A 72,089-nucleotide genomic window follows, 5' to 3' on the forward strand; every position below is an offset into this window, starting at 1 on the left:
TGGGTGTTATTCAACATTTATATCACTGGCACGTTTGGTAGTTGACACGACAGATCTTCATCAATGATTCTAGCTAGACCACACCCACATAGTCCATACACCAAGTTATGGCATACTTATCTTGCTAGCTCACCTATTTAGCATGTTCACACTATGGGCCAAGAAGAAGATTTGAGCCTTCCATTATAGTGTACGTGTTATCCATTGCTTTGTGTGTGTGTGTGTGTGTGTGTGTGTGTGTGCAACCGGAATCTTATTCTAGGAATTGATTGTGGAAAGATAGAGAATTAATTCAATCATAAAAACCATTGCTTGTAAGCTTCAACTAAATCAAAGCAATTGAAAAATTAAACACTTAAACAAAAATACTTAGCTCCAAAAAGACCATATTGGGTGCAATCTTCCCCCCTCTTGTGCGTGGCCTCTCCCCACACAAGAGTATTTCTTTATTAGCTTTCCTTTTCACCAAAATTAGGCCATAGCCCCTAAAATACAAGATGTGCTTTTTAGAGAGCACGGCACTCTTCTTTAACAAAAATAGAGTGTCAAATTGGGACTAGGGTAAAGCCATAGGCTTTAATAAATTCCACAAAAATAAATGTATCTTTCCTAATGTTCAAAATGGAAAAATCATTTAATAAGATTACAAGCTACTATGCTTGCCAAAAATGAAATGTAATGATCCAAGACATTTCTTCCAAAGTAAACTCTTCAATTCCCATAGTCTTCATCACCTGAAAATATAAGCCCAATTAATTATTAAATTAATCCCATAAATATTAAACAGGCACAAATCATCACCAACTCATGACTACCAGGCGTAAGTACCCCAGGAATCACCCTGCCGTACAAACCTAACTAAAATAATCATAGGTGGCCTCAAACATACGTCATATACCGCACGTATTAATATTTATAGTGGTATCACCCACGATATTAACCTAGCCGGCATGACGCAAGAGTAATCTAGGCATCCCCAAATTACTCAAGAGGGGATAAATAATATTTTTGTAGAGGACTTAAAATATATTCTCATGACATCCCTCTTGCTTGAGTTTGCAATTGTCCTCAATTTGCGGATTTGCTGGGTTTGAAAAGAATGAAGAATTTCAGGGTAAACTCGGAAAAATTTCTCAAGCATCCATTTAGCATCTTCTTGAGGATGATTCTTAAAAGTCAAAAGATACTTGAAGTATTGATTACCTATCCTTGTTGTTGTTATCTCTTGGTCAATGATAGCATCAGGAACTAATACTTCTTCCTCTCCTTCAATAAGAGGTGGTTCCTCATATGTTGGGTGAGTAGGAAGTGTTCCTCGAAAAGGTTTCAAGAGATGGATATGAAAAGAATTGTGGATATTCCAATTAGATGGAAGCTCTAGTCTATAGGCCACATCATTAATCTTTTAAAGGATTTTAAATGGCCCATAATATCTAGGCGCTAGCTTCACTGCAGGGAATTTTTCCACACTCTTTAATCGACGCTTTTCAATTCTCAAGAGTACATAATCACCTTCTTGAAATGAAAAATCTTTGCGCTTCCTATTTGCTTGAGATGTATACTTCTCTTGAGCTCTTTGAATACAATCACGCACTTCAGATAGAATGCGATCAAAGTCTCTAACATATTGGTCGGCTGCTTCAATCTTATGAGAGAGTCTAGTAGCCGGAATAGGCAATGCTCTTCCATAGATAGTCTCAAATGGTGCTCGACCAGTAGCAGTATGAGGAGTATTATTATAAGCAAATTGGAGTAGGTGTATGTACTTATCCCATGCACTAGGTTGCTGGGAAACATAGGCTCTAAGCATATCTAAGATAGTGCTATTTGTAACTTCGGTTTGTCCATTCGATTCCGGATGGAATGCCGTGGAAAAATCTAACTTAGTGCCTAAGTTTGAGAAAAGAGCAACCCAAAAGTGACTACAAAATTTAGAATCTCTATCAGAAACTATCACTTTGGGTAGACCATGATGAACAAAAATTTGCTTAACAAATATGTTCGCGGCTTGCTGAGAAGTTAGTGTCTTTTTACATGGAATGAAATAGGCTTGCTTACTAAATCTGTCCACTATTGTCCAAATCATGTCATGGTGACTCGAAGTAGTAGGGAAGCCAGTAATGAAATCCATAGACACTTGTTCCCATGGTCTATCAGGAATAGGTAGAGGCATAAGCAATCCTAAAGCTTTGCCTTTGTAGCTTTTGATTATTTGGCAAATGTTACATTCAGCTACAAACTTAGCTACATCATTCTTCAAATGGGGCCAATAAAATTCTCGAGAAACTACTTGAAGTGTTGCGGAAACTCCTCTATGTCCCACAAATGGTGGTTGGTGCATCTCTTCCAAGACAAGCTGTCTGTAAGGTTGAGTAACACACAATCTTCCAAGACAAGCTGTCTGTAAGGTTGAGTAACACACAATCTTTTCTCAAAGAAAAGATAGCCATCATTATGTGAATAACTTCCTTGAGGTGTCCAATTGTTTTCACGCAATTTGATCCATATTTGAGAAAAATCTGGATCAACTTCGTAAGTTTCTTTCATGAGAACGAATGGTTCACTTTCAATTATAGAAATGTTGTTGATATTTGGTCTTCGACTCAAAGCATCGGCAACAACATTTTCTTTTCCAGGTTGATATTGAATCATAGGTTGGAAACTTTGAATGAAAGCTGCCCATTTGATATGTCTATCTGAAATAAGAGGTTGCGTAAGCAAATGCCTAATGCTTTGTTGGTCTGTCTTGATAAGAAATTCAGAGCCCATTAGGTAATGCTTCCAGATTTTCAAAGCATGCACTACTGCTGCTAATTCCTTGTCATAAGTGCTATAATTTTGCTCTGCAGGCTTAAGCTTTCTACTTTGATATGCAATAGGATGGTTGTCTTGCATAAGAACAGCTCCAAATCCTTTGCCACTAGCATTAGTCACTACTATAAAGAATGGTCTTTGAAAATCAGGTAGTGTAAGAATTGGTGCTTGTGTTAAAGCATTCTTGAGTGTTGCAAAAGATTTATCTTGCTTATCAGTCCAATTGAAATTTGTAGCTTTCTTAAGGAGTTCAGTCAAAGGATTGGCAATACAAGCAAAATTCTTGACGAACTTCCTATAATAACTACATAAGCCAAGAAAAGATCTAAGATCATGTATGTTTCTAGGCGTAGGCCAAGAAGCAATACACTCAATTTTCTTAGGATCTACACGAATCCCTTCGGCCGACACTATATGTCCTAAGTATTCAATCTCCTCTTGAAAGAAAGAACTCTTTTCAGGATTGACATACAATTCATTTTCTCTCAAAAGATTGAACACTTGTTCCAAGTGTTGTTCATGTTCTTGTCGATCCTTGCTAAAAAAAAGAATGTCATCAAAGAACACTATAACAAAACTTTGAAACTTAAGGAATATACGATTCATCATACGGCTGAAAGTAGCTGGAGCATTGGTCAAACCAAATGGCATAACCAAAAACTCATAATGATCAGTTTGGGTTCTAAAAGCTGTCTTGAATATGTCAGATTGAGTCATACGGACTTGATGATACCCAGACTTTAGGTCAATCTTGCTAAAGACCTTTGATCCTCTAAGCTTATCAAGAAGATCATCTACCCTAGGAATAGGATATCTGTTCTTGACAGTAATCTTATTCAATGCACGATAGTCTACACACATTTGGTAAGTTCCGTTCTTCTTCTTAACAAGAAGTACTGGAGCTCCAAAAGGTGAACTACTAGGTCGAATAAGGCCTCTCTCTAGCAAGTCTTCTATTTGGCTTTGGATTTCTCTTTGCTCTAAATTGTTGACTCTATAGGGAGCTTTACAAGGCGGGGAATTTCCAGGCAATAAGTCAATACTATGATCCTCTGGCCTAGACTTAGGTAATCCTGGAGGCAGATCTTCCATGAAACAGTCACTAAATTTGGAGATAAAAGAATCAAACTTTGGTCTTTTGGATGTGTCCAACTCAGCATCAAGCTGGTTAACCCATACCATATAAGTCTTATCTCTTTTTCTTAGAGCTCTCTTTGCTTGAGTGTGACTCAACAAAGGACTCATTTCTCCTTTGACTTGACACTGGAGGATAATATTTTCATTGTCCTTCCTTAGAGAAATTCTATGAGTGTCATAGTCTATAATAGGATTGTATTTGTGTCTCCAAGGCATACCCAAAATTATATCTACCCCTTGTAAAGGTGCAACTAAGAAATCCCTCTTTTCTGTTAAAGGTTTGATGCATAAATCCAAATCTTTCACTACTTGCATGCAATTATACTTTGTTCCAGTAAATGCTGCTTTGACTTTATAGTGCGTAGGTGAAGAATGAAGATTTAATGCTCTAAGTACCTTTTCAGAAATGAAATCATGTGTACTACCATCATCATGCAAAATAAGAACTTCATGTCCATTTATCGTTCCTTTTATTTTAAGCAAAGAATGAACATGAGGTTTACCTTCTTGTTCTGAGTAATCTGGATCGGAATTACCCTCTTGCTCGAATGATTCTTCTTCATTGTCGTCTTCTTCAATCATGTTGACTCGAGCTGCTGCTGCTGCTGGGGTTGAATTCTTGGTACGCTCCGGACAATTCGGTGCTATGTGACCTTCTTTGTGGCACTTGAAACATTTGATAGGCGATGTCTTCGGTTTGCCACCATTGACTTTCTTATTGGTACTCAGGTTGCCTTTAGCCTCGTCTTTGCCTTTGTCATAACCTGGTTTATACATCTTCTTTGAAGCATAAAAAGATTTAGTAAATGGTTTAGACGAAGTACCCTCATGTGCTTTAATCTCTTTAGGAAAACCATTTTTACGTTCTGAATTAGTTGCCAAAGATATTGCAGAAGATAGTGAATGAGGTCGAAACATATTCACATCGGCCCTAATGGTAGATCTAAGGCCCGATATGAACTTTCTTTTTTGATCCTTCTCACTAACTCTATCCACAACCTGCACCTGTAATAAAGTATTCCAGAACTTTTCTATATACTGTGACATAGTTTCCTTTTCCAATTGATGCAAAGTGTCCCATTGGTGCCTAACTTTGGACTTGAATTATGAGGGTAAAAAGTGCTTTTTAACCAGCCGTTGAAATCTTTTCCAAGAATCTGGCTTGTCACGATCTTGCTTAACTACACTCCACCATAAAGCTGCACTGTCTACCATATGATTGACTGCACATTTAATCTTATCTTTCTCTGAAAATTTTTCTCCAGAAAAATAGTCATCTAGTTGACTAAGCCAAGCTAAAATGACCCTAGCATCCTTCTTTCCATCATAATTTTGAAATGTGAAAGCTTTCCGACTAATCTTGGATTCTTTTTGTGACCTTTGTGCTTGCAATGTAGCATTTACAGCCCTTTGAATAGTGTCATCTTCGTCATCAAAAGATAGCGAAGAGTCACGCTTGCATCTACGATTTGAGAGCTGTCTCTCCAATTCAATACGCTTCTCTCTTTCTTCTACAATTTGATGTTGTAAAGAAAGGAGTTGCTCTTGAATTGATGGCGAGATTGGCAAATCTGCCATAGTGCTTGTGCAAATGATGTAGATAAATAAAATTTTACTTTATTTGATGTAAATAAATAAAGCAAAAATGAGTACTTATCTTGTTTTTCTCCCGCAATTCGATCTTGGTTGAAGCTGAACAAGACGTTGTTCAATGGCTGAATTGAATTCTCGTCGCCTCAAACAAATCCCGAACGATTCCGTGTGATTCAAGAGTCTTGGGCTAGTCGAATTGTTGATGAAATAATTTTTCTGCACTTTGAAACCTGCTGAAACAGTCCTGTAAACCTTGCCCAAACTCTGTAATATTTTTTCTGAAATTTTCAGAATTTTTCAGAAGTGATTTCGGAATTTTCTAGCCTTTTCTAGGCAATTTTGAAGCTTTTTTAAACCTGTAAATCACTTTTCTGCACCCAGAAATTTTCAAAATTGGAAAACCTTTGAATTTCTCCTCAAATTTGGAAATTGGGAAAAGTAGAGGTTGAAAAAGGAGTGATGTGACTTGCATGGGGATTGGGAAAAGTGAAAGTAGATTAGGATTAAGAAAAAATTTGGATTATGGAGTGATTAGCTTATAGAGCTATTTTTTTTTTCTTCTCCACTCCACGCTTTTGCGCCGGCAGGCTGCCGCTGTGCGCTCCTTGCTCCAAAAGATTATTGTGGTTTATATAATGTCTTTTGCATGGATTTATCTGCTCCATCCATTATAGATTCACTCAACCTTGAAGCTTTCTGATTTCTGAGAGTTACCCGTGAGGTTTTTGGCTATGAGGATTTCATCCATACGGTCAGATTTTGATTTCACTGAGTATTTGGAAAAACCGCTTTTTGATAGAGAGGGATGGTTTTGCAGGGTGGTGAGTGGGTTTGAGAGTAGATCTAGTTTTGAATCTTTGACCTTTAGGTAAAGACCTGCAAAACACCCTTCTATCCACTGGATAAATTCCTCCACTTTCTTGATTTTTGAGAAGTTGAAGCCCTTTCCTACCTTCTCCACAAATCTCCTAGCCCAAGCTCTGATACCACTGCAACCGGAATCTTATTCTAGGAATTGATTGTGGAAAGATAGAGAATTAATTCAATCATAAAAACCATTGCTTGTAAGCTTCAACTAAATCAAAGCAATTGAAAAATTAAACACTTAAACAAAAATACTTAGCTCCAAAAAGACCATATTGGGTGCAATCTTCCCCTCTCTTGTGCGTGGCCTCTCCCCACACAAGAGTATTTCTTTATTAGCTTTCCTTTTCACCAAAATTAGGCCATAGCCCCCAAAATACAAGATGTGCTTTTTAGAGAGCACGGCACTCTTCTTTAACAAAAATAGAGTGTCAAATTGGGACTAGGGTAAAGCCATAGGCTTTAATAAATTCCACAAAAATAAATGTATCTTTCCTAATGTTCAAAATGGAAAAATCATTTAATAAGATTACAAGCTACTATGCTTGCCAAAAATGAAATGTAATGATCCAAGACATTTCTTCCAAAGTAAACTCTTCAATTCCCAAGTCTTCATCACCTGAAAATATAAGCCCAATTAATTATTAAATTAATCCCACAAATATTAAACAGGCACAAATCATCACCAACTCATGACTACCAGGCGTAAGTATCCCAGGAATCACCCTGCCATACAAACCTAACTGAAATAATCATAGGTGGCCTCAAACATACGTCATATACCGCACGTATTAATATTTATAGTGGTATCACCCACGATATTAACCTAGCCGGCATGACGCAAGAGTAATCTAGGCGTCCCCAAATTACTCAAGAGGGGATAAATAATATTTTTGTAGAGGACTTAAAATATATTCTCATGACAGTGTGTGTGTGCTTGCAAGAGCTCAAGCTCTCTCTCCTCCCCCAATCTTTTTAGCCCTTTGGCAAGGAAAACATTGCTTTAGTTGTCTTATTTGCCTCAAATAGAGACAACCAGTGCATCCTTGTATCTAGGGCCACATCGCACAGTAGGCAAATTAAGCTTCTCCAAAGAAGCATAAATGTTCTCACCCCACTTTAGTGCAAAAAACGTGCTTTCTCCAATCATTTCCCAGCTCAGGATCAAGGATGTTCAAAATCTAGTTATAAATAAAAAGCACATTAACCATGCATAACATTTACATTATTTCTCAGAAAATGTAACATTAACTCGAACTTCAAAGTAGACCATTTACCTTTCCAATTCTATCCACGTCTTTTCTAGTCAAGTTCTCTCTCTCTTTTCTTTCCACTTTTGAGAGTTCCTCCGTCGTCACATCAAAGTGTGTTTCACTGCGTCAAGCCTCCTCTCGAGAGCTTGAGCAAACTGGACCTATAAGAGATTTGCAAAGCATTGCAATTCAAAAATACATACAAACCAAATAACATGCCCAAACATAATTCTACGATGTTTCACTTACATGATACACCAATCCTCCAAGGTAGCCTCTTGTAAGAGGAAACCAAGGCTCGGAACCTTTCATGGATTTCTTTCATATCTGATCTATCACCTTTACATCCACAATAGGCAGCTCTCTATAGCATGTGATTTGACAAAGCATGTAGCTCTAGCCATGTACTAAATCTCCTCTTCAAACTCTCTATTTATATCTATTCAATGTGCATCCCACTCCCTAGTGATAGTGTCATCAACCAATGTGATTGTATGACTGTAGTCCAAATAGAAATAATAAACACCACCTTCTCTACCATGTATCCATTTTTGCCAAAGGCCACCTTTAATGCGGAAACATCATCGTGCAAGCCTCTGACCCGTGCATAAGGAATTAAGCAACACAAGTGTATGGGAAGACATTGAAAACATGTAATCATCCTTGTCTTGCTGAGAATATCCTCTCCCTTTGCCATAGATATTCTACCCTCATCAGTGACAACCTCCTGCTATGCAAATCCTCAAAGGGCATCACATAAAAGGTCTGGAGGCCATTTTAGATCTAATGAATAAATTGAAATACCCACTTATTCATAGTATACTTTTTCCTAGACAGTTGGAGGTTACGCATCAACCTCGTGTGTTTAAGATGTTTGTTTTGGGACCTAGCAATGGTTTAGATTTGGTGAGAAAGATGAGGCCGAAAGGAGAGTTAAAGAGAATGTGGGTCGACTTTGATCACGTGCATAGAGTGCCTTGTTGGTCGACTATGGGTGCTCATGTGTATAACCCTTTCATTAGAGAGCTTTTGACCAACCATAGCCACCTCTGAGTTTAAAGTTGAAAAGATAGATATGCACATATGGAGTTTTAGATGATGCTTAATTCTTTTGTTACACAAAATGGCCATGGGCTGCCAGAGTTCCGTGGTTTCATGGCGAATGAGGCTAGTGCTAATTGGCTTGCAGTCAGGAAGGTCTACAATAAAGGGAAGCCAATGCATGAAAAGGAACGGTCTTGTGCTTTTCATTAGGAGCAGAGTATGATTAAGCACACAAGCTAATGTATACGATCTATGTATCATGAAGAGCACAAGGTGTTGTGTAGACAATGGAAAGATGCACCAACATATATGTCAGCTAAACATTATAGGAAAGAATTACGACAATGGTGAAGAAAGGGACATGCTATTTTCGATGAGATACCATGCCTCGAGACATGGCTTGCATATGGGATGTGTGGACATTACATTGGGGTGCTTGGTTCTTGAAACATGACAATGACAGTCCATTTGTTCCTAATACATATTTAGTAGAAACAAAGCACTCTAGCATGTGAGCTAGAGTGGGATACAAGAAAGAGATTACTCTCTTTAAGGCAATGGCAGACTTGTGGGTGCAGACTTGTCCATGGCGGTACTATAAAATGCAAACTATAATTCTTACCTTGTTGGTTAAAATTTTGGAGCTTGCCCAGAATTGGAAGCCATATGAGATTGATTTCTTGTCAACAAAGGGGCCACCACATCGAGCAGGAGATTGGTTGACTTGACTCACTCAACAATGGATGAGGTGGGTCTAGAAAGCCCAAAGATGCAAAACAACTTTTGGGAGACAAAGAGTGTTCGTAGAGAAAAAGGCCAGCCGTGTCCACCCTGGTGCAGTCTTGGAAAATGATAGCCATAGGCCTTAATATGTGACAGTGATAGTAAATCAGCAAAGGTGAAGCATGCAGCAACAGCAAGGAGAGAATCACGAGAAGACATTATTATTGAATCCGACTTGAATCGTAGCTTTTGGGCTATACGAAGAACTGATCCACATAGCCTTGTCACATGTTTCGGGAAGGTCAAAGAGACAGGTGCACGTTGTGGTGCTCTCATAAATCTAGCAAGAAGGTCTTGTGATGTTGGAGTGCCAGCCCTTTTCTTCTAAGGTAGGTGGTCTTATCTAGGTGGTGCTAGGGAAGGCTACATATGGTTCTACAACACAAGCATTAGTCATGCATGGAATGTTGACACGGTCCACGTGATTGGACCACTCAAGCCTGCTCTCCAGCTGTTTGGATGATTACAACAAGTACACTGTTGAAGTGACGAGATGAGATTGTAGAGCTGATTCAGAGCGGTTTTGTTTTGATGCAGTCATCGATCAGGAATGTGGTTGGTGTATCAGATGGGTGCACGCCCTCCTCATTAGTGCCTATTGCTATTCGTACAAGATATAGGAATGGCAAAGTTGTTCGCTGGAGAATAAATTTAGCTCACAAAATATTTTCAAGAAAAGTTGGAGAAGGGACAAGCTCTAGGGGCTGAGGTTGCTAAAGAAGTATTATTATTTGCAATGCATCACATGTTTTTCATGCTAGCATTGTGGGATCTAGGGCAAAGAGCATAACATATTCTGTTACAATTTCTAAGTTCTCGGGGTGCTCTTGCGAAGACTTCCAACTTTGAGAGCAAGCAACCTATGTCCCTTGCAAACATTTATACTTTGTGTTCCTTCAGGTCCTAAGATGCTATAATTCATGATTTTATGCACCCACAAGTAGTGATAAAGGTGGAGACATTCCAATGTTTCTTGGGCCGTAGGTTTCATTCAAATGTTTGAACTACATGGTAGTTCAAATTTAGGCATTTACAAAGCATTAGTCCATAAATATTACTTTGGCTACACCCAAATTAGTTATTTGAGGAAAGCGAATAGCTATGTGATTTTTTTTGGTAATTTTTCATCTTGGTTTGTTTGCAGATGTTGATGATCAAAAATCTTCTATTGGATTCCAAGCTAGTCTGTTGTTTGTTTGTAATGTCTTTCTTTCATACAAAATTTTGGAAAAAAAATATTGTTGATTGTTGGAATATAGAGTTGATGGCATTTGAGATGAGCAATTAGGTTTGACCTTGCTATTTCTTTTGATACTAAGATTTCCTTTGGGGGTGTGAATTGTTCTTTTTTAATGTCACTTTTGTGACATGTATCTTTTTGCACTCTCTCGGTTCTTGGCTTCGCTTGTTTGCGGTTACTCATGAAATGGACATCCTCAATTTTTATAGACAAATCATATCTTACTAAAAATAGATGGTATTGGCAAAGTGCCTTGTTCCATGATTACAATGTTAAAATTAATTATCCCCCTTTATTGAGATTAGACTTGTGCCATGATTAAGATGATAGAATTCATTATCCCAGTTACCCTTGGACATGCTTTTGAGTCTTTTTTGAGTCATGATATTGGTCTTACTTAGTGTTTCATACAAGGATTTAGTGTGTATATGGTTTTCATCCATTTCCATGTGATACAAATCTCTTTAAGATGAGCATTAACAAAACATGGATGATTCTAAGTCTTATTAGCCATCATCTTAAGCCGATCCTTTAAAACTTGGATGATTCTAAGTTTTATTTTGTTAATCCATAGCCATCATCCAAACATTATAAAGTATTAGTTCTAAATTAGGGTAGCCCTTGTAAAATACTTTATTTTTTCAATTAAAAAATTTCAAGTCCATTGTTCCACAAAAGTTAGTCATAATTCAATAGTTTGTAGAAGGATTGACTTCTTATCAAAAATAGATAATACTAGGAAGGCACATGTAACCAAAGTTATTCCTTCAAGTTGCATCTACTCAAGAAGGCAATGTGCCTTCTTCCATGATTAAGATGCTAGGACTCACTACCCTCTTGCTTTGCATGAGGCTTAAACATTATGATGAATCTCTTTGAACTTGTTAATATATTGGTCCTAATCAATTATCCCAAAGAGGGTTTAGTTGATTTGTATGCATGAAGTTGGCACCCATTTCCATATAATGCATAACTCTTGAACACGAGGGTTGAGAAAGCATGGATGTATCTAAGATTGATTGTTATGTAGCTCAATCCATTTGACAAACCCTACACAAGGGAAAGGTTTCTTTGAGTAAGAATTCCTACACTATTTCCTTTGTCTATTTTGTAGGCAACAACATTTTATGGTTTTAATGTTACGGTTTAATTTTGTTGTTGTTGTTGTAGACGACTAGTGCAAGTTAATTGGGACGAGAAACCGGATTGTTTGACAGAGGATAGGCTATACGGCTTAGTAACTAGCTCGTTGCCAAATGATCACAAAGCACAGATTTTTGATATTTTGGTTGATGATTTGCAAAGACTGAAGGATTCACAAATCCCTAAAAGTATGTAATAATTACTTTTCCTAACTTCTTGATAATTACAAAGTACTTTATTTTGTTTGAATAACAATTTCAATGGCAACGTAGCAAATGCAAGTTTATTCAGGGATTGGCTTCAAAGAGAAGTCATATGGCATGAGATTAGAGTGCAGGGTGTAGTTGTCCTTGTAGAAATATCAAAAAAGTATAAGGTAATTTTTTTAGATACATTCCTGGATGACCTCGCCGATCTTAAGAGACTGTGTTTTGGGAAGTTATTCAAGGAAATGGTGGGATCCTTAAAGAAACAAGGTGTAGTAGCTTCAAACCATGTCGTTGTCACTCAAGGCTACCAGGTGTGCTGTGTTCAGGTGTGTAACATTCTAAAGAGCGTACTTACTACTTGGTTGTACTCTTATATTTGTAAATTGAAAGGATATAATAATGTGTAGATGGATTTGTAAGTGCCATGCGGAGATGGATTTGTAAGTGCCATGCAGAGAGATCTATTTTGCAGATGTGCCTACTACAATCTTAAAAGAATGGCACAATCCAAAAAATGAGAGAGAAGAACTGAAGAGTTAGCAAAGACAAGGATATATATATATATATATATATATATAGAGAGAGAGAGAGAGAGAGAGAGAGAGAGAGAGAGAGAGAGAGAGAGAGAGAGAGAGAGAGAGAGAGAGAGAGAGAGAGGGGGGGGGGGGGGGAAGGAGAGCCAAGAGAAGGATAAAGCGAGAGTTAGCAAAGATAAGGATAGAGAGAGAGAGAGAGAGAGAGAGAGAGAGAGAGAGAGAGAGCAGAGAGCAGAGAGGAGGAAGGATAGAGAAAAAGAGAGTAAAGAGAAGGATAGAGAGAGTGAGTAATGAGATGGATAGAGAGAGAGATGAGGATATAGAGAGCGAGAGAGGGAAGGAGGATATGAGGTAAGAGAAGGATAGAGAGGAAGAGAGAGAGCTACAAAAGAGAGAAGGATAGAGAGAGATAGAGCAAGAGAAGTTTCCTTCATTCTTGACCATCCATGTGAAAACCATTTGGTATGACATCTACTTTTGCCACTTGGAGGATGGTTACACACATGATTGATGGAGAGGAAACACATATGGACTTTAAGGCTAAGGTCACATTTTTTCTTTTAAAAGATTAGGCCAATCCTTTAATTTTCATTCTAAGATTTATTCATCATCTTGAGAGTTTAAATGATAAGGAACATGGATAATCCCTCCTCCAGAGTGTGTAATCATAGCTCATTGTTGATGATTATCCATGGTTGTGCTTGCTTCAAGGCTTTTAAAACCCAAAGAAAACTAGTTAATTAATAATTATTTCAAGAAATTGCTAAATTAAATGCATTAACACAATACAGAAGATGTTCACATGTTAATAATTTTCAAATGAATAAGATAGATAATAATATTGAAATCATTGTGTAAGATGGATAATACTGCTGAAATTACTATTACAAAATAATGATTATAGGTTATTAAAACTGCTTCCCGCTTGTGTGATTTGACTGATAAGAGCTTCAATGGCATGTCCAAAAACTAATGGAATGGAGGTTGTATGCACAGTGTATCTAAGGGTACACATGCAATGAAGCTAGATGTTTGATTAGCCTCCAATGGGAGTCACCTTAGGTCGTATCCATGATTCACTATACTACCCAATTGGTGCAACTTTCAAACCCTATAGCCTCCAATGAGAGTTATCTTAGGTCACATCCACAATTGACTATACCAATCAATTGGTGCAACTTTCACACCCACTCAAGACCATATGGGTAAATGTTTTGGGCTTCGCAACCCAAGGTGTCAAAAGATCTCCTTTAGTCCTTACATGTAGCCTTACTACAATCAAATATGAGAATATCACTTCACACTTACATGTAGCCAATTTGGTTGCATGCCAAATCTATATAAGCCATCTAGCCTACTTGGTTATGTGCCAAATCTACACAAGCCATCTTAAACCATCTAGCCATAATCAGCCACCATCTAGTTTCCAAACTAGGACCTCCCAAATGTCCAAGATTCTTTTTAAAAAATGGCATCTCCTCTTCCTCATAAAGGAGGCCTTACAACATAGCTCTAGTTGGTATCACCTACACAGTTACAAAGACAAGGGTAGAGCTTTGGTTTCCAATAGTTCTCTAACTAGTTGAGTTTATTAGCATGTGTTTAGTAGCCATATTCATTATTTCAAGGGGCTTATTTATCAATACAATGTGGAGAAGAAGCGGCATTAGCCCAAATTTCTTATAATTTCCCGTAGCCTTGTAAGAACATGTGGTCTTGAGAACGTAGAGGTTGTGTAACCAAGTTTTATAAATAAAAAAAGGACATTATATTTCTTCAAAAAGGATGAGAAAGTATTCTTGCTACTAGTACCCTCTAAAGCAAAGATGCTAAGTACTAGAAAGGGCCCCTAGTTGCCACCCCTAGAGATATTTTGGGCCTTGAATTATTCTAAAAAATATTAGATGTGGCAAGATGCATTTACCATAAAATTATCTTGTCCACCTTGTATTTCACATGTAAGTAAATTGAAGAAAAGTGTGATAATTAAAGAGCCAAGGTTATTCAAGCCCTATTAAAGACCTTGGTAGAAGCTCAAGTCAAAGGTGAGAAGTAAAGTGTGAAGGGTGAGAGAGTGAGGGTGAAGAATGAAAGGTAAGAGGCAGAAGGGTGATGGGTAATTTGTGGAAGGTGAAGTATCACTTAAAAAGGATTTAGTGAAAGCTCGGACAAACTATTTTTTCCCCATTTTAAAGCTAGCATACCCAAAGCTTCCTCAATTTTGAGAAACATTTCGTGCCAAATTATCTTATCCTATGCAGCAAATGATACACATAACAAGAGGTTTCTTCCCTTTTTGGACTCTAACAAACTCACATTCCCACCATTCAAGCCCAATTTGTCATTTTTCGAATTTATGATACTCACTCTCTATGCTAACCTCTACCAGTCACACAAGCTCCACACTTTTCCCTATTAATAAAGAGATCTCAAGCAACCTCCATTATTAAGGTAAGCTATATTACTTTAGGAAACTTTATTGCTGGTTTTCTCAACTATGCACAAAACATCAACCTCACAACCATAGTTACTAACTATCATCACATAAAACCCACAAAAGAGAGCTAGTAGAATCACAAACTTTATGGGACTTGCTAAAAGTGGTAAGATAACACCACGACAATGAGGAGTGTGAATAAAAAACAAGAGGGAAAGAGAGAGATTAGCTTGCAATGTAAGTTTGATCATGTAGAATCCATTAGAATGTAGAGAAATTGGTTTTATTACAAAATGAACGGATTAGGGTTCCATGTATCCTCATAATCCCCCTCTATTCCACTTAACATTAGAATTCTCACACATTTTCTTCATTAGTTACAACTAAAAATTATTAGCTTGGACACAATTGTGGGCATTCCCTTGTGATCTTTCTAACTTTAAGCAATGATCACATGCAAATCGGCGATGTTTCTGACTTTAAGCCATGATGACATGTAAAATTGGTGGCTCGCATACCTTTCTATCACAACTTTGTTGATATTATCAAAATGAAGATATAATTAATTAAGGGCTCCATGTAGCCTCATAATCCCCCCTGTTCCACTTAACATTAGGCTTCTCACACATTCTTTTTTTCTCCACTCTACAACAAAAAATTATTAGCTTGGACACAATTGTGGATATTCTCTTGTGGTCTTTCTGACGTTAAGTCATAATAACATGCAAAATTGGTGGTTCGCATACCTTTCTATCACAACTTTGTTGATATTATCATAAATGAAGATATGGCTTTTAGATTACCTAACCACTGTGTGAATATACCTAGGGGTTAATGCCATTGCACAATGAAGATATAACTTGTAGTTTACTCAATTACCCTTTACATGCTGACACTGTCAAACTATGTTAGAGAGAGAGAGAGAGAGAGAGAGAGAGAGAGAGAGAGAGAGAGAGAGAGAGAGAGAGAGAGAGAGAGAGAGAGAGAGAGAGAGAGAGAGAGAGAGAGAGAGAGAGAGAGAGAGAGAGAGAGAGAGAGAATAAAAAAACCATGAATCATTATTCTCTACGTAAATACCTATGGCCTTTGGTTGGGTGATTTCTAACATTCACCACGTACCATGTTGAATCGAATAATATAGTTATAAAGTGTGAATAAAGAAACTGGATTATACAAACCGGTCTAAAGAATGTTCATATAATAGTTATATTTGAGGCCCAAACTACAATCTTTGTGCATGGCAAAAATCATAAGGTCAATTTGTAACAAATAAGGCTCAGAACATTCATTGGTGGAAAAGATATTTATAAATGAAAGAATAGTTTGGAATCATATAAGAAGTGGTTCCATCAATGTATGTAGCGAATGTAGAATATGGATTGAAAGTTTTGTACCTTTAAAGACTAGCAAGATGAAGGGATTCAACCAAAGAAAACAACCACTTTTCACATGGGTAGTATGGCCAAATGGTTGAAGAATAAATGTACAAATGAGTGACATCAAGGATGTCCACTTTAGAATAAGGGATCAAATTCATTAAAAATAGTTTTGAGATGTACAAAGTTATATAATATTTAGTTGAATATGAGCCTTTGAAGGAGAAAAGTGATATTGATTGATTACAAAATGTTCTTGCTGATTTGCTTTAATATAAGAATTCAAAGGGGAAAAAGTGTACAATGATGTATTGCAAAAACTACTTGTTATATTTGTAAAGTTTTATGATTGGTGCTTAAAAAATCCAAAAGACAACAATTTATGCACATGAATAAAGCTAATAAGTATACTACATGGTGGTACTTACATATAATAATATTCATACCAAACAACTACCTTATAAAATATGATTTGAATTGTGTCTATAGACTAGCAATCTCAGTGCTAGTTTACATTGACTAAGATAAGTATACAAGATGGGGAATTGTTTTTATCTTTGTAAAAATCCCTTATTATCAAACCCAAGCACATCTAATAGCCAATTCAAGCCATATTAAAAAGCATAGGACTACCTAAATCTTCACACATTAATTTTATTGGTTAAATATTGTAAGGTAAAGGAGGGAAGGGACGTATGGGGCCAATGCATGATTGCGGCTTGCCATCATATGATAATATTCATACCCAACAACTACCTTATCAAAATTTGATAGGAATTGTCTCTAACAATCTCTATGCTGATTTACATTGACTGAGAGAAGTATACAAGATGGGGAAATGCTTTTGTCCCCCATTATCTTTGTAAAAGGCCCTCGTTATCAAACCCAAGCATGTCTAATAATAGCACATAATGTCTAACGAAGCATAGGACTACCTTAATCTTTACACATATTAATTTTATTTGGTCAAATATTGTAAGGTAAATGAGGGAAGGGATTTACAGGGTCATGATTACCACTTGCCATAGTGTAATTCATAATGATTGCATCAAGGCCATGTTCAATAGCACTTGCTTAGATTTTGAAATATTTGGGTCTTGTAAGTTACTCCAAGTAAACAAGTGTGCTTCATAGATATCACAAATTTTTCTATAAAAATGCATGATAGGTAGGAGGGCATGATATGTTACAACCTATGTACATGTAATCAAAAGGGTATGACATGTTAAAACCTATGTGCATGTAATCAAAAGCGTATGATTTTTGGGATTTAGGTGTACATAAGGGTATATAAATTTTACGCTTGTAGCATACTCTTAAGGGGTACCCCATACTTGTACCATAAGGGTGTATATAAAGGTATATAAATTTTACACTTGTAGCATAAGTGTGTACACAAGGGTATATAAATTTTACACTTGTAGCATAAGTGTGTACACAAGGGTATATAAATTTTACCTCGTAGCATACTCTCAAGGGGTACCTCATACTAAGTAGATGGCCTTCCATAATCTGCAAAGTAGACTCGTGGATTAATCAATCATGTTTATCTTGAACGCATGTTTATCTTGGACTGTGTTCATTGCAAGATGAATGGAAGTGGCTAATTATATGCATTGCACAAACTTGAACGTGCCCCTTTTTCCTTCCTACAAACTTTAAGCCAAGTATGTGATATCTAAACCTTATTTACATGCAAACAAAAGGTGACTAGTTGGACACTACCATAAAAAACATGCAATATAAAATTTACAAAAAGACATTCTTAATTGAGACATGCGGTTTTTACTAGAAATTTGCCATGCTTGAAAATATACTAGAAATAATAATTTGTAATACTCGAGTATAAAGTGCATGCCTTTTTTTTACAATGGCTTGTAGGCTTCAATTTGGTGAAAATAATGCACTCCCCTTCCTCTCAAACACCATGTGCCCCCCTTCTCTCTCTCTCTCTCTCTCTCACACACACACACACACACACACACACACAACAACAACAACAACAACAACAACAACAACAACAACAACAACAACAACAATAACAATCAAAAAGTTAATATGCTCAATGCAATGGCCACACACACGGTTATGCTAGACATTGGCTAGAAATAGAGTTAAAGCTCAGACTACCATGATGAGTTTTCTTGATCATCATTACTAACTTGAATCCATCTTTCATAATTCCATTAATTGGCATGGTAATTATGGCTTTGTATTAGTGCATCAAGCGAGAACAGGCCTCGAATAAGTCTTCCAACTTCATTATTTACTAGGAAAAGCTTATCGCATAAGTATTAAGGGTATTTCCTTGAATTTAGTTTCATGTGTTCCTTCAATGTTCTCCAAGGACATTAAAGTTAAAGCTGAGACTACCATGATGAGTTTTTTTTATCATCATTACTAACTTTAACCCATCTTTAACAATTTCCATTGATTGCCATGGTAATTACGGCTTTGTATTAGTGCTTCGAACTAGAAGAGGTCTTGAACAAGTCTTCCAACTTCATTATTTACTAGGAAAAAGCTTCTCTCTCATAAGCAATAAGGGTATTTCTTTAAATTGAGTTTCATGTATTCCTTTAATGTTCTTCAAGGACATTAAGGTTTTCCAAGTCCCAAGTCACACCTTCCTATCATATTGTAGCTCTTCTTTTTTGTATTGCAAGGAGGTACCCACACTTTATGGTGTAGGAGAGAGAGGGGTTGGTGTAGGGTGGGTGGGTCAAGTAAGTTCTAGCTCTTATATACATGTACTTATGTGCACTTTTTTTTTTCTTTGGTCAGTTTTGTAGACAAGCATTTGACCTCAAACTACTTATAGGTCATATAGCATCCTTGGTACAAGTAGCATCAACTTGTTAAGTCCATTATTGTCTCTCCTTTATATCTTATTAGATCGGTGTACTTTGTAGGGATACATATTGCATTTTCTTATGGGCCCTTGAACATAGATGAGTATGGGGACTCTTCTTTACTTCAATGCTCGGAGCTTCTACATGCTCCATGCATTCTCCTATTTACATAGATTCATAGTCATTTTGGATTAGTCACAATTATGGCGGCATGACACTTATGTTTGTGTTTATATGGCTAGTAGCCGTTTGATAAGTGAGTTTACCCTTTTGAAGGCAAATCATGAGTCCTTCCAAATGCTAAAATGTTTGTCAAGCTCATTTCTTCCTTGAGGTGACAAAACAATGGAGGATGGCTAAATTGTAAGGGCGTGTGAAATATGAGTTATTCTTCTTGTTTTTAAGCAAAAAAAATGCTATATCCTTTTAAGGCACGTGCTTATTCCACCTTAAGTGCTCTTGAACGACCACATTGTTGGTGTGTCCACAGTTGGCCATGATGTCCAAGTATCTTGAGAATAGAGGACATGGAACCCTCTTATAGAAGTTCATAATGTATTCATAGAGGGGAAGGAAAATATCATAAGAGATCTACAGGGCACTCTAGACTCAACCTACTCAATGGCTTGTCCATACTAGATGCATAAGAGCATAGCCTTTTCAATGGTTTGCCAAGGTATAGATGCACAAAGCTAAGCACACTTAATTAATGGTAAACCCACCTAACTAACACTCAGCTAAAGCAAGCAAAGAAAACACATGATTTATATATGAAAAAGCTCAAAGGTGCTTTCCTTTTGTTAGAGAGAGATTGCAATGCAAACAAACTCCTCTGAATGGCTGAATGCACATGCATAAGAGTAACCGTGATTTGGGGTTTTAACTTTTGGCATATTTTATGAGTGAGGGAGAGGGGAAGGAAAATGTACCCACCTAGCCTCCTTTCACAAGATAGGGCTGTTTTTTCACCTACTTCCCCCCTTATGGGCCTTGATCACCAACTCTCTTCTTCACGTGCAACAAGCTTCTATGGAAGTAGAAGGCTTGGAAAGGTGCCCACCTCGAGAATCTAACAAGCAAGCTTCACAACCCACACCTAAAAACTGGATAATAATTCACAAGATTTTGCTTTGTCAATACAACCCACAACCCGAGCTACCTTAGGTTAATCTGAGAAACTGTTGTAGCTTTTCTGCTTTTTGGGCTCTCTCCCTCTCACCGTCTATTCTACCTGCTCTCTCGAGCTTTCTGCTTTTTGGTCCACTTGCTTTTCTTCTTACGCAGGGTTTCCTTCTACTGCAACAGCAGTTTTCTGTTCTCTGGGCTCACATCAAGGAGGGTTCTTGGCCCCTGCATTTCTCATCAGTATTCATTTGTGGTGCCACCGCCGCAGCTTTCTGGTTTTTGGTGGGTTCCTGCATTTCTCATCAGGTCGGGTTCCTTCTGCATTCTGCTTTTTGGGCTTTCTGCATTTGCCATCAGATAGGGATTCCTTTTGCATTTTGCTCTTTGGGCACGTGCATTTCTCATCGTGAAGGTTTCTGCTGTTTGGGCTCCTGTATTTCTCATCACAGAGGGTTCCTTTTGTTTTTTGCTTTTAAGGCTTAGCAAGGGTTACTGCTTGTTGGGCGCAGGCATTTTCTCAATAGGGAGAGCATCCTTCTGCAACCCATAGCTTTCGTTTCGCTGTTTGGGCTTTTCTACCGTAGGCAAGCTTTTTCGGCTTTGCCAGTGGGGCTCTTCATTAACTGTTCACATCACTAAAGCCTCATCGCCCAGTTTTTCTTATCTTACCTTATGCTTTACAACTCTGGTTGCCCTCACCTTTTTCCCGTCTCATTGCCTTGTTGGGCTTGCTTTGAGAGGTGGGTTATTTTGCCCCTCACTTGACACAGCCATTTGTTTTCCCTGAATAGATTTCTGGTTTTTACTCTATTGAGCCACATCGCATGCCTTTGGTCTTGCAGGCGGGAAGGGATCAGGCGACAGAGAACAAGTCAGGCCCCTCTGCTGTAGACATTTGCATGAAAACTTTAGAGCATACCCAGGAAGAGAAACTGTTCATCTTCATACTTTATTCTGCCCAGGTGCTTCAAAGCTTGTCTGCGCAGCAGATGATGTGTCAGGACCCTACTGATGCAGGATCGGAAAACCCTAACTTATTTATTCATAGAGCGACAATCTATGAACAATTCTCAATGCAGTAGTACCTGGGATAAAGAAGCCCTGATAAGCTTTTTTCTTTTCTGCTCAGAGCTGGAGCAAAGGAGGCAATGTTATGGCTTTCCTCTATTGAGAGGCTAAGCTTTGGCGTGCAATTTAACTGGGTGTACAGGTTCTGAAAATGCTCACAAGTGTTGCTCTGCAGTTCTGCTCTGCTGGCATTGCTGACGATGCAGTGAACACCATAGAACTTGCATAGATCCAGTTTTGGATGTAATTCAAAGGATCATACAGGCGCAGCATTCACTGCATTTTGCAAGTTCACAGCCTAACTGGGCAGGTTGTACAAAGCCACATAGTTGCGATCTATGTTGTTTTTGTTTCAATTTGTAAAGTGTCTTATGGAATGGTCTTGAAGTGAGCACTCATGTTTGCGTGTAATGTTGGCATTTATGTCCAAGATACAAGCACATAAAAGAGTTTATCCAAAACACATAGCAGGCTAAGTCATATTCCTGAAGCTAAGGAAACTGTTGATAGTTGGCATGACTTCATCAGAGTTTTGGCATGAGCCAGTGAGATACTCGGCGTGCTTTTTAGTGTCGTTGCTTTTAGGTGTTTTGGTAGAGGACATAAACTTGGCAAAATTGAACTGTTATAAGTAGTGTGCAAGGGTGTCATAGACAGCCAGTTGGAGAGTATTTGTAGGTGAGAGGCAATATATGTTGACGGATCTTATAATACTATATGGAGGATGTGTAGAATGATGTGATTATGAAGTTTGTACTACTGAAACCATCTCTAAATGGGTGAGGGTATCTTTGTTCTATCTTCTTTTGGTTCTTGAGTGCTATCTAAGTTGTGGACACTAATTTGACTCATTTATGCTCCCTATGGCAGGTGAACTATGCACACAATGTAGGGAGTTGATCTGGAAACAAAATGAGAGTGAAAGGACTGGCCTTACTGTACCTGCTGGTGCTGGTATTACTGAATTGTCACATCCTTGCGCTAACTCCCGATGGTAAGTTCATGAAATACTTTCTATACCCCATAGATATGATTTTAAGGCCTTCTGTGGGATGAGGCCCATGATACGATGTTCCATAACTACTGCTTGTGGAATTATATCTCTTCCTTCATGTTTGCACCCTCAGGCGAGGTATTGCTCGCATTCAAAATGAGTTTGAGAAATTCAGATGAAACTCTACCCCATTGGAAGGAAGATGATCTTAGCCCATGCAATTGGCATGGAGTCACTTGCAATAGCCAAACAGGCCGCGTGGTTTCTTTGTGAGTTATTCATCCGCCATTAAAAGCACATTGCAAAGCTTCTACTAATCAACATGAATGGCTTTGAGTGGAAACGGGCTAACCCTTTGATGTCGTGTTCTGAAGCAGAAATCTTGCATTCTACAGGCTATGGGGAAACATAGCCCCTGATTTAGGGAAGCTTGATCAACTACAAAGATTGTAAGTTTTATGACGGTCAATCTGATGAGATTATTATCAATTTTATTGTTTTACCTTTTGTGACTTTCTCACAAGAGGTCATATTCTCAGGGCTCTCCATCAAAACAATCTTTATGGTTCCATTCCTGAAACTTTAGGGAACTGCTCTCATTTGAAAGCCTTGTGAGTGCTCTACATGACCCAGCATTTTCTTTCATTGTTTTGTAATTGCAAGAGATCCACCATGCACATGTAGGGTATACGTGTGTGACACAGTGATGCACATGTAGGGTATATGTGTGTGACACAGTGATGCAAGTGATATGTTCTCTTGTTTATGTTGAAACAAGGGTGGCAGCTTCTGCAGAAAAAAAGGCTAGTGGCTTATGTTGAAAGACGGATGGTGGGGACACAGTGATGCATGTGATATGCTCTCTTGTTAAGGGTGGCAGATTTTGCAGAAAAAAGGCTAGTGGCGTATGTTGAAACAAGGATGGGGGAGTCAAAGGCTTGTTGTATCATGGGCCAACCCTTTCACAAGGATAACAGCTTGAGGCTGAACTGCTGCTTCTTTAAGGGTGATTGTATGATGGGCTCAATCAACTGATGGCTTGTACAAATGCACAAACTGTGTCTATAATGATCCTTTTTGTTTTGAAAGGTGCATCTGTCAACGTACAGTGTCTGACCAACCTTGAAGCATTAAGCTTGAAGTCTGACACACCTATTAATATCTTCATTTAGAGTAATACGGGAAAGGCGCTCTTCAAATTGTATGTAGAGTGGCTCTCGTCACAATGGCAGTTAATAGCTACTCTTACTGTGGGCTGACACACTTGACTGTCTTGTTCACATGAAATCCCCTTGCTGTCAATGGAAACCCCTCTTGTCAAAGGATGCATGAAATGGCTTTGTATCAAACCCAATGAGATTGGACGTAAAGCAAAGGTGCTTCATATGCTCCAAGTTTAGTAGGAGGGATTGCCACGTGCATCACCCATGTGAGTGCCATTTGGACATGGTGTAGACGCTTTTAGGATGGTTTAGAGGCCATTTAGGCACCAATCAGGGGGCTCAAGTGCTGCGTGGACATCGCAAGGGAGCTACTTTTCAACAGATGAATGATTTATTTTGTGGGAAAGTGGATTGTTGTCTTCTTGGATGACTTACTCATGACCCATGTATCTTGTAATTCTTGGTTTACGTCTGCATTCTCTCGTCTGAGTTTGATTTAGTTTTTCCAACTCAAGCTTCCATGCATCTTTCAATGACCTTTCATCATCGCCCATCTTCTTGGCCCAGTGCTCTTGGAACGAGGACTTAAGATCTGTGATTTCCTTGTCATAATGGGATTTCAGCCCAGCCGTTCCCGTTCATGGCTTTCCTTCATGGCAGCCATGGCCTCTTGGATGCCTCTGCAGGGTGCGGTGGTGGTGTATGTGTGTGTGAGAGAGTTTATTTATGTCTAGGAAAGACGCAAAGGGTCTATGAGACCAAATGTAGTACACTTGCTTTGTAAGTAAGTGTCTTTTTCACATCACTTATCCTCCAGTACTGCACACCTTTGAAAACCCCTAAACCCTAAACCCTAAACCCTAAACCCTAAACAAGGATTATATTCCATAAACATGAAAAGGAAAAGAAAAACTAGCTACCCTAAAAACCCAAAAAACAGGACCCATGTGCTATGTGAGTCCCGCATGTACAATGCCCAACCAATCATGTGGTATCTGTTAGAATTTGTGCATCTCATGTGTTGTGGGAACATGGTGTTATTATTGGTGCCTATGTATTTTTCCATGTTTGCTAGGTTGTGGGCTGCTGTCGGCCAGCTACATGGGGGCGGTTGGCCAGCTACATTGCTCCTTTATAAAGGCCTCTCTTCCACTTACTTGTTATTCTATCACGTGCACCCATGCACTGTGGTACATGGTGACAAACTGGCTCATCAACCATGCAAGAATCATGTACAGAAGTAGTAACTTTTAGGATTTATTTGTCTTATGTCGTGACTCCCCAGTTCGGGACATGTCAGGCACGAGCTACGTAGGTCAGTCTCCCAGCCTTAGGTAAGTCCTCTTAACCCACTGTGGAGAATTCAGCAAGTGTTCATCATTCAAGAGCATGTAGATGTCAGCCATACCAATAGATGCATTAGGAGCATGTAGTTGCACTTCATATAGATGTGGGCTAGCCTTGCAAGGGATAGACAACACCTAGCCTTGCATATAGGCTCAGCCGACCAGCCTTTGGCAGGCTGTGGAGCAGTCGGCTAGACCCCTTGAGGTCTTGGGACCAGTCGGCCAGGACTGGCAGCCACCCGACTTGCTACAGGCAGCCGACTGTCATTAAATGCTAGTCGGGTAACAGTTGCTACAACTGACTGACATTTAATGTCAGTCGTGGACATTTTCAGCCAGTCGACCAGCATAAGAAGCAGCGGACTGGCTTCATGTGGCCATATAAAAAGACAGGACCAGTGCAGTCCATAAATCATCAGATAAAAACCAGAGATTATCATCAGAAATCAAGCATGTGTGCCTAGGCTCTTGCCTGTCCATACTTACAGTGTAAATGTGGAAGCTTCGGGGTTGAATCAGTAACTTCAATGCTCAGAATTCAGCAATCTTTCACGGCGAAAATAATGCACAAAACTGAAGTAGAAGTGCAGAAAATAGAGAGAGAGTAGGAGAGGACATAGTATTGGGTCCCAAATACCTCTCTAGGGCCCCCACCACAAATGGTGTATTTGCTTTATTAGAATGATGCAAATCAGAAAATAAAGACTGTACTTTGATCTGTTTTGGCTGAGTTAAATCTCTGCCCTTGACCTTCAGCTTTCACCCGTGTGTTAGATTCTCCCTTGGCTGTCCGGGCCCTTGAGATGCTGTAGCACTTTGTGAAATATGAGATGAATGAATTGTTTTCTGGGCTGTGTTTTTATACCCTCAAAAGCTCTCAGTCGGAGCGAGCGATTGCATTCATTCCAGCATTGAGCGATCATCAAGCATTCAAGCATACAAGTATTCAGCCATTGAGAAAACGCATCAGCATCAGCCTTGTGAAGAAGCGCTTCAGTCCAACAGCTCTTCTCAGCCTCACATCAGAATTCAGCATTTACCTCATTGCTGTTCTCCATCCTCCCAGGTGAAGGAAAATGCAGCATATTCAGCCATCATTGTTGCATATTCATAGCCATAGAACAGTCCCAATTCAGCCTCCTTTGTAAGAGTGCATTGGCGTCGAGATCGGTCATCATTGGTGCTTCTATAGTAGTGTACAATCAGCTCGACTCTTGGTCTTCTGAAGGTCTTGCGTTTGACTTATCTACAATCCCAAAGTCAGTCATAGAGTCATTCTCTTCAAAGAAACAAAGCAAATACTCTTAGCAATAGGAGGGGGCCCTTCAGTGGGTAATTTGGGACCCAATAAGGTGTACATATCTCTATCACTCTCTCTCATCTCTTAAAGTTTGAAGTGATAAAGTGGATTGCTAAAGACTCACGAAACTAAAAGTGTGAGACTTTGTGTGACAAGATCCTTCATCTACGCATAATTCCGCTGCATGTTACATTTTGCTTCCGCATTGTGCAACTTTATCATGGTGTCATCGCCCATGTTTTCTTGCTGATTCGGCATTCTTTCTTGCATCTTGCTGAACCCTCCTCTTCATCGTTTGCTCTTGTCTTGACTCCTCTCTCCTTCATTTGCGTTTTCTGCAAATTGCCCTTCTCTGGTGGCTCCCAGTGGCTGTCCAACACTCGGCTTTTGCATCTGCGTTTTTCTAGTGGATTTTGGAGCAGGCGAGGTTGCTGGTTTCTGTGTTTACAGCGGCGTTTTTGCAAGTTTAGGGCATCCTACTCCAGCGTTTTTCCGGGTGCTTTTCTCTTCGTGGGCTAGTATCTGATGCCTAAGTACTTGGTTGCCTATGTGTGTATTTCTACCTTGTGGCACTTTGTGACATGCGAGGGATTGATCGTAGTAAAACACAACCTTAGGCTGAGCTAAACTTCACTTAATGATGCTTAAGAGATAGACAATTAGTGTCAATGCAATGCAATGCAGCTACATTGGATGAATGGGTTACAATGAGATCTAAATAGATCTATGATGTTGTCCTAGATGAAGATCCTTCTCGGGCTGAGAGGGATAGGCTGAATGCTGATGATGAGGATTGTTCCTTGCTCCAATGCTGAGGTCCCACCACTTGAATGCTGGCTTCCCTCTATGTAGGAGGTAGGAAGATGAACTATGTGCTGAATATGTTGGCTATCGTGCTGATCTGCTGATGTGCTTCTCCATTGGTCCATGGATGAGAAACGCTGAGGAGAGATGAGATAATGGATTGAATATGCTGTGCTTCTACTTATATGAGGTTCTGATGCTGGTCGGCCAGTGTACAGCAGTCCCGACAGCCTGAAAATATCTTCCACGACTCATAAATGCTGAATATGATGCTGTCGACTGCTGATAACAAGCCCTGACCTGATTTATTAAATGCCTTAAATGCTCATGTGCTGAAGATGGGGCTGCAACAGTCCCATACATGTTGGGAATGCATTGGAATAATGCTTAAATGCCTTGGATAATGCTTAATGATCATGAATAATACCTGATAAATGTTTATGATGCTTAGATGATGCCATGTCATTGGTACACTTGAAGGGTGTGCACGTGACATGCCCCTTTGCTAAACTGTTGCCAGGTGGTATACCTGGCAACCTTTCGACTCCTCTACTGATCCTTCTCCACTGAAACCACTGCCCCCTTCTGACTTCTTCTGTCGGGATTGAGGTTGACTGTAGGAGTTGAATCCTTTGAGACAAAGATTTGTCTACTGGGGGAATTGAATGGCAAATGCTGCTAAAACTGCTTTGAAATACCTGAGTCACTCCTAACTTGTCTGTGGAATCCTTTCACACACCATCTCCGTCGTTCTTGAACCTCTGAACCTCCTGAGGTGATGTTGGAGAAAACTTCCGTCTTCTTATGTGGAAGAGAAACCCCTGTTGCCAGGTGAAGCCCAAAACTCCATTTACTCCATTGTAATATGCGGAAGCTTTTGAGAAGAATCGGTAACTTCAAAACTCAGAATTCAGCACTCTTATCGCGACGGAAATTAACGCACAAACTGAAGGGAGACGTGCAGAAAATAGAGAGAGAGAGGGAGAGATGGAGAGGACACAGTATTGGGTCCCAATTACCCTCTGTAGGGCTCCCACCACGGATGGTGTATTAGCTTTATTAGAATGATGAGAAATCTGAAAGAAAATACAGCAACCTAATTCCCTTGGCTTGTCTAGCCCTTGATTTGCTTGAGCTCTTGGTGAATAATGAGATGAATGAATGGGATTATGGACACTTCTGTTTATACTACCCCATCAGGAGCAGTCGGCCAGCATAAAGGCAGTCGGCCAGCCCAAAATTGTGTCACAACTGGAAATTCAGCATTAAATGCTGAAAAATTTCCATAAAGTCTGCGCATCTCTTCCTGGCTGGCTGGTCATCAGGTGTCACCAATTGGCCGACCATTTGGTCCATTCCCACATTTTTGCGTCTCGTTCACTTGAGGCCAGGCCGGTGTCTCATGTGAAGAGGCCAGTATTTTGCTGACATGGACGGGAGCCAGACTGGTGCCACCCGTGTGTTAGCAGGATGGTGTCGTATGGACGGGAGCCAGATTAGTGCCACCCGTGTATGACCTGGACTGTGTTCGATCCATGGGACTGTCACGCCATGGAAGAGCCAGTATTCGTGCCGTGTTTTACCTATGGGACTGTCACACCTAGGGAAACTCGTGCCTGGAACTGTGTCTTACCTATGGGACTGTCACTCCATAGGAAGACCAGGTTTTTATGTTTTATGTCGTGCCAGTTCTGTGCCGACAGATATTTTGTACATGTTCCATGAACGGGAGATATGTCCATGTTACTTTTTGCACATGCACACATATTTTGTATGCTTGAAACTGTTTTCGCATGACATGTATTCGTGTGTTTGCCTGCTTGACGTGTTACTTACTGAGCGGGGACGCCTGCCAGTGAGTCGTGAAGTGTGCCCTGTATTCTGACGAGTTTCAGTGCATGTGAACAGGTGGTAAGTATATGGTACATGTTGTTTTAAATGTTTTAAATACTAACCCTTTGATTTATAAGGTGAAGTGTTCACATTCATTTAAATGTGGGCACCACTTTGGGCACCCACTTTGGGGCCAAGGTGGGGAGCCCCATTTAAGTGAGTGTGGGGGTGGGCAAAGGCACCTACCCAAACTCCCCCACCCTCATGCAAGCGTGGAGTTAAACTCCACATGAATTTTATTAAAAAAGCGCCGTCCTTCAAGCGTGGGACATGATCGCTTCTTCCTAACGTGGATTTTCATCACCCGATTCTCCTTCCACGTGAAGACCAAGAAGTCGTCACCTACGCCTCTGCTCCTACAGCAATCAGGCGCAGGCTTTTTCCCCATCTCTGCTGGCGACTAAATTTACAGCAGGCGGCTCTTTTATTATGCACGTACCTGTCCCCAGGCGGCTGGCTGTGAACTGCACAGCAGGTGGCCACTCATCTCCTTACTGCTGCGCCTGCCCCTCTACAGGCGGCTGAACCATGCTGCTGGTGGCTGCGTTGAAATCTGCAAGGTACTGCTTATGCTGCTGCTGCCTGCGCCAAAATCTCTACAGGCAGTTGAATGTGTTGCTGGCTGCGCCTACTACCCTAGGCGACTGCTGAATCTGCCCCTTCACAAGGCTATGCTGTGGCTGCTCTGAGACGTGGACTCTCTACAGACGTGGCCACCTCCACCAGGACTATTGTGGCTGCTCTCACAGGCGGCTGTGGTCTCTCGTGGTGGTGCTTGTTTTGTTAGTTCTACACGAGACTGCTCCTTCATCAACAAGGGAGGTTTCATCTTCATCATTCCGCAAGATTTGGTCTTTTATCAACCAATTACAAGTAAGTGATTTTCAGATTTGAGTAAAGCATTTAATGTTTAAATCTGGTAAAAGATTCGTCCCGCTCGGCCTACACCCGTTCGGTGCCGGGTTGTCCAAGCTATATGGGCGAACCTCGGTCCAAAGGTGCTGAGATCGGGAGAGCCAGGCGTTAGTACGAGAGCGCCTGTCTGTGCGTGGTCTCGGAACACCAGTGTGGTGCTCTCTGCGGAGTCTAGTGAAAGCACAGGACCGTAGCGATTGGACCACACCAGTGGTCGTACTGCTTCGAGTATTCATCATCGAAATCCGAGCCTACTTGTTTGGTATTGTTTTCATATGTACATGGACATTATCTGGTTCTCAGAACCCATGGAGCATTGTATTCATTAAATACTCCCAATAAATATATCATATATTGAGGGGGGGGTCGGCCCGTTCCGGCCCCAGTGCTGGTGTCCATTTTTTCATTTCTGCTCATTTAAATTCAAGTTGTTTTTAAGTTGTCCATTTCATATTTGTGGTTTTAAAGTTGTGCTATTAAGCGTGTGGGTGTCCAACGGAGTCTTTCCCACTTGACGGGATCGGTTTCATTGGTATCAGAGCACGGTTGTTTCCCTCTTCCTAGTGGGGAAACGAACCTGTGTACTGGACATCCCGCTTTTAGCAAACTTTGAACACAATGGACAGCCAAGGCAACCCTTTGGAAGTACCAAATTCGAGGGGTCCCTCTAGTGCTTCTCGTGGGTCTGATGCCCTGCGTGGTAGGCACAAGCCCCTTGAAAGGGTTATGGATAGTGAATCCAAAGGTCAACTGTCTCCAGGAAAGACAGTTATGCTTGAACAAGACCCTGATGCTATGAAAGCTGAAATGGAACATATGAGAAAACTTTTGCAGGCTCAAGAGCAAGAATTGAAGTTTTTGCATGAAGATCCTCATCTACAAAGTGCTATTGAAGCCAGGAAGGCTGATGCTATGGTTGATGTAACCTTTGAATCAATGGCTCGTGAAGTGGGCAAGAAACCAAGGGAGTTGGCACTTGCCTATCTCCTTCGCAAAGGTGATATCAAAGAGGGGGATGACGGGGAGCTGATTTTCAGAAATCCACCTCGTTTGAAGCATGGAGATCCCGCATCCCAGAGGCTGAAATCTTATATGCAAAAGGAAGAGGTGACTGTCACCTCTCGTCATGCATCCTCTCCCCAAGGCACTAAGCCTGACAGACATATGTATGCCAGTGCTCATGGAGGGCATGAGAGTCACATGCATGCAAGATATGTATCTCATGGAGACAGGTCTGCTTCCAGAAAAATTTTACCTTCTGAGTTGTCTCATGGAGAGACTATGCCATATGCAAGTAAGTCACATGCATCTGAGCTTCGAGTTCGTGGAGCACATGCCACCGTGCCCCATGAAGCTTCTTTGACGGCCCATGGAGCCCATGCAGACAGGGCTACCCGTTGGATAAGGGGAAAAGAAAAAGAGAGGACCATGAGCCTCATGCCAGGAAGCTCAAGGAGTTCAAAGCAGGTGATAAATCTGTCAAATTTGATGTCTTTCATGGTGAACATGATGCTTCTAAGGTGTTAGCGTTTGTGGCACAGTTCGACATTGCTTTTAGCGATGAGGACTTTACAGAAAAGTCGAAGGTGCGCCATGGTAGCATGTTTCTGAAAGGGACTGCTGCCCATTGGTGGATCACCGAAAAGATCACCAAGGATCCCATCTCTACTTGGAAGGAATTCAAAGACAGATTTTATGCTCAGTTCTTGCCACCCAATGCAGAGCAAACTCCCACTCAAAAGTGGGACAGGCTGGAACAAAAAGACAATGAGAGTGTGCAACAGTATGTTAACAAATTTTGGAAAGTGTTGCTGGAAGTGACTCCCTTCATGCTAATCACAGAGGATGAAAGAAAGAGGAAGTTTCGTTCTGGACTGCAACCTGCTTATAGATCGGGTATTGAATTGCACCCAAAACATACGTTGCAACAACTCACAGCTTCTGCCCTTGCTACAGAGCAATTGGTGCTCAAGATCAAGCAGGATCAAGGAGGTTCCAAGGCGAAGGACAAGGCTGCCCCAAATCAGCAAAAGGGCGGACAGCCATCTAAAAAGAACTTCCGGGAGCCTTACAAGGGTGGTAAAGCTGAAAATTACACATCCAAAGAACAGGGCCCAAGAAAGAACAAATTTGGATTAACCCCGGAGCAAAGAGAGCAATATGCTAAGGATGGAAAATGCTTTTCTTGTGGTAGCAAAGACCACATGTTTCGGCAATGCCCAGATCGCAAACCAAAGCACGAGGACAAGCACACCAAAGCAAATGTTCATGCAGTTCCTGATGTGCAAGGTAATACAGGTCATGATGCAAAAGAGCGTATGGTTTGCAAGGCTTGGGGGCAAATCAAGGATCAGCCCGCACTCTTCATGTTTGATGACTGTGCAACTGACAATTTCATCTCTATGCAAATGGCAGCTGCATTGGGTATTGAGGTTGAAAACATGGGACCTCAGATTGAAGCCGAAGCTGCATTTATTGGTAAAGAGGTGCAGGTTACCCCTTTGATTGGGAAGTTGCGTATTCATATACAGGGCTATCTTGATAATGAGCATTTCCTAGTTGCTCCTTTGAATGGATGTGATGTATTGTTGGGCAAGCCGTGGCATCATAGGCTTGAGCCCCGCAAAGACTACAAGTCCAATATGATTTCCTTTATGCATAAAGGCCACATGCACTTTATTGATGCTGGCAAAGAAGGGGATTCCATCCCAGTTGTATCACACATCCAAATTAATAAAGCAATGAAAAAGAGTCTTTCAGCGTACTTGGTTTTTGTTCGTGATAGTCTTGTGCCAAATCAACAAAATGTGGATGCTATGTCTAATGATAGGCTGAATTTTCTTAATGCATTCAACGACTGTTTTGCTGACTCATTGCCAGATGAATTACCTCCCCAAAGGCCCGAAGATCATTGCATAGATCTTGTGCCAGGTAGTTCTCCTCCTAACAAACCCGCATACCGAGTGAGTGCTGCACAGCAAGAAGAAATTATGAAGCAGGTAAACGAGCTTTTAGAGAAAGGTTTGGTTCAGCCCAGTTCCTCACCTTACTGCTCTCCTGTGCTTCTAGTTCAAAAGAAGGACGGATCATTCCGTATGTGTGTAGACTATAGAGCTTTGAACAAGCTTACCATCAAGAACAGATTCCCTATTCCACGTATTGATGATATCTTGGATAAGCTTGATGGTTCAGCTTGCTTTAGCAGACTTGATTTGAAGAGTGGTTATCACCAGATCCGAGTGGTGCCACAAGATGTCCATAAGACTGCATTCAGGACAGCCTTCGGATTATATGAATTCTTGGTAATGCCTTTTGGTCTCACCAATGCTCCTGCTACTTTTAATCGTATGATGGATAGGATATTCCGACCCCATCGCAAGTTTACAGGAGTCTTCTTTGATGATATCTTGGTTTTCTCCAAGAATGAGCAGGAACACAGAACTCATTTGGTCACAGTGTTCGAAGAGTTGCGGAAGCATAAACTTTTCGTCAATGCCAAGAAAAGTGAGTTCTTCCTTTCAGAGATTCATTATCTGGGACATATTGTATCCAAGGATGGAGTTACAATGGATCCTGCAAAGATAGAGACTATTCGGAATTGGCCCGAATTGCAAAACGTACATCAAGTACGTAGTTTTCTGGGATTATGTTCATATTACAGGCGTTTCATAAGGCATTTCGCCATGATTGCCACTCCTCTACATGATCTCACGAAGAAGAAAACTGCTTTCAAATGGACTTCAAAGGAACAGGATGCTTTCTTGCAGCTCAAGCATGCGATCATATGTGGTCCGGTATTGATTGTTCCTGACTTGCACAAGTCATTCGTGGTTGAATGTGATGCTTGTGGTGATTGCATAGGAGCTGTCCTAAATCAAGAAGGGCATGCAGTTGCATACGAGAGCCGTCGTTTGCATGATGCCGAGCTTCATATGGATATCTATGAGAAAGAGCTCTTGGCTGTAATTCACGCCTTAAAGATTTGGAAACACTATCTTCTTGGGGCTGAATTTGTAGTCAAGACAGATCATCAAAGCTTGAGATACTTTCTATCTCAAACCAAGCTTTCAGAGAAGCAGATGAGAATGGCAAATTTTCTTTCCATGTTTCATTTTCAGATTGTGCATACTCCAGGAAAGAAAAATGTGGTGGCCGATGCACTATCTAGGAGGCCTTATATTGCTGCAGTCTCAGTGGCCTCTCATGGAGATCTATCTGCTATGAGAGATTTGTATCATTTGGATGCTGATTTTTGCCATATTTGGACTGATTTGATGGCTGGTCATTCACATGCCTCTTATGTTATCAACGAGGGATATCTCATGAAGGATAATTGCCTATGTGTGGTGAAGGATTTGCGTCCAAAGGTTATGGACGAATGTCACGCTCCACCATATGCTGGTCATCGAGGTATTATGCCTACTACTCGCATGATTCAGAGGTATTTCTTTTGGCCAAGCATGCGTAAAGACATTGAGGCTTATGTGCGTGCATGTATTACTTGCCAAAAGGTGAAATTTGACAGGCAAAAGCCTCTAGGTTTGCTTCAGCCATTGCCTATTCCCTCGCAACCTTGGGAAAGTATCACGATGGATTTTATTATGGATTTGCCTAGATCCCAGCATGGGAATGATGCTATTTGGACTATTGTGGACAGGTTTAGCAAGCAAGCTCACTTCTTGCCTGTCAAGAAAACCATCAAAGCTGATCATATGGTAAAGCTTTTTCTTGCTAACATTTTCAAGCATCATGGTATGCCTAAATCCATTGTTGGGGATAGAGATCCCAGGACTACAAGCCTATTTTGGAGGGCTTTGTTTGATAATATGGGTACTAAGCTTGAGTTTTCATCAGCTTATCATCCCCAAACGGATGGCCAAAGTGAAGCTGCAAATTCAGCTGTGTTGGATTTATTGAAATGTTATGTGGCAGATCAAAAGAGTGCATGGGAGAAGTATCTTCCACTTGTTGAGTTTGCCTACAACAATACAATCCATGCTTCTACAGGAAAGGCTCCGTTTGAGATTATTTATGGCAGAGTGGTCTTGCCACCCATCCTTCGTACAAAGGATGAGATTTTTGCAGCTGATGAATATGTTCGTGACTTGGATGTTGCCTTTGGTCAGGTGCGGACAGCCATTGCAAGATCTCAGGATAAGCATAAAAAGGCTGCTGACAAGCATAGAAGGGACATGGAAGTCAAAGAAGGTGATTGGGTATTGCTGAAATTTGAGAAGGCTAGGCTTCGAAAGAGGCCAGGACGAGAAGGATCATATCCTAAGCTTTCTCCTCGCTATTATGGACCCTTCAAGGTGATTCACAAAATCAATGAAGTGTCCTACAGGCTTGCTTTACCTAGTCATTGGAAGATTCACAATGCTTTTCATGTGAGTCTATTTCGGAAATATGTGGGGCCAGATCCTGATGAGCCTGTCACAGAAGATCCGCCAGAGATTGAAGAGCTTGAGGAGATCCTCCAGCCAGAACAGATTGTTTTTCACAAGGAGAGAAAGCTACCTGCAGGAAAGCTTTCCAGGAGATACCTTGTGAAGTTTAAAAATTATTTGCCTATTGATGCCAAATGGGTAAATGAGGATTATTTTGCAGATTATCCGCAATTGTTGCAGGCATATCTTGAGGCTTTTAAGTTGAGGTCAACTCTTTAGAAGCCCGGGGGGATGTCACCAATTGGCCGACCATTTGGTCCATTCCCACATTTTTGCGTCTCGTTCACTTGAGGCCAGGCCGGTGTCTCATGTGAAGAGGCCAGTATTTTGCTGACATGGACGGGAGCCAGACTGGTGCCACCCGTGTGTTAGCAGGATGGTGTCGTATGGACGGGAGCCAGATTAGTGCCACCCGTGTATGACCTGGACTGTGTTCGATCCATGGGACTGTCACGCCATGGAAGAGCCAGTATTCGTGCCGTGTTTTACCTATGGGACTGTCACACCTAGGGAAACTCGTGCCTGGAACTGTGTCTTACCTATGGGACTGTCACTCCATAGGAAGACCAGGTTTTTATGTTTTATGTCGTGCCAGTTCTGTGCCGACAGATATTTTGTACATGTTCCATGAACGGGAGATATGTCCATGTTACTTTTTGCACATGCACACATATTTTGTATGCTTGAAACTGTTTTCGCATGACATGTATTCGTGTGTTTGCCTGCTTGACGTGTTACTGAGCGGGGACGCCTGCCAGTGAGTCGTGAAGTGTGCCCTGTATTCTGACGAGTTTCAGTGCATGTGAACAGGTGGTAAGTATATGGTACATGTTGTTTTAAATGTTTTAAATACTAACCCTTTGATTTATAAGGTGAAGTGTTCACATTCATTTAAATGTGGGCACCACTTTGGGCACCCACTTTGGGGCCAAGGTGGGGAGCCCCATTTAAGTGAGTGTGGGGGTGGGCAAAGGCACCTACCCAAACTCCCCCACCCTCATGCAAGCGTGGAGTTAAACTCCACATGAATTTTATTAAAAAAGCGCCGTCCTTCAAGCGTGGGACATGATCGCTTCTTCCTAACGTGGATTTTCATCACCCGATTCTCCTTCCACGTGAAGACCAAGAAGTCGTCACCTACGCCTCTGCTCCTACAGCAATCAGGCGCAGGCTTTTTCCCCATCTCTGCTGGCGACTAAATTTACAGCAGGCGGCTCTTTTATTATGCACGTACCTGTCCCCAGGCGGCTGGCTGTGAACTGCACAGCAGGTGGCCACTCATCTCCTTACTGCTGCGCCTGCCCCTCTACAGGCGGCTGAACCATGCTGCTGGTGGCTGCGTTGAAATCTGCAAGGTACTGCTTATGCTGCTGCTGCCTGCGCCAAAATCTCTACAGGCAGTTGAATGTGTTGCTGGCTGCGCCTACTACCCTAGGCGACTGCTGAATCTGCCCCTTCACAAGGCTATGCTGTGGCTGCTCTGAGACGTGGACTCTCTACAGACGTGGCCACCTCCACCAGGACTATTGTGGCTGCTCTCACAGGCGGCTGTGGTCTCTCGTGGTGGTGCTTGTTTTGTTAGTTCTACACGAGACTGCTCCTTCATCAACAAGGGAGGTTTCATCTTCATCATTCCGCAAGATTTGGTCTTTTATCAACCAATTACAAGTAAGTGATTTTCAGATTTGAGTAAAGCATTTAATGTTTAAATCTGGTAAAAGATTCGTCCCGCTCGGCCTACACCCGTTCGGTGCCGGGTTGTCCAAGCTATATGGGCGAACCTCGGTCCAAAGGTGCTGAGATCGGGAGAGCCAGGCGTTAGTACGAGAGCGCCTGTCTGTGCGTGGTCTCGGAACACCAGTGTGGTGCTCTCTGCGGAGTCCAGTGAAAGCACAGGACCGTAGCGATTGGACCACACCAGTGGTCGTACTGCTTCGAGTATTCATCATCGAAATCCGAGCCTACTTGTTTGGTATTGTTTTCATATGTACATGGACATTATCTGGTTCTCAGAACCCATGGAGCATTGTATTCATTAAATACTCCCAATAAATATATCATATATTGAGGGGGGGGTCGGCCCGTTCCGGCCCCAGTGCTGGTGTCCATTTTTTCATTTCTGCTCATTTAAATTCAAGTTGTTTTTAAGTTGTCCATTTCATATTTGTGGTTTTAAAGTTGTGCTATTAAGCGTGTGGGTGTCCAACGGAGTCTTTCCCACTTGACGGGATCGGTTTCATCAGGCGCCTGCTTCTGATTGGTTGGACACAACTTTTGCCCACAATCCAAGGGCTGGGCAGCCTGTATGGGCTGCCCCATACATGCCCTACAGCCATATAAAGGCTGTAAACTCCTGGAAATAGCCTTTGCCCTAGGGCTGTCCTGCAGCCCCTCCATGGCTGGTGGGTTCAGCCTGGGCCTTCGTGGCCCTCATGGGGGTGGTTCTACACCATTCCCATGCCCACACTCAGATCCGGGGTAGCCCTATGGGCTGGCCCCTTGTACTAACCACTATCTACTCAGTGATCTGGCATCCGGTACCATACCGGATACACAGAACCACTGACATCATTCTAGAGGGAGACTCACAGCGCGGACTGGCACTGTTTCATGTGTAGGACAGTGCACACCTGACCTTTGACTCATGTGTAGGACAATGCACACCTGACCTCGGACGACTGAGATGGATCCCTGGCTGACTCGTCCCGGACTGGGCTCACATGGGACCAGTTCACCATCCCAGGTCCTGCACCTTCTGTACAGAAATGTCTATGTGGCATCCAAGTGCGGGATGCAGGTGACAACTCCTTTGATGATGGATGTCATTCTTCCCGAGAGAACTCATGGGCAAAACAGGTATGCCTTGCATATGCAAGATTGACTGCTAGGACGACTCCTATGCAAGCCATATGCAACCATATATGCTGTGCAAGAATGCAGATGGACGGGATATTAATGCATGCCTAAGGGGAAATCCCTAAGGATGGCCTGCAAGATTTTGAGAATTGGATTTAATTGTGCGGAAGCGATTAACATGATGATTGACTGAATGATAGAATGAAAATGATCTAAGGCTGGCTACCGTGTAATGCTCTGATACCAATGTGACATGGGAGGGATTGATCGTAGTAAAACACAACCTTAGGCCGAGCTAAACTTCAAAAGAGATAGACAATTAGTGTCAATGCAATGTAGCTATATTAGATGAATGGGTTACAATGAGATCTAAACAGATCTATGATGCTGTCCTAGATGAAGATCCTTCTCGGGATGAGAGGGATAGGCCGAATGCAGATGATGAGGACTGTTCCTTGCTCCAATTCTGAGGTCCCACCACTTGAACGCTGGCTTCCCTCTATGTAGGAGGTAGGAAGATGAACTATGTGCTGAATATGCTGGCTATCCTGCTGATCTGCTTCTCCCTTGCTCCATGGATGAGAAACGCTGAGGAGAGATGAGATAATGGACTGAATCTTCTGCACTTCTACTTATATGAGGTTCTGATGCTGGTCGGCTAGTGCATAGTAGTCGGCTGCTTGAAAATATCTTCGACGACTCATAAATGCTGAATATGATACTGTTGGCTGCTGTAAATAACCTGTTGGCTGCTGATAACAGGCCCTGACCTGATTTATTAAATGCCTTAAATGCTCATGTGCTGAAGGTGGGGCTGCACCAGTCCCATACATGCTGGGAATGCTTGGAATAATGCTTAAATGCCCCAGATAATGCTTAATGATCCTGAATAATACTTGATAAATGTTTATGATGCTTAGATGATGCCATGTCACTCGTACACCTGAAGGGTGTGCATGTGACACACTTCATTTCTGGAGCTTGAAGGTGGCTGCATTTTCCTGGTTCATCAGTGGTGCTCCTGCCCTGCATTTTCCTAGCGGAGTTCAAGGTGCAATCTAGAGGGGGGGGCTTCGTTGGTGATCGGTGGGCTGTTTTCACAGCTTGGATTGCAGCCGGAGGTATGTTTCTTGCTTGTGGTGAAGCCCGACAAGTGGCTCTTGCCATTCATCTTCTTCCTCGGTTTCCATCCCCTCACGGTGGGTGTTTCTTGAAGGATTTTTGTGGACTGTTTTGCTGCTGGCCAGCCGCTCTCTATCTCAGATTTCTGAGAGGGCTGATTGGTCCTTGTGGTTCTTGCTGCTTGAGAAGTTTTGGAGATTGGTCGTGGAGTGTTGAGATCATCGGTGGCACAAAGGCTTGCTTGCGGGGGTTTGCTATTGCCGTGGATATTGGTTTTCCTCTTGGAGGAGGAATCTGTCCTTGTTTCTCAAGGGCAGGTAAGGTTCCCTCCTAGTGGATAGAATCAAACACTTGCTACAATGCAACAAACAGGACGGTGCCATTGCTACTCTTGTGGAAAGCAGGGTCATTTGGCCACAATCCAAGACCCAAGGTAAAGCCTAGGTCAGGACCAAGTTTTCAAGGAAGTGCGATGATCATATACAGGATGATGACTCTAATACTTCTAGTGCTCCCATGGTTGCAAAAGCCAGAGAGGACCTCGATGGTCAACTTCTATAGTTATACATATAGTTCCCCCCCATGTGATTCCAGCTAGAGGAGGCTTGTGGGCGGGAGAGGGGGGCTGTCCTCACAAGCCCTGCCTTTTTTGCATGGGACCAGTTGTTGGAGTTCCAAGTAGGTAAAATATTTGTTGAGACAAGTTCATTTTTATGGACTGGAAGTGTTCCAAGTCTATTGCTTGGTGTAGCTGAGTGTAAAGCTTTTATAGCTTTATTAACATGATTAAGACTTAATTAACAAACATAAGACAAATGCTGATAGAAAGATTGAGATTGTTTGCATTGAGACAGGGGCCTTTCTTAAATAGAGGCCGAAAGGTTACAAGTGAAGAGACACATCCCTGGGAAGGGGTGTGGCTCTTTAGTCAACGGTTATGTCCTTTGGACTTAGGGGTGTGCCTTTTAATGAATAGACATGTCCTTTGATAGTGACCCATGTGTAAGGGTGTGACCCTTCACAGGTGTCCTTTCAGTTAATAAGAGATTAATGAGTAATTAAGGAGAGATTAAGAGAGTGAGTCACAATCGTGACATTCCCTCCCACTTAAAATAAGATCCAGGGGTAGTTGTTGAGTCTCTGGAAGAAATGATTGAATTGCTTCTGCATCCAAAGCTCTAGCTGCTAGATCCCATGTCATGGCATTATTGTTGACCATAACAATCTTGCATATACCAAACTGAATATTAACTGTATCTGCAACTTGTCTCATCTTTACCGAAAGTATGAGAATCATATCTGGAACTCTTTTGTTAACATCATTGGTAACTTCGAGCTTTGTCCAAGAAAAGATTGAATCTTTATCTGCTTCAAGTGAAACTATTGGTAAATTATCTGATTGTGTCACCACGCTTTCCTGCTCAGAGGCGACAACCACCTGTTGGATGTCTGAAATGGATTCTATTGATTTTTCTCGAACACAAAAGTCTTCAAGTATTGTCGTAGGTTGAGAAGAAATATCTTCCATATGCTTTTCTTTGCTCAGAAAGTTATTCTCGGGACAAGTTATGTCCAAAGATTCATTTGCATCACTGAAGGTAAGGACTGGAGTCTTCCTTTTTGAAGAAGAATCATCATTCACCACGGCGTCAGGTATCTGGTCAGAAACAAAGACTTTGTTTTGCACGGGCGGTGACGAGGCTATTGCTTCTGCCTGGGTCACGGCAAGAAAAGGGGTTGTGGACATTGTATTTGTCACACATGTACAAGCATCTTCTGAATCTTCAGCTTTCTCAGCAGGTATTAAGGCTTCCAATGTAGAAGGGAGAGGTTGAGATTGTTTGCGCCTCTTAGACCTCTCAAGGATCCTCTTGCACAACGTGAGAATGAGTAAGTCTTCAACACTGCCACCAAGAGCTTGCAAGGACTTGAATGTAGGGCATTGCTCGCGAGGGGAAACTTGTCCAACGTCGCGGCGTTCACGACCGAGTACTCGACTAGGGTCGGACACACGTGCCACTAAGTAAGCCCATCTTGATATGGCTGATTTCTTTCCAAGATGTGATCCTTTGGAAGCTTCATGTTGCTGCTTCTGTTGCTGATGATTCCAATAAGAAGTTGGTTGTTTAGAACTGTAACATTTCCAAGAATATCCATGCTGAGGCTTGCATTGCTCGCACGAAGATACTTTGTGTCTAGTTGTCTCTGAAGAACCATGCTGAGGGTGAGAGAATTTTTGTTGAGAAACATGTTGAAGCTCATCGATACATGGCTTCAAACCGCTGGAATGCAGCTTGTTGCTGTGAATGTCATAATAAATAGTTTTGCTGGAGAAGAAGCACCAAGGTAGCCATCAAGCTGCGAAGAACACCATCATAGACCGCAGGTGGGGTTTTTTTTTTTGGAAAATGTGCTGATTGCTGGAGGGGTGCTCCTTTGTTTTTTTTTAATAATCGCTGGCCGGCGGCTTCACGTCGGGTTCTCCCATTCTTTTTTTTTTCTTCTTCTTTTTGTATGCGCTGGTCGGCGGCGGCTGGGCTTCCTTGCGCTGGCGGGTTTCCTTGCGTGCGCTAGCGCTGGTTGCTGTTGGGTGGCTGCTTTACGTGGCTGGTTGAAGCCACGTATATTAAAAGGCTTAGTATATTAAAAGGCTTAATGTAAGCCTTAAGTTATAAGGCTTTTGGTTTCGTTTTTTTTAAAAAAAATATGAAACGTCACGTTTTTAAAAGAAAACGTGAAGAGGCAAGATCGAAGGGTGGCGACCCTGCGTGGAGAGGTATGCAGCCAGAATAAAATGCGATGAGGCCTCCAGTAGAACACAGGCATACTACAAGCACTTTGATGTGACTTTCTGCTTCTCTGCTTCCCATCGTTTTTTTTTAATAGAAAATTGGGAAAATGCTTAATCAAGCAAAATTGGCAAAATTGGGTAGAATTAAATGGGGCATTCTCTCCTGCTCTTCCATTCAACACTTGCTACACCCAATTTTAGGGTTTGGACGGGCTGATTTTAGGGTTAGGGTTTGGACTGATTTTAGGGTTAGGGTTTGGGCATCTCACAGGGCGGAAAAAAGTTTGCTGCTTGTTTACATTACTGCGAGCAAGGATTCACGCCAAGTCCACCATCGCTCTGCTTCTTCCATACAACACCGAGAGGAGAGTAGAGCGGAGAGGGTGAGAGGCTCACAACCGTAGGCCCGAGAAAAAATTTTGCTCTGATACCACTGTGAAGCTTTTATAGCTTTATTAACATGATTAAGACTTAATTAACAAACATAAGACAAATGCTGATAGAAAGATTGAGATTGTTTGCATTGAGACAGGGGCCTTTCTTAAATAGAGGCCGAAAGGTTACAAGTGAAGAGACACATCCCTGGGAAGGGGTGTGGCTCTTGAGTCAACGGTTATGTCCTTTGGACTTAGGGGTGTGCCTTTTAATGAATAGACATGTCCTTTGATAGTGACCCATGTGTAAGGGTGTGACCCTTCACAGGTGTCCTTTCAGTTAATAAGAGATTAATGAGTAATTAAGGAGAGATTAAGAGAGTTAGTCACAATCGTGACACTGAGATTATGGACTGGATGAGTTCCAAGTTCATTGTTTGAGGTCTTTTCAGACATGACGTGTACACCATCTATTGTTGGGGGGTGATGGGCGTATTGTTTTCCGCAAACTCATAATTCTATACGTAGAGCCAAGCAGATTTCTTTGCTGTATAGGTTAGCATTTTGTTTCGAGGAGTTAGGTTGGCAGGTGCTCTTTCTGAGGTGTATTTGGTATGTGTAGTACTCGAGTGTCCATTGTTGCATCTTCATTAGCTTATCTTCTTCAGACTTTTGCACACTAAGAGCTGTAGAGGGGGTGTTAGAATTTGTGCATCTCATGTGTTGTGGAATATGGTCTTATTATTGGCGCCTATGTATTTTTCCGTGTTTGCTAGGTCGTGGGCTGCTGTTGGCCAGCTACATGGGGGCAATGGGCCAGCTACGGTACTCCTTTATAGAGGCCTCTCTTCCACTTACTTGTTATTCATTGAACATATCCACAGGCACATTGTTTGATACGCATCTGCTGGCTGGTATTGCCATTGTATAGCGTCATGCTATAATACAAAGATGTTCATTGTTTGATATTTCTCTCTCTCTGCCTCTCTGCCTCTCTCCTATGTTTTGCTTCCGCATTTTGCAACTTTATCATTGTCCTCATCAAGAGCTGAAGAGATGGTGTTAGTGTCAACCTCCCATGGCGGAGCTGCTCTATGGCGCTGGAGTATGTCCTTGATGTGTGGAGAGAGAGAGAGAGAGAGAGAGAGAGAGAGAGAGAGAGAGAGAGCGAGAGAGAGAGAGAAATGAAATGTTATATTAACGTCTTCAAAAGGCCATAATGACCTATGAGACCAAAAGTTACATCATGGTGGATCTGATACAATGTCTGGATAAAAAAACCCAAAAAATGAAAAATAAAGATGATACTACTGGCACCTAGAAAATGAAACTGGAACTGGAAGGTACACTATGGAGGTGCCTCCATCTCATAATATGTGCCGCTTCGGACACTGGCGGATCTCCTCAATATCCTCTGTGGTCAGCACCCTGACTGGGTGTCCCGAGTGCATCGCAAGAATAATCCGAATCTGCCGCCGCTGCAACCTCCGTCTATGCTGGGATGCCCTCTTCCGTAGTCGTGGGCGTCTGGACCACCCAAGCTCAATCGCACGATCAATCAGTGTACCCCTGGTGTGGGCGGTATCCATGTCCTGCTGTTGCTGTGGTCCATCTGGCGCAGTGATGGCCGGACTAAAGAAGTCTGTAATGTGCCTCTGAGTCTGGCTCTCTGTGCGCCTAAGCAGGCTATCTCTATGTCTCCGCAGCTCAAGCAAGAACAATCCCAAACAGCTCTGGTCCTGGTACCCCATGACTCTGGAAAGTGGTCCAAAACCCTCTCTGAATAAACAGTGGAAACGACCACGTATCTCATAGTATGCAGTACAATGGCATATATAATGCAGCTCTGTCTCTGGCTCCCCATGTCATACTCGGCATATCCTGGCCTCAGCTGGTATACCTCTATATCGGCCAATCTCAATCTCAAGCTGGTGTGAGGATGTGCGAATCTGACCAATAGCACATCGTACTGCATGAGACAAGTGTACATCCATGTAACTGGGTCTGATCACAAAACCATCTGCTGTGAGCTGAAGAAAATGCTCTCTGTAGAAAGCCATCTTCGTGCCCAGCTCCTCAGTCGGCTGTATCCATGTCCTCCTAATGTCCAGCTGAACTAAATCCTGACGTCTGCTGTGAGAGAGAGAGAGAGAGAGAGAGAGAGAGAGAGATCCAATGGCCCTATGAGACAAAACCTGTGAATACAATGTGTCCATGTCATAAACATCATGGAAAATGAAAAATGAAATGAAATAGCTAACCACTGATATACAACTCTGTATCTGTCTAGATGAGATGTAGACTAACTAGCATGCTGTAGGGTGTACAATCATGAAATGCATCCTATCTCCTATCTCCATCTTGTGTCCACCGGGGGGTCGAGGATATCCATCATCGGAGAAGGAGCTAGGAAAGATCCCAGCTTTGCCACGGCAAAGCGAGGTCGTCCCGATGCTGCCTCCATAGTGCTCCGCTGCCAGATTGATGCTGCAAGAATCACATCAATCTAGGTCTGATGTGGGTGTGGTGGTCTAGGGCCTGGTGGACGTGGTCTCCTCGCTGCTCTGAGCTCAGTGGCCCTCGAAATAGTGAGTCCCTTGTTAGTCTCTGATCCTGTGGAGGGAGGGAGGGAGGGAGGGGCGTGGGGGGGGGGGGAAGTGTCTCCTCTTGATGTCTAAATTATGCCTGTAGTAGACTCTCTCTATGTCTCCAAAGCTCCATGAGGAAGTAGGCCAAACATCTCTGATTCTGATAGTCCATCACTCGACTGAGGGGACCAAAACCATCTCTGAACAGAGAGAGAGAGAGAGAGAGAGAGAGAGAGAGAGAGAGAGAGAGATGTATTAACGTCTACAAAAGGCCAAAATGACCTATGAGACCAAAAGGTTACATCATGTCCATGAAATCGGTGAGAGCTCTTTGTATTGGTCCTCTGATGGGTACCGCTGGTCTAGTTCACAAAAGGGAAGAACCTGATGAGTTGTATTGTCATTGACAAATGACCAACGCATTTATGAGACCAGAAGGTGTTACAATATATCCATTAAGTAAGCGTATCATGGAAAAAAGAGATGAAACAAACTAGGTAAAGAAATGTGATAGCTATGTCAATGCTATTGTGACAAAGTGGCTGGAATATCTGCCCATCTAGAAAAAGGGAAGAACCTGAGATCTCCAGCTCAAGCCCTCTGTCTGCCACTCAGGAGGTCAAAAACGAGAGAGAGAGAGAGAGAGTGAGAGAGAGAGAGAGAGAGAGAGAGAGAGTTGCTTCACGTAATGCGCACAACAAAGCAGAGTGATCTCATCAAGCTTGAAATATTTTGTGCACAGACTTTTACAGGACAATTATTTAAGTGGACAAATTCCAACAGAGCTAGGTCAATTGTTGGAACTCAAAATTTTGTATGTTCCTGATGCAGAAGACACCTTTGAACTTTTGTTTTGCTTTGCAAACTATTAGCTCCTATAACGTGTTTGAATCTGAATCTCTCAGGGACATGTCAAGTAACTTGCTCAGTGGTACAATTCCAGATTCTCTTGGAAATCTTCAAAATCTAACCAGTTTGTAAGTGTACAACTTACAAGGCCTGCTTTCTCTGTTTTGCCTTAGTGTTAGTCAGATATTTACAGAGAGAAAGAATTGCTATGTACAGCAAGGGTTGTGAATTAGTAGTCGAGTTGAACTAGTGTGTACGTGTGAGCGCTAGCACGCACACGCACACGCACACGCACACGCACACGCACACGCACATACAAATGTACATGTTTTACAAAGTTGTTGCTCTCAAAAGTGGTGCTGGCTAATTCTGCTTTTCAGCAATGTTTCAACAAACTTTTTGGTTGGGGAGATCCCTGAAAATGGAACTTTGAGAAACTTTGGTGGTGAATCGTAAGTCAATTTTCGGCACTCTCCTATTGTAGAAACTTTTGATACCTAAATGTAGGATTACGACATGCAATTGAAAGAGCCAATGCAAAAAAAGGCTCTTCATGTTTATGCTGGACATGCTAGGCCTTGTTTTTGATATATTTTGTCAAAGCACATGCTCACCCTTGGGAGAATTTCGTCTGGTTTATCTTAAACCCATACAGGTTTGTCGGCAACATGGGGCTTTGTGGTCAGCAAGTGGGTGAGATCTGCAAAAGTCAGCTGGAAGATCCTTCCATAACCCCCGATTCATCGTCCTCTCCACTAGAAGGGGTGCCAGGCCCTCTGCTTGGTAATGTTGATTCCGGCTCACCTGTGTGGAGATCTTTATCCTTTTGAGTAGTCACAAGCATGTTTATTGGGATTTTCCGGACTGCTTTTGACAGGTTTGGGCAAGAATTCATCCAAATCTTCAATGAAATTTCTTATCAGTGCCCTTGGCACAGTTGGGTTATCACTTCTTATTGCATTGATGTGCTTTTGGGGATGCTTTTTGTATCATAAATTTGGAAAAAAGCGTAAAGCCTATGAAGAAAATGGAGATGATGGTAAGTACAGCAGCTATTCTGAACTTCAAGGCTCACTCATCAACTGCTTAGTGGGATTTGATTTAAGTTAAATCTGTCTAATTAGGGAACAGCTTACATGGTCATGGTATTTGGCTGCCTCTTCTAAACCTCAATGAGGGTCCACCTTACCTGTAGCCACTCTTGAAGACTAGGATGAGCCTACCTCTTGTTATCCTAAAAGATAGTTTATCATAACCATGGCTAATTCTCCAGGCTGTGGAGTACCAGTAGTTGAGAACCAGTTATGGGCAGCACAAGTGTATGTTGCATTTGGGTGGCTCTTTGGTGCTTGTGTTGGATGGTGTTGAGAAACTACTAATTGGTGCGAGGGCACGCAGCAAGCGGGATGGCTTGGGAAGTGTCGAAGGTGGTGTTGTGTGCAGCCGCCCAGCTCGGCTACCCCAGCATACTGGCTATGCCTGCCCAGCCTTTGCCTCATGCTGGAGTAGTCTTTGGTTTAACTGCAGCACAAGTGTATGTTGCATTTGGGTGGCTCTTTGGTGCTTGCGTTGGATGGTGTTGAGCAACTACTAATTTGTGCGAGGGCACGCAGCAAGCGGGATGGCTTGGGAAGTGTCGAAGGTGTTGTGCTTGGTATGTGGCAGTGTAGATGAGTTTGAGTGTGATCGGGTTATAATACATGAGTAGGTTGCAGACTTCAAGACGTAGGAGCAGATGTGGGAGTATGCAGGCTTTATGTACAGGAACTAGATTGCTCGTTATTTACTCAGACAGATGGGGAAGTATCTCCCGAGGATTTGGCATGTTGGATCATGCTGGTCTGAAACATTTGAACAAAGACATTGTAGGCGGTGAGATCGAAAGGGGGACTGTGAGTCCTATAGATCCAGACATGTTTGACAGGGCCTTGTTTTATATTTTCTTCACTGGCGATAGGGGATGCGTAGCCCGGAGGTAGGAACGAGAGGTGGTAATATCTTTGTTATTGGAGTTCCTAGAGGGGGGTGGTCTCAGGCTGCTATGTGGTTTCGCATGGATTTGTCACGGGGTGGCTTCCTATATTGATTAAAATGGGTATGTCCATGTGGCATTGGATTCAGAGGATGAAGTTGTTCATCACGATCTGTGGTTGGTTGGATGCAGATAGCTCGAAGTTGGAGTTAGCATGGAGAACTTGTGACACTCCTGGAGCATGATATTGCTCAAATGATTTTGTCCCTTCGTCTACGAGTTCCAAGGTATAATTGATTGAAGTTCCAGTGACAACTGAGAGCAGTTGTTGATCTGATCGAAGTCCTGGAAGATTGTACTTGAGGAGGAGATGGAGCTGGTCTCATTTGAAGGTTTGGAGCAGATTGTATACGGATGCACGCACAGAGAGATTCTCTAGTTGCTAGAGAGGAGCATTGGCATCAAAATATCTGTTCAACTTCAAAACCATGAAGGGGTGTTAGATTTATAGTGTTCATAGATGTGTTGACGGGTATCTCTATGCTGTGAGCTCCCTTGGGAGACAGTCCTGAGATGGTCTGTGTCTAGCATGTTGACTAGATAGGCGGTTAGTCTTGTTTACACCGGTACAGCTTGGGCATGTGGACACAAGCTTGTATATGTGTGTGGAACTAGTTTTAGTGGTCATGGGCGGGCTATCATCAGTCATGTATGGACATGGTCCTAATTTGGTCTAGAGGTCCAGTTGGCTAGAGTTGGCCACCCCAAATCACTAAACAAATAGTACTGCTAGGTCTTGTATTCGTACATCACTCATGAGAGTCATCTGAGGCACACTGTGGAGCTCATCCACCAACTGAAGGGCCTGAGACCAATGCAGGTGGAGAGAGAAGATCGTTGTAACTACTTGTTCTTTAGCAATATTTTCTTGGTGTTGACCTTGTTGCATCTACTTCGTTGTCTATTTTCTGACAGTTCCTTGGAAGATAATGGAAACTGAGTTTGTCAGCTTGATGAAATAGCACTTAGCAGGCACTTTTGACCATTGATTTGTGTTACCACAATAGTTTGGCTTTGATTGTGATGCTTATGGTGAAGATTTATGGGGCAATGTTGGTACTCAGGTGATAGTGAATGTGGGACTTTGGTTAGTTTTGATGTACCTTGTTATTTAGGCCCACAGGATGCATGATGCTAAAAATCAGTGTGATTGTGTTTGGTAGGTGCCATGGTGGTCATCTTTCACGGTGATATACCTTATACATCTAAAGAAATAATTCGGAGAATTGAGCTACTGGATGAGACCCAGGTCATTGGTCATGGAGGCTTTGGAACAGTTTATAAGCTTGTTATGGAGGATGGCAGTGCATTTGCTGTAAAGAAAATTGACAAAAGCAGCTTTGACCGGCTTTTTGAAAGAGAGCTGGAGGTTTTAGGGAGCATTAAGCACCGCAACCTGGTCAATCTCAGAGGCTACTGTAATTCCCCCTCGGCGAAGCTGCTAATCTATGACTACCTACAAAATGGGAGCCTAGAAGAGGTTCTGCATGGTAAAGAACCTTAATCCTCCTTGTATGGCACGAGAGTCATCATACTCTTAACATGTATTAACATATGGGATTGTAGCGCTGCGATTGTACTGCTTCCATCCACGGGCCATGGTTGTTTGCTGGGGCGGGGGGGGGTCGCATTTTGCGGTGTGAAAAGCTGAGTTTTGTGCATTGCTTGTGATAGTAGAGCCAGTTAAATTTCCACCTTTTAAGAGTGTTTGTTTAAACTGCAGATCGTGATCCTGATGAATCATCACTAAGCTGGGGGGCTCGTCTAAAGGTTGCTTTAGGGGCTGCCCGAGGACTTGCATACTTGCATCATGATTGCTCCCCAAGAATTATACATCGTGACGTTAAGTCGAGCAACATTCTTATTGGAGAAAACCTTGAGCCACATGTATCGGATTTTGGATTGGCCAAATTATTAGAAGACAACATCTCACACGTCACAACTGTCATTGTGGGGACGTTTGGGTATTTGGCTCCAGGTAATGCGTGTTGTGAACTTGGCACACATGGTCGTGCATGGGTGCAGGTAGGTGCTTGTGGGTGTGGGTAAGCGCTCGTGTAATGTACTATTATTTGTGTGTGTGTGTGTGAGAGAAAAAAGTTACATAATGTTCAATATATAGCTAGTGTACACTATTTTTATATCGATACTACTTTATATAATATCATATTTTTTCCCCCTAAATATGTAAAATTAGAAAAATATTGATAGCTGAGCTGGTGTGTGTGTGGGAATGGATGCAATTGCTGCTGCTGCCGCGCTCTCTCTCTCTCTCTCTCTCTCTCTCTTTCATGCACGCACGCGCACACACATGAATGCATGCATGCGTGCAACTCAGGTTTTTTTGACGAACCAACAGGCACATGTACACGCAATGAGAGATCAAGTGGATGCTATTATTGCTATTGCATGTTCCTAATGGCATGCTTGAATGCTTTTTTTTGTAGAGTATCTTCAAAGTGGAAGAGCAACAGAAAAAACAGATGTTTACAGCTACGGGATTGTTCTGCTTGAACTTATCAGCGGGAAGCGGCCAAGTGATGCTTCCTTTGTTGAAAAGGGATTAAACATTGTTGGATGGGTACAATTCTTACTTACGAGTTTTTAATTTTTGAATTTTAGTCATGCACAGGGTGGTGGGCCCTCTACTCACCCCCTGACAAGATGACGCCCCCAGCATCGCCTGGCGCGATTTGAACCCGTGACCCCCCCCCCCCCCCCCCTTGGGACTTTGAATTGCCAACCACTAGGCTATATGCTGGTGGTCAAAATCTTACTTGGAGTTTCAATCTTACATTCTGTTTTCCTTCCATTGTCCCCTTTTCTGAGCCATCCAAAGCTTTTGCAGTTGGTTTGATTACATTAAAATGTTGGCAGGCTATCTCACTCAAAAAGGAGAAGAACTTGAAGGAGATTCTTGACCCTAGGTGCGAGGGGGCATTTATGGATAGCTTGGAGGCGTTGCTGCAGATTGCAACTCTGTGCTTAAGTCCAATGCCAGATGATCGGCCATCTATGCATGAAGTGGTGAAGATGCTGGAAGCTGAGATCATGTCACCATGTCCAAGTGATTTTTATGACTCGAACTCGGACTGAAAGGCCGAGATGTGTCTCCATTGCGTAGTAGGTTAAGTGTGTCGGTTATTTATTCATTATTCTTTAAGTAAAAATAAGATCATAGTGGAGAGCGTTGGGAGGGTTTTGTGAGTACTTAAGGAGGTTAAGCATAAGCTGTAGCAGCGAGTGCTGCTTACCTACCCTGAAGGTGAGAGTTTGGAAAGTGTTTTTTTGGGTGTATATGTATGTGTATGTAAATGCTAAATTAGGGAAGCAAATGTAATTTATGGTCGAATCATGCTTGAATTATGTGCTGGTTAATCATGTAGTTGCATTCAGCACTTGTACATAAACTCCTATTTGGATCAAGGTGTGCAGAACTGTGCATGCTCCTGGTAAGTTGGCGTGAGGCTAAGGCTACTCGTGATTGCCAAGTGTTCAAGAATAGTGCTGGTAACTCAGCTAAAGGCATCCAAGAGTAGGTCATAGTGGTGGCTCAAGTATTATCGAATATGAAACATTTCTGATGATGTAGTTCACCCAACGAGGCATTGTACAAAAGAGTGTCCCACAATCTGAGGGATATATGATTCACTGTTGTAAGAGGACTCTTCTTCTAATGACGACTCTAGATTTGAGATTTACAGAAAATATCCTTTTTATGGCGATGCATATGTATTCATGCACATCCAGGCTTTGTACGTGTGTGATTGGTACCACCTTCTAGAAATCCATATTGAAGAGACTCTGGAAATTCAATGGTCTCCCATTTTCGTCAACATTGAAGAACACAATGCAATGCCATGCTGGGGCTTGCATTGGGGAAACTTAAAGGTTGATTTGGAAGGTTATGTAGATAGTCGCATCTGAATCCAATTGTGCTCGAAGCTACTCCTAAAAGCTCATGCATCAGAAGTGCTATTTGGCTGCCATGTTGTGGAAGTTTCTTTGGGAGAATTGGAACCATAAATTTTAAATTTTAAATTATTGTCCTTTTGTATGTGTGAATGTGGCCACTTTGCAAAGCAAAGCTTCATGTATGATGACTCGTCCAAGGATGTAAATGTTACAGGAAAGCTCTTGCCCACAGTCGTGCATGAACTTCTCAACCCCTTGGAACAAACTGTATTAATGCCCACCTTGGTTGTGTATCTATATTACTTTTGAGTGTCAAACTTGCCTTGTGGCTCAATTCACCTTGGGACTAATCAGGACTCCTCATGAGTCTCCTCGACTTAAACAGTGCTTGGGGTTATCACCTGGAGTTTTCAAGAGATTTGTGTGGAAGTAAGGAATGGTGCGGATGGAACCATTTTTGCAGCAACACTAGATGGGCAAGATGCCAAAGTGAGTGCATTATATGCAAGAAGTTGAATCTTTTGTCATAGTGGATGATGGTTTTGACAATACCCAGGTGTTCAAGCTTATCCATTCATTAAGTAATTTTTTTGAGGCAAACAATGTTGTGTGTTGCTTGTGTGCTCTAGAGATACATGATGCAAGACACCTAGAAAGAAAGAAAGAGAAACATTAGCATCTGCAAAGGACTCGGCCTATGAGACCATGAATAGTACAATGATACCATAGGGTATACAGTGTCGTGGAAAAATAATGAAAGAATACAAAAATTGAGACCTCATGATGGTAGATGTGGCTATGGTAAGGTATGTCATGTTAGGGAATCTCATGGATCTGTCTCTTTGTGGTGGAGATTCTCAATGCTTGGGCTGGGGATGCCTTGCACATAAGATGGAGCACAAGCATGGTCACTCAACACTCATTGGGGCCTGAATATGGATGCCCTTGTGTACATATGGTATGAGCTCATGTCAATGTAGTGGTGTTGGCACTGCTATGGATGCTTGTGGTGTGAAGAAATCAGTGAAGGATGTTTGGGCAACGTCTTGTATGGGCTTGCCTTGTCTCTTAGCACGTCTTTTTGATACTCCATCCTTGTTGTCTTCATAGGTTGTCTACGTTAAGGTAACACCTTTTTGTTTTTATACTCTTGTACTCATGGGGTATTTTACATCTCATTTTTCTTGGATCCTTTTGTAGAGGTGCAAAGGGTGTTCCTTTAGCAAGCAACCATGAGATCTTTTGGCGTACTTCCAAATCCCTAAGATGTGTGTTTTAGGGGTTGAGATACCAGATTGTGTGCCAAACCTTGTGTTGATTGATTATCATAGTATATGGTGGTGAGAGTTTCTGCATCCTACATTGCAACTTTAGCAACTTCAACACGTAGCATTTGCAACCATAAAGTCTCTTTGTAAGAGGTTGTGAGTGCCTTATATAAGAATTTTATAGAGGAAAGAGAGACGGTATCATACTTCTTTGACAACCATTAGATTACCCCATCTACACAAGAAAGTAAAACCCGCTTGTGGGTTTTCCATCCCACTACATAATCTAAGTTTGAGTGTTCTCTCAACCTCAATTCCTGTCCTTTGTACTCTTTACGAGAGAAAAAGGTTGATTGGGGATCAAGATTCTTTCAAATTGGGAAGGCATCATTAGCCAACCCCTTAGCAGGCAAGACCCTTGGGAGTTAAGATATTAGAGGTGTTGTTAGTCATTTGAGTCTTATGAAAAGTCATGATCTTCTTAAACACAAGCATAAAGAAAGAAGAGTAGCATGCTAGCTCACCTCCCAATTGTAGTTAGTTGGTAATTTTAAGCCCTATGGTTGTCTAGACATTCTTGGCATGTCAGGATAATTATCCAAGGCCTCAGATCTTGATGCATAAACATTGGGTTTCTTCATGGTTAATTTGTCGGCTAGGATGAGGTTATGTTTGTGTTAAAGTAGACTTGAAGCGGAGTTGTAAAACCCATCATGGATGGAAAGTGCACCAATTAGACATTAAAACAATGTTCTAAATTGTGACTTGTAGGAAGAAGTTTATGTGTGCCAACTAGCTAGATTTGCCCAACCTAGTCACAAGAATAGAAGGTATAGAAGCTTGATAAAGCATTACATGGTTTGAAACAAGCTCCCAAATCTTGGTACCAAAAGATTCATGCCTACTTGATTGGATAAGGATTTCAAAATAGCCCTACGAAAAGCACTTATATGTGAAAAAAAGACAACCAAGATTTGCTTCTTGTCATTCTCTATGTAAATGACATGCTAGTGTGACATGCACTAATGAGGACTTCATTATAGCTTTTAAGATAGACCTTACCTCGAATTTTGAGATGTTAGATATTGGTCTTTTACACTACTCAGGTATGTAGTTTATATCACAAGATGATGGTATAGTCATTAAGCAATCAAAGTACATCTAGGCACTACTTAAGTGGTCCTATATGGAAAGTTGCAAACCAATCTCTACACTAATGAAACTTGGTGTAAAAGTTAGTATATAGGATGCTAGTGAAACATTCGACATAACCACTTATGATCAAGCCATTAGATGCCTAATCTATTTATGTAACTCACGGCCAAACATCCAGTATGGTCTCACAACTTTCAAAGTTATGCATTGTCCATTAGCAACAAACAGTTAAACGTATCTTCAGATATATGCAAGGCACTCAAAATCTTGGACCGTTCTATGCTAAGGGGGTGATTTAGAACAATAGGCCTTCAGTGCTTTCGGTTGGACAGGCAATTATGATACATGACAATCGACATATGGGAATTGCTTCTTTCTTGGCAATCCATGCATATCTTAGCTATTAAGAGGCAACCAACTATGGTAACATCATCATATGAAGCTTGAATACACAGCAACATTCATTGTGATAGTTAAACATATATGGTTGAGAAGATTGATGGAGGATCTTTGTGTCCCTTCAGAGAGCCTTACTCCAGATGAAAACAATCATAGAAGGGCGATTCTATTTGTTGCCACATGTCTTGTTGGTGAAGCAGTGGAAAATTAGGATTGCTTCGACTATGTAGTTGTGAACAATTTGTTTGAATTCGATGATTCAACTATACTAAATTGAGGTGACTGCATTGTAGCTAGAATCGTTGGAAGAGTTAATTGTAGCTATTATTATTAGGCTGTGAACCAACTACGAGGAGCTCATTGTTGAATGAATTAGAGGAAGCGTCCTTCACAAAGAGAAAGCTTCAATGGAAGGCTGCAAGTGTTGGAAATAGGGGGCCACTTCCCGGGAGGTCACCCATCCCAGTAGTGTTCACGCCCTCCTGCGCGCCTAACATCCACCACTCTAATCCCTTCCAAGCTATGAAAACTGATGGAGGAGGGATGAGAATGGCCCTAGTCTTCTATTACTTATGGATTATCCCATTTATTGGAACTCTATGTATGTGGGATGTAAGCGGCCAGGCCATGACCTTCCAACACCCTCTCTCGGGGCAACCAAGACGTAGGGTACCCAGAGGCTCTGATGATACGAGGCTTAGAGGCTTCTCACATTTTCAGTGATGTCATAGTTGGTATTCTTAGGGTTTATCCACAGTCTTCTTTTCGACCTTGATTACAATGGCATGTCAGCAAGCTTGTCCATCCACTCATACACGCATTCAGCCTTTGTTTAGCTCCGTTGAGAGGAATTGGCAAGTTGACCAGCTTCGCTCTAACAACATCCCAACATGCCCTCCTTAGCTCTCTGATACCATGTTGGAAATTGTGGGCCACTTCTCTCGCGAGGTCACCCATCCCACTAGTGTTCACATAATTGTGTGCTTAACCTCCATCACTCTAATCCTTTCCAAGCCACGAAAACTAGTGGAGGAGGGAGATAATGGTCCTAGTCTTCTATTACTTAATATGATCACATTGCTTCTTGGGACTCTATGCATGTGACCTTCCAATAGCAAGTAGCACTACAACTTTGAGTGATAAAGTGGTGTAACCATTTGATGAAAATCAAGTAGTACAAGCTATGGAAAGCTTGAATACATTGTAGAGAAAACTAGAAAACAAGCTATAGAAAGCTTTGCTTTAATACCATTGTTAGCTCACAAAATGAAGCTGGACTCACACACGCAATGCTCAAAGACAAGAACACAAAGGTGTATAACGTGCGAGAGATTGACAAGCTCAAAGGAGAGAGATGAATCTCTCTACAAGTACAAAGAGAAATTACAAATGAGCACCCACCCTAAACTATGAATGAGGTTACTTATATACTTGGTAACCCTAAGGTGCTCGTTCACACTTGGATGGCCATAGGGAAAAACCTGGTGGGACAAAAGTATCCATTGCATAAGTACACGGCCTCATAGTGTAGCGCTACCATATATTTAACACCTAGAAATTTGTTGTTAGTTGTAAATGCGTATGTTCGTGCATGATATAAGCTGCAAGATATGAAAACATGTGATGCCCATGGTGAGACGTATAAGGGCATGGGTGGAAGTTTATGGGCATTGGGCTAAAGGTGTGCTCGTGTGTAAAATCTCCTTTCAACACAAAACTTTCTTGGACTCTTATTTTTTTTTCTTTTTTGCTCCTCGTTTTTTTCGCACCCCTTCATGATGGTTTTGTATTGACTTTGAACCCATAAATAATTGAAAAGTAGTAGTTGGCCTGTCATGGGGTGAGACTTACCAAACTACATTGGTGCTAAAGATACTGTTGGTCTCATAGAAGGACATAATGAAATGCTTGCATGAAATCCAATGACTAGACTGTCGCATGATATGAAGGGTTTCCAAAACTTGGTATCTCATGTATTTGTCAAAAAGTGACCATGCCATAGTGATCTACTGGTGGAAGTTCAAGCCTTCATTGAGGTGGAACACCAGGAGTTCTTGCATCTTTGTGAATCAAACACCACCCTAAGTCCAATAGATACCTTGCACGTCATCTCTTCCTCATTTTTGAGCATACATGTTTCTAACGTAGCAAAAGGTTGATGTGTGAAGCTCAACATACACGCGGCACAAAATTGGTGGAGTATTTGTTGGTTTTCTTGAAGAAATTGAAGTTTCTATAATAATACTCTCTTCTTGTGAAGGCATTCTACAACAAAGGAGCTATATGCATGGCAACATCAAGCATAGTATTGGAACCCAACGTAAAGCCAAATACAACAAATTATGGCAATTGAAAGATGAAGATAGAAGACATCCTTGATATATGCAGAAGGTTCGGGGATTGTGATTGGAAGAGAAAGAAGGCCATTGACATGAGAATCATAGACTTTGAAAGAAGGCAAAGATATGCCTTATGTCTAATTAGGATGAATATACAAGATATGATTCTTTGCTAATTAATGTTAAAATATTGCATCTTCCTTAATGCTGTCGTGGAGGTCCTGTCGGCCTGTTTTCTACAACCGACTTGCTTCATGCACAAGTACATAAGAGTTGCTCTCTTTTATTCATTCAATCATCTTACATTGCCCTATTTGCTAGCTCTTGTACTTTGGAGCCTCAAGCTATTAAAGCTCTTGTTCTTGCTTGCAATCTTTCTCTCTCTCATGTTTATTTGCTTCCGCTTATGCACACTCTTTCATGGTATCATACGCTTAGGCTCTGGCTGTTGCACAAAAATCTGCTCTCTGTCTCTCTCCTTCTTCAACTATGCCTTGCGTTCGTTGCTTCCCTAGATTCTCCTGGCTACAGATACTTCAACAGTGGTTGCGTTTTCTTCATTAGTTGCGTTTTTTGATCTACAAGCCCTCCTACTGCTGTCAGCCAGTCCCCAGGCTGCATTTTCTTCTACAGAGGCAAGTGGAGGAGTTCTCATTGCAAATTCAGTAAGGGCATCAATTTTGTAGCAGGTTCTTGAAGGATATTTTTGCCTGACAAATGGCACATCGCTCTTCTCCCTCCAAGATCCCCTCCCCCTTCTGGTAGGAGGTTCCCGATGGTGTGTTTTTAGGTTTCTTTTGCTGCTGTCCAGCCTGCATCTTCAGAGGGTCCTACTAGTCCCTAGTTGGATCCTGTGGAAAGGTGCTTGAGAGAGCACGTGGATTGCTTAGCTACAGAGGTTGTTTGAGACATAGATCTTTGAGGCAGACATGGGTCCCTCGTGCATGAACAAGGAGGACAAGCTCATTGGTTCAAACTATGATCACTAGAAGCTAAAGATGAAGGTCTGGTTCACACATAAGGGACTCTGGGAGATTGTTTAGGGCCACGAATGAAAGCCCGAATGCCCTACTAGCTCTAGGAAGTGGACTCGGGGACCAGGAGGATGCCTTCTCGTAGAACTTTCAGCTTGGGAGAATCAAGACTCAAAATCTCACTCTGCACTCGCACAAGCCATTCTCACCACCAGAGGTCTCCCCCGCCGTGCAAAGATTGGATTGTGCTGCTTCTGTTTGGAGAAAGCTGATAGAGCTATATGCACGGGACTCTATAATGCGGTCTGTCAACCTATTGGGCCAGCTCTTTTTCCAGGAGTTTGCAGGACTTCCATGCAATCGTTTGTGATGAAGGTTAAGGTAATTCATGACCAACAATCTCTCTCTCTCTCATGTTTATTTGCTTTCGCTTTTGTGCACATTCTTTCAATTAAGAGGTATGGATTCTCCAAGATGTCTAGGAGTATTTATAGGGAACTTATGAATATATAAGCAATCAAGAGTGTAACTCTTGAGGAAGCGAGAGCACTTCAAGAGTGCTAACTCTAAGAAATCAAGAGCACTTCAAGAGTGTTACTTCTCAGAAATGAGATACAACAAAGCATAAGGATATGACATGAAAATGGACAGTATGTGTTGAGGGTGAGGGACTGGCATCTTGTACGCAATAGGAGAGACTATGGACCTAAATGAATAAGTTAACAATAGTTTTGAATAGACTTGGTGAGGCCTATGCAAATATGATCTAAAGAAAATCTATACAAAGGAAAAAGCCTACCATAGATGAGTTGCAAATAATCTACCATAGATGAATTGCAAATAATACTACAAGAAGAGGAGTATATGATAGAGGTAGTAGAGGAAGAGGCAGGTCAAATTGGAGCTCTACAAACAACAAAAACAACTTCAGTCCCAACTCTTTAAATACATGTAATTTTATCAGAGTAGAAGTGGCCAAACCAATCAAGAGGAGGATTTCATGGTAGAGAAAGCATTCAAAGGAACACAATTGAATGTCACTATTACCATAGGCTAGGACGTATTGTAAGAAGGATTGTAGGAAAAAGGCAATTTATCAGTAGCATCGAAACGTAAACAACTATGCAAATCAAAATCAACCCCAAAATCAGAGTAGTTAACAAAACACAAAATCCACTTTTGTGAGCTTGGAGATGCTTGATGATGAAGCAAGTATAATTAATGCATGAAAGACTAAAACTATACTAAATCATAGATAAGATAAAGATCCATGGTATGTTAATAGTGGAGCAAGCAACCATATGACCTCATGTGGAATGGGTAGTGACATAGAGAAGATATTGAGAAGCAAAATCCTCTTATCTACATAGAAAACTCCATCAAAGGCACATCTTACACCTCCATCAAGGATAACACTAGAGCCTTTGATGGTGTCTCTAGTGTTGTTTACACGTCAGACAACACTAGAAACTCCATCAAAGAGATCTTGCACCCCATCTCTCCCTCCTTTCTAATCAATGGTTGGGGTGTGGGTTTGGGTTGGGTGGGGCAGTGGGATGGGGTGCCTTTGAGATTGCTCATGACTGGGGTTGGTTTTTTCTCTTAGGGATTTGCTTTATCACCCAAACTCCTAGAAGAGTGTGCCTCATCACCTTGTAGACATTCTTCTCTAGAAGGCTGGCTCTCATCTTATTTGCTTTTTGTGAAAGAATCTGCAAGGTCACAACTCCTAGCACCATTTCTAGGTATCCTACTACCTATGGTGGTGGTTCAAAACAAAATTTCAAATTTGGGTCAAATCCTTCCAAAGCTTCAAGTGGAGATGGAAAGCTAACCACTGGAGGTGTCAACAAAAGAAAGTTCGTGAAGGAATACCGAATCAATGAGTTGAGAAACAAGGGCCTTTGCTATAAATGTGGTGAGAAGTGGCATAAGGAACATTATAAGACATACAAATTTAGAAATTTCACTATCAATATGGTCTTATCCGAAGTCATTGAAGATGAACACGAAGAGGACAATGAGACCTTTGGTGATTACAATGAGTTTCATGGACAATGAGACCTTTGACCCCGGTGGTACTTCACAAGAGAATTTGCAAGAGTATGATGATGGAATGCCTGTGTACTTTTGATAGAGCAAGCATGAAGCCAACTTTGTGCACTTTACCATGAATCTTATGCAGGATGTAAGGGTGCAAACACCTTGAGACTCAAGGTCAATGTCAATGGTAGAGTGACTCATGTCTTGGTGGAAAAAGTAGAAGTACACATAGCCTTATGATGAAAAGTCATTGGTGGAAAGCATAAATACGCATAACTTTATGAATGCAACTAGGTTAGCAAAAACGAGATCCAGTAACAGATTACAATAATTTTCTCGCCACCATCAAACATATATATATCTTCCACGACATATGCATGGGTGTCCTAAGCACCGCGAGCCCATGCATCGCCTAGTCAGAACCCTCCAGGATCCTCCTGTCGTCCTGGCACTTCACTCAGGGACCGCTTCGTCGGCCCTCGCCCATCGTACCGTAAGGAAACCATTTTACACCATACCCAGACGACCTAGGCAGGCTTTTGCCGCGTGAGCCGTCCTTTGAACACTCCCCGCCAGCTGTTGCAACCGAACTTCCCTTAGAAAACACATACACCAAATGCTCCCTCCAGCATTCTGGCGTAAGACAATCCTTTAAGAAAACAGGGTTTCTATGCAAGTTTTCAGTTTTGATTTTCTTTTGAATACAATGAGTATATCTTAATTCCGTATCCCAAGACTTCTAGATCACAGGTTTGGATTCCCAAGCAGAATTTCTCGAATTCTGAATTCTTGATCCTCAGATCAAAATCAAAGGTCTCAACTTAGTTTCAGATTCGGTGGGTGATTTGAGTGTAGATTACTGAACTGGTCACATCGTCTTTTCTTGAAACTGACTAAGGAGATTAAGTCTCGGTCATAGTCTGATTCAGGGTTTGAGTCTGGAAAGGTTCTCCCTGAACTATCTTTCTCTCGAAGGGTAATATTTCAATTACTACTTTACTAAATTTCATTCATTGAGTATTTTGCTTAACTGAATTCAAAACTAGTCACGAATTCTTATGAGGAATAAATTAATCATTTATCTAAAATTTCGACTTCGATAGTTTTTCTGAAATTTCTCATTACCATCCTAGAGAATATGAAACGGTATAATTTTCCTTCACTGAGTATTTACTTATTCATTTTCTAATATTCATGGGATTTAAACATAGGATTAAAGAGAACACTTATTTTGATATAAAAATTCTGTATGCATCTATTTATGCATGAAATCCAACTTCTATGAAAATAACACTTTTACATAAAAGAAAATCCTTTTATGAAAGTAACACTTTTATAATAAAAGTGTTACTTCTATGAAAGTAACACTTTTATGCATCATTTTATGCATAAAAATCAATATTGGTGAAAGTAACACTTTTGCAATTTAAAAAAAATCTTTTATGTACCATTTTATGCATAAAAATCAATATTGGTGAAAGTAACACTTTTATAATAAAAAAAATTCTTTTATGCATCTATTTATGCATAAAAATCAATATTGATGAAAGTAACACTTTTATAATAAAAAAATTCTTTTATGCATCTATTTATGCAAAAAAATCAATATTGATGAAAGTAACACTTTTATAATAAAAAAATTTCTGTTATGCATCTATTTATGCATAAAAATCAATATTGGTAAAAGTAACACTTTTATAATAAAGAGAATTCTTTTATGCATCTATTTATGCATAAAAATCAATATTGATGAAAGTAACACTTTTATAATAAAAAAATTCTTTTATGCATCTATTTATGCATAAAAATCAATATTGATGAACGTAACACTTTTGCAATAAAAAAGAAAATATTTTATGCACCATTTTATGCATAAAAATCAATATTGGTGAAAGTAACACTTTTATAATAAAAAAAATTCTTTTATGAATCATTTTATGCATAAAAATCAATATTGATGAAAGTAACACTTTTATAATTAAAAAAATTCTTTTATACATCTATTTATGCATAAAAATTAATATTGATGAAAGTAACACTTTTATAATAAAAAATATTCTTTTATACATCTATTTATGCAAAAAAATTAATATTGATGAAAGTAACACTTTTATAATAAAAAAATTTCTTTTATGTATCTATTTATGCATAAAAATCAATATTGGTGAAAGTAACAAAATTCTTTTATGCATCTATTTATGCATAAAAATCAATATTGATGAAAGTAACACTTTTATAATAAAAAAATTCTTTTATGCATCTATTTATGCATAAGAATCAATATTGATGAAGTAACACTTTTATAATAAAAAAATTCTTTTATGCATCATTTTATGCATAAAAATCAATATTGATGAAAGTAACACTTTTATGATTTTTTTTCCAATATGCATCTTTCTATGCATAGAATTTAAATCTAATGAAAATCACACTTTTATAATAATAAAAATAATCAATATGTATCTTTTCTATGCATAGAATTTAAATCTAATGAAAATCACTCTTTTATAATAAAAAAAAGTAACCAATATGCATCCTTCTATGCATAGAATTTAAATCTAATGAAAATCACTCTTTTATAATAAAAAAATAACCAATATGCATCTTTCTATGCATAGAATTTAAATCTAATAGAAATAATACTTTTGTAATAAAAATATTTCTACTATGCATAGAATGAAAATAACACTTTTAGAATACACAAACGATGGGGATTACTCTTTTTGAATAATAAAAGGTAATACTTATTTCACAAAATTTAAGAAAATTTTGCCATAACCTCCTTTGTATGGTTGACCATTTTTTAAAATTTTCTATTCTTAATTTACTTAAAAATTATCCCCAATTTGTTTATGGCATTCTAAACTAATCAAATTTCACTTTTAAAAAAGAGAAACAATATGAAAAGTTTAATACGAACAATTTGATTACTTAATTAGGATAAAGAAGGGCTGAATTTAAGAATGAGAGAGGGGGAAAGCCTTTCCAGCAAGGCATAGCATCATATTATCATTTTAAAGATAATAAAAAATTAGAAAACCATTAAAAGAATAAGAAAAAGTAGGATTTCTAACTTACATAAAATTCTGGGAGCTTTCCTTTGGCTTGATGGTTTGAGGGATCTACTCTTGTTTGCAACAAGAGTGGCCACCAGTTCTTTAGAAGAGGGAAAGGTCAAAAACTAATGAATTATTAAGAAATTCACAACTTTTGGCTTTGGGGGGAGAGAGGAGTAGAGTAACAGTGCATAAAATACTATTAAGCTTCAACAAAGGGGGAGGCTTCTATTTATAGGAAAAAGTGAGCTTCTAACCAAGCAAACTGATTCTAGAATTTTCGAGATCAGTTTGGTCAAATTTTGACCATTTTTGGGTCAGTTTAGCTTACTTTTTGGAACTAGACTTGAACTACTTTTTGGAACTAGACTTGAATTAGGAGAGAGGAGAGATAAAATATCTCAATTTTTGGAAATTTAAAACTCCACCACACGTGAAATAGGTGCCTCCTTCATGAGGGAAAAATCACCACTCTGAGGTGTCAAAAATTCATTTTTTTAGTATTTCCTTTGGTCCTTAGTCCACTCTTCATCTTATGTGAGTATTTACTCATTTTTGGGGGGATTTTCTTTATTTCTTCTATTTATCTCCTCCACACATTTGGATGAATCTGATTGGCCCTTCAAAACCTTAATTTAAAATTTTTAGAAAATCTGGACCCCTAGGATAAGGCCTTTTTGAACAGATTATAATTGATTTCTAATGCACCTTCTGAAATTATTTTTGAACTTCTATTTCGGGGAAATTTATTTTAATAAGAAGAGATATTTTTCATCCAAAAATATCTAAAATCTGAATAATCTCTCTCTAGAATATTTTCTCTCTCTTAGTCAAAATAGGTAGAAACAAGATCTTTTTTATAACTGAAGAGGGATTTGATTATAGGGGAAGATACTGGATATCTTGAGAGGCTGGGGAGGAATCTTACATTCTCTCCCACTTGAAAAACGTGAGATGTCCTCATCTCACAAAGTGGGGGTAATCCCCCCCGCCGCCGCAGAGCAGCAGCAACAGTTCGGCTTCTTTCTCCTAGGTGGCATCTTCAAAAGGATAGAACTTCCATTTGACCAATAATTCTCTTAGAATTCTGTTCTTGAGAACCTTTTCTCGAACATCAAGGATTTCTTCAAGTTAGAGTTCCATTTGCCCTTGGGTTGAAGAAGTTAAGATTTCATCATCAAGCACATGATTTGGGCTTGGTATATACTTTTTAAGAAGGCTGACATGAAATACATTATGTACTTTGAGATGAGGAGGCAGAAGAAGCTCGTAGGCTAAGTCACCTACTTTCTTTGTAATCAGATATGGTCCACAATATCTGGGGGGTAACTTCTTGTACTTCCCAAGAGATAGAGAACTTCTTTTGGGGCGTACTGGAATGAAGACCATATCTGCTTCTTCAAATTTTTTGTCTGACCTCTTCTTATTTGCATACTGCTTTTGTCTATCCTGAGCAGCTTCTATATCATTGTGCGAATTGACTGCATCTGCTGCTCCATGTCATCAAGCATCTATTTGGACATCTCGACCCTAATCAATGGGTCGGCGGACCAAGTTAATGGAGTTAAGCAATCTTGTCCATACAAGGCTTTGAAAGGGCTCATCCCAATACTTCTATGATAAGAAGCATTGTAGGCAAACTCGACTAGGTGTAGATAGCTTAACCACTTCTTGGATTCCCTGCCACCACAGCATGACCAAAGTATATCTTCGATTACTTGGTTCACCCTTTCAGTTTGACCATCGGTCTCGGGGTGGTAAGCTGTGCTGAGATCCAAGAAAGTTCCTACTGAAGATTTCTTTGAGGAACACTCTGGCCACATCCACTGCAGTGTAGGTTTCTTTTACTGGAATCAGATGGGCAACTTTGGTTAGTCTATCAACTACTACGAAGATGAAGTTGTAACCTGATTGCACTGAAGGTAATCCAGTAATAAAATCCATACTGATACATTCCCACTTCATCTGGGGGATGTCTAATGGATGTAACTTCCCAAGCATTTTTACTCTCTCGGCCTTGACTTTTTGACAGGTCAGACATTGACGTACATGATTAAGCACATCCTTTTTTAGACCAGGCCAAAAGAAGCTTTTCTTCACAGACATTGACGTACATGATTAAGCACATCCTTTTTTAGACCAGGCCAAAAGAAGCTTTTCTTCACAGACATGTAGGTTTTGATAAAACTTGGATATCCTGCAATAAGGCTGTCATGAGCTTCATTTAGAATTTGACCCTTAGTTCCCTCATCATTGGGAATGCATAGCAATTATAATACATAATTCCATCATCCAGGTTGTACCCTTGAACTCAGTTCAACTCCTGTGGAGTTTTGCTTTCCTGCATAAGTAGGGTAGCAATAGGGCCAAAGAATCTATCCTGCATGATCTTCTCACTTGCTTCAATAATCAAAGGATTTGACACTACAGTAATTGCAAGCAAGGAGGCTTTTTTGCTGAGGGCATCTGTTACCACATTTTCTTTGCCTGGGCGGTACTTGATTTCAAAATCAAATTCCTGTAGGGTCTGCATCCACCTTCTTTGGCGCATGTTGAGATCCTTCTGAGATAAGATCCACTTTAAGCTCTGATGATCTGTCATCAAAGTGAATCTCTGACCCAGTAGGTAATGTCTCCACAACTTCAGGGGGCATATACTACTGAAAGTAGTTCCAGGTCGTGGGGACAACATAATTCCTCTCATGCGTTCTGAGTTTTCGGGATTCATAGGCCATTGCATGACCTTCCTGCATGAGTGCACCTCCCAGGGCAAAACCACTGGCATCAATTATTACTACCTCAAAGGGTAGAGAGAAATCTGGCAGCTTTAGAACGGGATTGGTTACCAAGGCGGTCTTCAGCTTATCAAAAACACTCTTGCACCAGGCAGACCATTGAAATGGAATATTCTTCTTGAGAAGATTAGTCAGGGGGGAAGCTGTGAGAGCATACTTTGGTATAAAAATTCTATACCAACCAGTCAATCCCAAGAATCCTCTAACTTCTTTCACTGTCTTTGGTTCAGGCCAATCTATGACTGCTTGGACTTTAGCGAAATCTGGAGAAATTCCATCTTTGGATATCAGAAAGCCAAGTATTCAACATGGTCGGTAGAGAAAGTGCATTTGCTCTTTTTTGCAAAGAGTTGGTGCTTCCTTAGGATCTCAAGAACTCTTTGACATGAGCTTCATGGTCAGCTGCATTCTTTGAGTAAATCAAAATATCATCAAAGAAAACAAGAACAAAATCATCCAAGTATTCTCTGAGAATGTCTTGCATTAATCGATTGAATGTAGCTGGGGCATTTGTCAATCCAAACGGCATGATAGTGAATTCATAATGCCCATACCGAGTATTGATGGTTGTCTTTGGGATATCTTGCTCATTAATCCTGATCTGATAATACCTTGATTTGAGCTCTATCTTTGTGAAGATCTGGGCTCCACTTAGCCTGTCGTCCCCAAAAGCTCATCAATTCTGGGGGTGGGATACTTATTCTTAACTGTCAGGCTAATTTAGACCTCTGTAGTCCACACAGAGTCTTAGCATTCCATCTTTCTTTTTCTGAAAGAGAACTGGCGCACCCCAAGGTGAAACACTGGGTCTTACAAACCCTTGTTCTAACAGCTGTCTAAGCTGTTCCTTGAGTTCAATGGCTTCAGGAACTGGCATTTTGTACGTGCGTAGGGCTACTGGCTGAGCTCGAGGGGGGGTCAATTCTATCACATGATCTACTTCTCGAATTGGAGGCATCTTTGTTAATTTTGCTGGGAATAAATCATCATAATCACTTAACCATTCAGGTTCTTTAGCTTTTAACTTTGAGTCTGTTGGATTCATTTTGACAACATAAATGAGCTGCTTCTTTCTAAGTCCTTTCAGTAACTTAGAAGCCTTTACTAACTGCTGCAGACTTGGGGATCCTGAAATTTCGGTTCCTTGAACTTTATTTCCGTGAAGGTCACGGAAGGAAATGGTTCCATTATGACAGTGAATGTCAGCTTGATTTTTGTGGAGCCAATCCATTCCAAGGATCCTGTCAAAAACTCCCAAATATATAACTCTGAATTGACAGTCAGTTAAATTCCCATCTAGATTGAAGAACTGGATACGATCTGTCTCAAGGTGAGTGAAAAGAATCTTCCCACTTGCCAATTCAACTTGCATAGGTTTTCCTGATTTCTGATCTAAGACTAGCTTATGCAATCATCCAGGGAAAATGAAAGAATGAATACTGCGCCTGAATCAATCAAAAGCTTAAAAGGCTTACCCTGATACTCAGTTGGAGTATGGATGATGGAGAATTGGCGATTTGGCCCTTTTGCTGCATAAATCTTTCCTCTTTGTTCTTCCACTACTTCTACTATTGTGATTGCTCTGGCTGCTGTCTGCAGTAGTCTGAGAGGCAGAACTCTTTCTCTTTTGTTGCCCCAGTTCTGGGAAGGAGTTCTGAGGCTACTCTCTAGATAGAGGCAGATGGCTGGAGCTGGAGTTCTCCTGGGATTGCCCTGATTTTGATGAGATTGACTGATAGGAAGGGGCTGGTCTCTGCACTCTCAGTCCTTGACTTCCCTGTCCCCTTGACATGGCAAGAGAGTCAGGCAGTCTTTCAGCTGGTGACCAAAATCCTAACATCCAAAACACCGGTTCTCACTTCTGAGCTCATCCCTCTGAATCCTTAAAATAGGTGGGGCTCCTAAGAAAGTGTTCTGGGGGAAGGTGTTGGGGGTAAAGGCCCCTGTATATGGGTATTTAGCCCATTATATATAAACGGAAGAAAAGAAAGATAAGGTAGTATTAGCTACCACCAAAAATACGAGTCGTCTCCTCCTGCTTTTGCTCTATCTCTTGGTCTCAAACAACTGGTATCAGAGCGTGGCGTGCGGCGTGTGTGCGTGGTCATGACGGCGGACGGACGGAGCTCATAGCGGAGCTTCGAGGACTGAGTTGCTGTTGTGGGAGCAGATCTGCAAGATTTGCAGCTAGATCTTGGAGCTCGACAAGGTAGGCATGGGAACGGCCTCTTCCCGGCCTTATCCAAGTGAGAGGAGTGCTATGTACAGCCGGCAGAGCTGTGAAGCGTGCAGAGAGGAAAATCGTGCGCTGAGCTGCAGTGCTGGAAATCGACTGTAGAAGAGCTGCAAAACGAGCTGAATGTGTGCGCAAAAAATGGAGCGCAAGAGAGCTGCAAAATCGAGCTACAAATCGAGCTCGTTTGTGTGTGCAGAGAGAAAGCGTGTAGCGCTAAATATTGTGCGCAGAGAGGTGAAGTGAAGAGCTGCAAATCGAGCAGCGTTTACAGCGTGAATCGAGCGCGTATGTGTAAACAGGCAGCGTAGGCAGCCATGGGGCATGCGTAGCATGGCTGTAGAGCATGTGTTAGCGCGACTGAGAGCAGTTGTGGATGTGTGTGCATAGGTCTGCGCACACGTGTAAAAGGAGTCTGTGGACGGACATAAACCCAAATGGGGACATAAATACGAAAGAGCCAAAAGCTATACATGATGGAGAAGAATCCACCTCAAAGACTACCACACACAAACCTCAACACCCACACATGCGACACATGATACAAAAACCCAAAAGAAAATTCGATCTCGTTGCATGGGTAAACATAATGAAAAACTGACAAACCAAAGAAAGTCAGAGAATGAAACAAGTTCTAGTACATCACTAAGCTAAAACATTGTGCAGGCTGCAACTTTTTGCTGTCTTGCAGACCTTATAACTTGTGATGCATATTTTTTTTAAAATTAAGTCTAAATTTCCGTTCACTTTTGAATCCTCGATCCTTTCAAGTATTCCAAATTTCTTTCCTAGGGAATCTAGGAATAAGTCAATCACAAGTATTTTACATTCATCCAACTAAGCATGTTTCTGGTCTTTTTCTGGGAAATCCTTTTCTTGTTCAGAATGTACCCAAGATTCTATTTTTTGTTGAGAATCTAGACGTATACTTCATAATTCCAGAAGTTAAATATGTTCGTGATTCCTCGTTCTTCTGATTAAAATTTATCCATGTTTTCTCGATGCATTCCTATGAATATTTTTCCATTCTTTTGTTTTGGCACTGGTTTAAGTGCGGGATAGAGTGTTTTTGGTTAGCAAATCAGCTTCCGGCTGCCTACATCAACACTCTCTTTTCGGCTCTCTCATTCTAGTGAGTGGTTTGCATACTTTTCTTGCAGGTGTAGGTACATTAGTTTTTTGGCAGTTGGTTACATGCCAGTGGATGTCAGCACACATGCCTACTTGATGTGACAGTATGCATTGGTTTATGCATTTGTCTGTGACACTTGGATAGTGATTTTGGCATACAGTTTGAGGTGGATACTGAGGTTTTGCAGGGGAAACTTTGCCCAAATTTTTCAAAATGTGTGCTCTTTGCCATTGGTGTTGTACATCATGTCTTCGTCGCATTCAGAGCGCGAATTGTACAACATCAAGAAGTTCGATGGTACGAACTTCTCGCTCTGGAAAGAGCAGATTCAGAATGTGCTCATTCAGAAGAAGTAGTTGAAGCCCTTGAAGGGGATAACTGCTAAGCCTGCAGATATGGATGCAGAGGATTGGAATGAGTTGGATGCCTTAGCAAAGTCTACTGTTAGACTTCCTCTTGTTTGCTGAGTCAGTGTACTTTACAGTGGTAAATGAGAAGACTACGCATGAGCTGTGGATGAAGCTATGTGCCACATATGAGAAAGAGACTGCCTCCAACAAAGTCTATCTCATGAAACGGTTATTTGAGCTGCATATGAAAGAGGGTGGATCCATTGCATCGCACCTGAACGAATTCAATATCATCTTCAGTCAGCTTCAAGCACAGAAGCTGAATTTTGATGCGGAGATGAAGGCAATATTTCTCTTATGTTCATTGCCATCATCATGGGATACTTTCCGCACTGCTATCAGTAACTCTGCATCTCTGGTGGAGTACTGAACTTTGATGATGTTGTGGGTAGCTTGCTTGTAGAAGAGATCAGAAAGAAGTCTGTAGATCATGGCAAGCAAGATGCAGCTCTCAATGTTGACCATGGTAGACGGCAGTTCAGGGGGGGAAGTCTATAGAAAGAGGCAGGTCACGCAGTAGTAAGTCACGCAGTCACAAGGATATTGAGTGCCATCATTGTGGCAAGAAGGGGCACATCAAGTGTGACTGTTATGCATGGAAAAGAGAGCAAAAAGAGAAGAAAAAGGATGCAAAGAAGAATGACGACGGACCAAAAGATGATGACAGGAAAGGGAAAGCAAAGATTGAGGAAATCAATGCAGTCACCCCACTGATAGTAGTGACACTGAGATACTTTTCATGTCATGCCTACCTGCAGAAGCGCTTACTACATCCGATGATGGATATTCTCAAGATTGGATCCTAGATTCAGGCCCTTCATTTCATGTCACTCCCCATAGGGATTGGTTCAACACCTATGATAGTGGAATGCATGGCTGTGTTCATCTTGGAAACAACTATGCATGTGACATAGTGGGAGCAGGGGACATTAAGTTCTCATTTGCAAATGGTTCGTCATTTACTCTGAAGAATGTACGTCATGTACCAAAGCTGACTAAGAGTCTTATATCGGCTGGTCAGTTGGATGATAATGGTTATCATACTATCTTTGGATCTCAGAGTTGGAAGATTCAAAAGGGCTCTATGGCTTTGGTGAGAGGTGCCAAATGTGGCTATATCCCTTGCATGTATCAGGTGTTTCTGATAATGTTGTTGCTATAACCGAGGAGCCAAGCACTTCTTTGTGGCATTGCCGGTTGGGCCATATGAGCCAGAATGGAATGAAAAGCTTATGCCGTTTGGGTTATGTACTGAGTTTGAGCTTTTCTGATTTTGAATTTTGTGAACATTGTGTGTATGGCAAGCAGTCTAAATCAGCCCACAAGCGGGCAAGCTAAGAAAGAGCTTGACAAATTGGATTTGGTTCATTCAGATGTATGTGGTCCTATGCCTTCTCGATCATTAGGAGGGGCTGAATATTTTGTCACATTCATTGACGATGCAACAGGGAAAGTTTGGGCTTATCCTATGGCTCGTAAGAGTGATGCATTCAATGTGTTTCAGAAATGGTTGGCTTTGGTTGAGAATCAGTCAGATGGAAAGCTTAAATGCTTGCGGACTGATAATGGTGGAGAATATGTCTCTGATGAATTTCGACATTTCTGTGACACGCGTGGCATAAAGAGGGAGCTTACCACTCCTCGTACTCCAGCTCAGAATGGAGTTGCAGAGAGAATGAACTGGACTATTCAGGAGAGGATGCAGTGTATGCTTTCTCATGCTAGCTTGTCAGGTGGATTTTGGGCTGAGGCATTGAAAACTGTAGTTCATGTGATTAACAGATCACCGAATAAGAATTTGGATCATGGTGTTCCTGAACAGGCATGGAGTGGCAAGAAGCCCTCTTACAATCACTTGCGCATATTTGGGTGTGAGGCATTTGCACATGTGCCAAAAGAGCTTCGGAAGAAGCTAGATCTGAAATCTAAGAAATGCATCTTTCTGGGTTATGGTGAAAGTGGAGAGATGGGATATCGTCTCTGGGATCCAGAAGGCAAGAAGATCATACGCAGCCATGATGTGGTCTTCAATGAGAAGAAGATGCATAAGACACCCATCAAACATGTGGAAATGTGTAGAGTCACCTTTCAGGATGTTAATCCGCTGGCACATGATGGTAGAAGGCAAGTTGTTCATGCACCAAATGTGGATCAAATGGTACAGCCAGGTACTCCCAGTGGTTCACAACAAAGGGTAGATGATAGCTCATCAATTGGTGGACGTGATGAGCAGGATATGGCTGATTTGCATGATGGACAACAAGTTGACATGCCATTGAGACGGTCAACCAAAATCTCTAGATTGCCAGATAGATTTGTGCCAGGCGCAGACTATGTTATGTTGACTGACTACGGAGAACCGTCATGCTACAAAGAGGCTATGCTTCATGATGATGACAAGCGCAAGTGGGAGCTTGCTATG

General features: G+C 41.2%; 1 protein-coding gene across 4 annotated transcripts; it reads left to right on the forward strand.

The window, feature by feature from the left end:
* Positions 1-20,165: 20,165 nt before the first annotated feature.
* On the forward strand, positions 20,166-51,656 carry LOC147639275 (LRR receptor-like serine/threonine-protein kinase FEI 1). Of its 4 annotated transcripts, XM_086789209.1 has the most exons (16): positions 20,357-20,712; positions 20,916-21,146; positions 21,249-21,784; positions 22,345-22,468; positions 22,602-22,737; positions 22,846-22,917; positions 23,008-23,079; positions 45,810-45,881; positions 45,973-46,044; positions 46,297-46,368; positions 46,572-46,699; positions 46,794-46,955; positions 49,112-49,438; positions 49,672-49,926; positions 50,396-50,529; positions 50,826-51,656. In XM_086789209.1, the coding sequence occupies exons 4-16, from the start codon at positions 22,387-22,389 to the stop codon at positions 51,042-51,044; spliced, it is 1,803 nt and encodes a 600-aa protein (XP_086645335.1). In that variant the 5' UTR covers positions 20,357-20,712; positions 20,916-21,146; positions 21,249-21,784; positions 22,345-22,386; the 3' UTR covers positions 51,045-51,656. The 4 variants fall into 4 exon arrangements, with proteins under 4 accessions (XP_086645326.1, XP_086645335.1, XP_086645343.1 ...); XM_086789200.1 differs by having other exon boundaries at positions 20,166-21,146; XM_086789217.1 differs by lacking the exon at positions 20,916-21,146 and having other exon boundaries at positions 20,379-20,712.
* Positions 51,657-72,089: the final 20,433 nt, after the last annotated feature.

This window comes from Cibotium barometz, chromosome 4 (assembly GCF_041138505.1).
Source record: "Cibotium barometz isolate CiBa-2024 chromosome 4, ASM4113850v1, whole genome shotgun sequence".
Taxonomy (NCBI): domain Eukaryota; kingdom Viridiplantae; phylum Streptophyta; class Polypodiopsida; order Cyatheales; family Cibotiaceae; genus Cibotium; species Cibotium barometz.

What these genes read in the sequence shown, in the direction of transcription:
- LOC147639275 (XM_086789200.1), top strand. Translation starts at nt 22,387, where the DNA reads ATGAGAGTGAAAGGACTGGCCTTACTGTACCTGCTGGTGCTGGTATTA. An exon ending in AGAAACTTTGGTGGTGAATC is followed by an intron (nt 46,369 to 46,571) that starts GTAAGTCAATTT and finishes AAACCCATACAG; the next exon opens with GTTTGTCGGCAACATGGGGC. An exon ending in CCTAGAAGAGGTTCTGCATG is followed by an intron (nt 49,439 to 49,671) that starts GTAAAGAACCTT and finishes TTTAAACTGCAG; the next exon opens with ATCGTGATCCTGATGAATCA.